The 72,089-nt window shown below is 41.9% G+C and overlaps 1 long non-coding RNA gene across 1 annotated transcript; it reads right to left on the bottom strand.

Moving 5' to 3' along the window:
• Positions 1–25,721: 25,721 nt before the first annotated feature.
• Positions 25,722–47,876, bottom strand: LOC144682995 (uncharacterized). Its single transcript, XR_013577154.1, has 3 exons — positions 47,823–47,876; positions 42,521–42,559; positions 25,722–25,877 (listed from the first exon to the last, which is right to left on the bottom strand). It is a non-coding gene; the product is annotated as an uncharacterized LOC144682995 (long non-coding RNA).
• Between the last annotated feature and the right edge of the window lie 24,213 nt (positions 47,877–72,089).

Genomic DNA, 72,089 nt, shown 5'->3' with positions numbered 1-72,089 from the left:
GATGGCTTTGGCTGATAATGCATTTTCACCGAGGTCTATTAATTCATTAAAGGATTTAGATTTGGGCACATTCGGGGCCAGTCAGACTGTGGAAAGATTGTATATCTTGCTACCACATACACTCAGAAGGATGGCTTTCTGCTTCTCCTCTGCGGTAATTTTGTTCACTACGAAATAAAGACCAAGATGCTCTACATACTGGCTCCGGTCTTCCATAGTCACATCGTGAGGATCGATTCTGCTGAAGTGTGGCATGACTGGTGAGTATTCTTTTCTCTTTTCTTAAGAGTCGATGTACTCATGTTAACAAGGTGAGGTGCAGCATCGGAGCTATTTTTCTCTTGTCGCCAAATATATTGACTTGACGTACCGGGCAGATTTCTACTAGAAACAGTAACTTTATTACAGAGAGCTTCTCAAATCCTACATGCTTGAAGGAGGCCCTCAATAAGAAAGCCCCGCCTCCCAGATTACCCACGCTTAGGGCTCATTGGTCAGGGCCTCCAAGAACAATCACGTGACCCCTGATAGGCAGTAGGAAAGGCAAAACCTTCAATTACTACAAAACAGCAGCTGTTCTTCATTCTGTCATTCACAGCTCCTCTAGCCACACTTATTGTTTCTTTACTTGCTCCATTACCACTCCCTTTAGTCTTACAGCAGCAACCCTTTAATCTCTCTTACCTTCCATTTTGTTTTTTATAGGACCTCACCCCTTTTGACTTGCTTAAAATCTATTGTATCTCTGACTTATCCCAGTTCTGATGAAAGATCATCGAGCTGAAATTTCAACTCTGTTTATCTCTCCACAGATGTTCACTGACCTACTGAGTGTTCACAGCTTTTTTCTGTTTTTATTTCAGATTTCTGGTATTTGCAGTATTTTACTTCTGCTCAAGTTGGAGAGTTGTATCTTAGATTTTTTGAACAACAGCCTGACACATAAACATAGAACTGGATTTAATGCTCCTCCATCGGCTGGTTTGAAAGTGAGGGGGGCGAGGGGGGAAGGCACATTAAATCCAGTGAGTGGCATGCCCCTGCCTACCAGCTCATGCCTGCCCTGACCACAATTTTACTGCCAGCCAGTGGGCCAACTGAGGCCTTTGAGTGGGAAATTAGTGCCTAATTAAAGTCTTCATCCTTCTACCACTCCCCCTCTTGCCTCCTTCCTCTCCCTTTCCCCGGAGCCTTACAAATGTTTTCAAATTCAGATAATTCTCCTATTCTCATTTGAAGGCCTTAATTAAATCTACTTCAGTAAACAGAGTAAATCAAAGTAAAGTAGCCCTGTTAGCCACACAGACATGACTCATATCATCATTCTAGACACAGCTCTCAACCAAGACCACAATCCCATATCAAATATCAAGTAGGTTTAGAAATGCTGAGATTGACTTGATTCATTGAACTACGTCAAATATTTAAAAATCACTCCAGAATCTATAAAACTTGCAACAAACAGCGAACAATAACTGAACTTAACCTTGTGTGTATTACGACTAGCAATAAAAAATCTAATAGATAATCTAACAAAGCCAAAGTGAAAATGCTTCATTTTTGTTATTTGGCATTCTTGATGAGAGTTAGCCTTGGCTCACCTTTCCTTCTGAGTTAGAAGTTTGTGGATTCAATTCCTACTTGGGACTTAAGTATGTCAGTCAGGATAACACTTCTGTACAGCACCAAAGGACGCTACATATATGACAGTGCGTTTTTTTAGATGAGATATTAAATTGAGGCCTCTTATGTGGACAGAAACTATCCCATAGCACTATTTGAAGAAGCAAAGTTCTCGCAGTCAACGTTGATCACTCAACCAGGCCTATCAAAAAACAGATTTAGTATTTATTGCAGTTTGTGGAACCTAGCCGTGGGCAAAATGGCTGCTGCATTTCCCTAAATTGCAACAGTTATTGCATTCACAATGTATTACATCACCAGTGGACCACTATGGAACATCATGAGATCATGATGGGTAAGATAGTAATGTAAAATCTTTCTTGCTCAATAGGGGGATTCTCAAGAGCAGAACGCTCCTTTTCTGTACTTCCCGCAAGAGCACCCCTAAAATTGTATTCAGCAACAGAGCATAGCAGTTCTTCCCTGCCAGTTCTCACATTTGCCTAATGACAACTAAAATATCCTTTATAGAACAGCTGTAGCTATTAAGAGCAGTACCTACATGCAACTTCCCACCATCTGATGACTATGTATTTTGAGTGAGCAGTTCACATTCACTGCTCTATTACACTGCTGGCTTATTTTCATAAACAGAATTGTTTCCACTTCATATGCAAACCTAACAAATTTAATAAGAAAAAAATTTCCAAGGAACATTGTTGAAAATTAGAGGAAAATAAAATGGACGCTGAACTAAAGAAATAGATACTAGTAGGGGTTACCAAAACACTTAAGCAAAATGTGGTTTCTAGGGGTGGCAAGGGAAGTGGAGAGTCAGAGGGTTTTACGGAAAGAATTTTCCAACATGAGATCTGAGTGACTGAAGGTGCATAGGAAACCATAGAAACATAGAAAATAGAAGCGGGAGTAGGCCATTCGGCCCCACGAGCCTGCTCCGCTATTCATTATGATCATGACTGATCATCCCACTCAATAGCCTACTCCCGCTTTCTCCCCATATCCTTTGATCCCTTTCACCCCAAGAGCTATATCTAACTCCTTGAAAACATACAATGTTTTGGCCTCAGCTACTTTCTGTGGTACATCTCCAGCTGTCTAATTAAAAAGGGAAAATGCACAATTGGCTGGAATCAGAGAAATGGAGAATTCAGGAAGGTGGGTTGTGGTACAGGGAAAAGTGAGGCCATGTAAGAATTTAAACACAATGATGAGGATGTTAACTTTGAGACGTAAGTGGACCAGAAGTCAATGTTGGTCAGCAAGGACTGGGATGGTGCATGAGCAGGATGTGGTGCTGATTATCACGTGGAAAACATAGCTTAAGGATGAGCTTATGTTTACAGAAGGCAGAAGTTTGTAGGCTGGCCAGGAGAGCATTGAAGTAACTGACTCCAGAGGTGACAAAGAAATGACATGGGAATTTCAGTGGCAGATGGGCTGAGGTAGGGTTAGTGCCTTATGTTGTTACTCAGGTGGAAGTAGTTGTTTTTTGTGCCCTAGAGGATATGGGTTTGAATGATCAGTTTGGAGTTTAGTAAGATGCCATTATTGTGAACCATCTGTTCAAAATTGAGAAAATAGCAGGGGGCAGAATGGGGCAAATGGGGGAAGATAAAGTAAATGGCAAAATGCAGTTTGTTGTCGGTGTTGAAGACAATGACTGTAGTCTTCCCAATATTTACAATTCCGTATGTTGAGAAAACATGCTGACAGCATGTACATTTGGAAGCTGACCCCATATTTGCAGATGATGTCTACAAGAGCCTGTCTGTAGATAGGGAAGAGAAACCTGGAACATTTGGAGACTCCAGTGGTGACAATGTGAGGTTAAGAAGAGAAGCCATTGGTAGAGAAATTTAATTGAACGGATTCAAAAATGTGTTACATGAGAGATAGCCATGGATCTGGAAGGTGATGAGATATTCCAGGATATTGGAGAGGTAACAAATATTGTAGGAGAAACAGCACTCATGCTTATAGCACAGCTTCTAGTAGCTTCTGTGGTGCCTGTTTACTTTTGCCTGAGCCCATGACCGATTCCACAACCTTTCATTATCACAGTGGACTGCCTGCCATTTAACCATCTGATTAAGAGATACAAGTGGTTATAGTCTCTTTTCTTTTTTTTAATTCTTTCACAGGGTATGGCCATTGCTGGCTAGGCCGGCATATATTCCCATCTCTATTTGCCTATGAGAAGGTGGTGGTGAGCTGCCTTCTTGAACCGCTGCAGGCTATGTAGCGTAGGTACACCCACATTGCTGTTAGGGAGGGAGTTCCAGGATCTTGACCCAGCAACAGTGAAAGAACGGTGATATGTTTCCAAGTCAGGATGGTGTGTGGCTTGGAGGCGAACTTGCAGGAGGTGGTGTTCCCATGCATCTGCTGTCTTTACCCTTCGAGGTGGCAGAGGTTGTTAGTTTGGAAGGTGCTGCCAAAGGAGCCTTGGTGATTTGCCGCAGTGCATCATGTAGATGGTACACAATGCTGCCAATGTGCATCGGTGGTGGATAGGGTGCTGATAAAGCAAGCTGCTTTGTCCTGGATAGTGTTGAGTTTCTTTAAGGTTGCTGGAGTTCTACTCACCCAGGCAATTGGAGAATGTTCCATTACACTCCTGGCTTGTGCCTTATCGATAGAGACAAGGTTTGAGGAGACAGGAGGTGAGTTTGCGCGATAGAATTCCCAGCCTCTGACATGCTATTGTTGTCACAGTATTTATAAGGGTCATCCAGTTGAGTTTCTGGTCAATGGTAAACCCCAGGATGTTGTTGGTGGGAGGTTCAGTGATGGTTGTGCAATTGAATGTCAAGGGGTGGTGGTTAGATTCTCTCTTGTTGGAGATGGTCATTGCTTGGCTTTTGTGTGGCGTGAACGTTACCTGCCACTTGTCAGCCCAAGCCTGAATGTTGCTGCATATGGACACGACTGTTTCAGCATCCGAGGAGTCGCAAATAGTGCAGAACACTGTGCAATCATCAGCAAACATCCTCACTTCTGACCTTATGATGGAGGAAAGGTTATTGATGTTTAGGCCTAGGATACTACCCTGAGGAGCTCCTGCAGTGATGTTTGGCCTCTAACAACCACAACCATCTTCCTTTGTGTTAGGTATGACTCCAACCAGTGGAGAGTTTTCCCTCGATTCCTTCTGACTCCAGTTTCGCTAGGCCTCCTTAATGCCACACTCTGTCAAATGCTGCCTTGATGTCAAGGGCAGTCACTCTCATCTCACTTCTCCAGTTTAGCTCTTTTGTCCATGTTTGGACCAAATCTGTAATAGATCAGGAGCTGAGTGGCCCTGGTGGAATGCAAACTGAACGTAAATGAACAGGCTACTGCTGAGTAAGTGCCACTTGATAGCACTGTCGACGACACTTTCCATCACTTTGCTGATGATTGAAAGTAAACTGATAGGATGGTAATTGGCCGGGTTGGATTTGTCCTGCCTTTGGTGGGCAGGACATACCTGGGCAATTTCCCACATTGCCTGGTAGATGCCTGTGTTGTAGCTATACTGGAACATCTTGGTTAGGGGCATAGCTAGTTCTGGAGCACACGTCTTCAGTACTATTGTCAGAATATTGTCAGGGCCCACAGTCTTTGCAATATCCAGCCTTCAGTTGTTTCTTGATATCACATGGAATGAACCAAATTGGCTGGAGACTGGACCTCAAGAGAAGTCCAAGGTGAATCATCCACTCAGCACTTCTGGTTGCAAATGCTTCAGCCTTATCTTTTGCACTTTTGTGCTGGGCTCCCCTATCATTGAAGATGGGGATATTTGTGGAGCCTCCTCCTGCAGTTAGTTGTTTAATTGTCCACCACCATTCATGAGTAGATATGCAGAGCTTAGATCTGATCTGTTGGTTGTAGAATTGCTGAGCTCTGTTCATCGCATTCTACTTCCGCTGTTTGGCACGCAAGTCATCCTGTGTGGTAGCTTCACCTGGCTGACACCTCATTCTTAGGTATGTCTGGTGCTGCTCCTGGCATGCCCTCCTCCACTCTTCATTGAACCAGAGAGAACCACAGCTTGATGGTAATGGTAGAGTGAAGGATATGCCGGGCTTGTGGTTACAGTTTGTGGTTGTATACAATCCTCTGCTGCTGATAGCCCACAGCACCTCATGGATACCCAGTTTTGGGCTGCTAATCAAAACCTATCCCATTTAGCACTTTGGTAGTGTCACACAACACGAGGGAGGGTATCCTCAATTTTTTTTATCCATTCACGAGGCATGGGCTTCACTGGCTGGACCAGCATTTATTACCCATCCCTAGTTGCCCTTGTAAATATGGGACTTTGCATCTGCCAGTACTGTCTGGTGGTCACTCCTACCAATATTGTCATGAATGGATGTATTTTGACAGGTAAATTGTTTTTGCCCTCTTGTTTGCTTTACAACCTGCTGCAGACCCAGTCTAGCAGTTATACCCTTTAGAACTCAGCTAGCTCGGTCAGTAGAGGGGCTACTGAGCCACTCTTGGTGGTGGACATTGAAGTCCCCCACCCAGAGTACACTGTACGCCCTTGCCATCCTCAGTGAATCCTCCAAGTGGTGTTTGAAATGGAGGAGTATTGATTCATCAGTTAAGGTTGGGGGTGGGGGGTCAGTAGGTGGTAATCAGCAGGATAATTCTTTGCCCATGTTTGACCTGATGCCATGAGGCTTCATGGGTCATTGTTGAGGGCCCCCAGGGCAACTCCCTCCCGACTGTATAACACTGTGCTGCCACGACTGGTGGGTCTGTCCAGCTGGTGGGACGGGAAATTCCAGGGATGATAATGGTGGTATCTGGGACATTGTCTGTAAGGTATAATTCTGTGAATATGACCATGTCAGGCTGTTGTTTGACTAATCTCTCCCAATTTTGACACAAGCGCCTAGGTTGTTAGTAAGGAGCACTTTGCAGAGCTGACTGGGCTGGGTGTTCCATTGTCATTTCTGGCACCTGGTATAAGATTGTGGTGTTCGGGACTGTTAGGATTAATGTGGGACTGGGGAAACAGTATTGCCCATGTTATGATGTAGAGAGTCACATGGGAGTAGTAGAGAATAGTGGTGAGTCTGTAGAAGTCGGCATGAAGATAGCACCCAGTCAGGATTGTATCCTATGTACATGTATATAATTATGTGTTATTAATAAACAGTTATTGTTCAACCATACAAGCCCCTAGACCTCTTCATGAGACAACATTCAACAATACAACATAATGAAGTGAGAAAAATTTAACAAGAGAGTCCAATAGCCCAGGGAACCCATACACTCTTTCATAAATGAGGTATTCAGATTGGCTGAAGGCTGTGACTATGGTGACCTTAAGTTGGAGCTTATAAGAGACTGAATAGTAGTGGGAGTAGCTGATGATGCTCTTTCAAATCTACTCCAATCCAAAGATGATTTGACTTTGGAAAAAGCCATCCAAATCACCAGACAATTGGATGTTTGCTTGCAAAACAATCCATTTTGTGTGGTGAGGCTAAACTGTGGTACAGGGCAACCCCAACAGTCCAGCTTATAAAGCCTGTAGAGCAACAAATAGGCAAGGAGACTCCATGGCAAGGAAAGCAATACCCAAGCAAAACACAAGATGGTGGCAAACCATGGCACCAAAAGACCTCACAGACACGAGTAGTGCCTAGCAATCACTGTCCAGTGCTTTCACTTCAACTGCCTGGGGCACTTTGGAAAGATGTGTAAGGCCGAAACCTCAAGGCATGCAGAGGATCCCAAATGGGTGCATAATGGGAGAAATTATGGATCCCAGATTCACATTTTGGAATGCTGACCTATCTGTAAATGGTCACCTCACAAATTTCAAGTTAGACACAGGAGCCAGTGTCAAGAGTCCTGTTGGATCAGGAACCGTGGCTAAAATACCTCTATCAACAGGTGACAAATACACCACTGTATGGTTTCGGAAGAATCCAACCACTGGTCATAGGCAAGACTCAAGAGCCGCTCTGGTATTGCAGCAAGCAAATAATCAAAATTCTGAATGACATCTGCAATTAACTTCTTTCTCTCCTGAGCAGAGATGCCTGTGTTGCCCGCAACCTCCTCAAAATGGCTGGAGACGTCAAAACAACCACTATAACCAACTACACTGAACTGGAGACTCCCAAGAAGTCCACCAGTGCTGATGATCTCAACTGTGGCTTCACTTCAGAATTGTCCTCATTCTTTGCAGAGCGACATCCCCACAACACCACCGTCTCTCCCAAGTGGGACTATGAATTCCAGTGCTTGTTTTTAAAAGGGATGAAAGAAGATAAATTTAGTGAATGGGTTTTTGCCAATGAGAGTGTTCTTTTTTAAGTGAATTCTTCAATAGACACTTAATAATTTTATTTTATCTCATCTCAGCATGGGTCGTAAGGTCTGCCCATGTTGGAAACTGGGTGAATTAGCATGGTAGGCATAAGGGCAAAAGGTGGTGGTTAGAGGACATGGGTTGGAATGAGCTGGCATTAAGTTTGCATAGGGCCTATAAAGGTCCATAGGGATAGGTAGAGGGACATGGGTTGGCATAGAGGGTATGAGGGGTGGGGAGCATGAGGTGGCATGGCTTGGCATGTGGAGCATGTGGGGAGTGAGGGAATGCGACAGGTGAGGGCTGGAAGGCTGGTTTATGTTTTTTATTATAGACACTTTGACAATGTGCCAGTACACAGAGGCAGGCTTTCATCCCAGCCTGCCTCTGCACACAGCAGCTTCTGCACTCATTTCAGTGTCGGCCGCCACTTCTCCCATTTTCACACTTAGCCTCTCTGGACTGAAAGTCCGACTTTCCGGGGCACTTTCTGTCGGCTCGGGTTTGCAAAGTTGGGAATTGTCCCAACTCTATGCTCCCAACCCAGGAGCAAAAATCCAGGCCTATGTCTTCCTGCTAATACATTTACTTTTTGACAATTGTGTTCTACTTTGAAATCTGATTGTCATAACACGTTTAAATGTATTTCTTGTATAAGCGATGTTCCTAACATTTTTAAACAGTTATTCAACTCTTGACAAATCACCATAAAGCAGAGAATTTTAGATGCAACTTATATCAAGATGACAACACAGTTATTAAAACGGCACCACTTTCCAACAGAAATATGCTAGCAGCTATTGATAATGCTGGATTTAACTTGATAAAATAAACCTGACAAATAAGGATGTGTTTTGACATGGCAAGGAACTAAAGCAAGGCATTAATATATAATAAATCATATTTACCATTAGGCAGCAATAAAAAAAACAGCATGGAACCTAATGGAACCAAATATCAAATGCGAGGCAGGAGACAGGAACTTGCATAACTTTGCTGTGTCACGAGAAGGAAAGCAATAGTATTATAGCTAAAGGCTTCAAAGTTTGGTTCCTTAATGCCTACAGTTTCAGTGCTACAGTTGCCGCTTTAGTTCAAAATGGCTCCCACACTGCATCCACACATACCCTCCCTCCACAGGCTGCCATTTTGGTGAGGGCATTAGGAATGTGTGCCAAAAGTATGCAAAGACAGGCAATTACATCAGTCAACATGTCTTGTTTATTCTTCGAGGCCAAGATGACCATGTTCATCATACATAGAAACATACATAGAAAACAGGAACAGGAGTAGGCCATTTGGCCCTTCGAGCCTGCTCCACCATTGGTTATGATCATGGCTGATCATCCAACTCAATAGCCTGCTCCCGCTCTCTCCCCATATCCTTTGATCCCTTTCGCACCAAGTGCAATATATAACTTCTTCTTGAAAACATACAATGTTTTGGCCTCAACTACTTTCTGTGGTAGCAAATTCCACAGGCTCACCAGTCTCTGGGTGAAGAAATTTCTCCTCATCTCAGTCCTAAATGGTCTACCCCGTATCCTCAAACTGTAACCCCTGGTTCTGGACTCTCCCACCATCGGGAACATCCTTCCTGCATCTACCCTGTCTAGTCCTGTTAGAATTTTATAGGTTTCTATGAGATTCCCCCCTCATTCTTCTGAACTCCAGCGAATATAATCCTAACCGATTCAATCTCTCCTCATATGTCAGTCCCATGTGGTGCATTTGGTAGAGATCCAGTGGGTACGTTGGTGACTGCCAAGGCCGATCTGTGCCTGGAAGGTTCTGCTGCAAGCATACCACAGACGATTGTGTTTTGGACAAGTTGCTAGCTTAGGATAGCCTCTCCATGCATTTTCTCTCTGCCTCTGATATGCGTTTGTTTTTCAAGGAGGCCACACCTTTTTCATTTGGTTGCATCAGGTGCAGCGATTCTGGGTGAACTCATCCCAAGAGTCAAAGTCGATGTCAAACTCCTAAGTGATGCCTGCAAAGTGCCCTTGAAGCGCTTCCTTTGACCACCATGAGAGCATACACCAGGCTCAAACTTTCCAGAGAAGATTCACTTTGGTAAGTGAGTGTCAGGCATTCTGGCTACATAACCAGCCCAACTCAATTGTGACTATCTCAGTATAGCATGGATACTTGGCATGCCAGCTTGAGTGAGCACCTCAATGTCTGCTATTTTGCCCTGCCAAATGATCTTCAGAAGCTCCCAAAGGCAGTTTCTCCCTCCTTGAGGGAGGTGCTGGCATAGTGGTATTGTCACTGGACTAGGAATCCAGAGAGTCAGGGTAATGCTCTGGGGGCCTAGGTTTGAATTCCACCATGGCAGATGGTGGAACTTGAATTCAATAAAAATCTGGAATTAAAAGTCTAATGATGACCATGTTGATTGTCATTAAAAAAAACATCTGGTTCATTAATGTCCTTTAGGGAAGGAAATCTGCTGTCCTTACCGGCCTGGCCTACATGTGACTCAGACCCATAGCAATATGGTTGACTCTTAAATGCCCGAAACCTACACCACATGGATTGCAGCAATAATTGCTGGCCTGGCCAGTGAATGCATGAAAAAAAAAAAGCCAAGAGAAAGCGGTTGAGCTTCTTGGCATAATGCTAGTATGCAGACCAGGTCTTGCATGTGTAGAGAAGAGTGGGCAGGACTATTGCTCTCTGGACTTTCAGTTTGGTAGGCAGACTTACTCCTCTCCATTCCCAGACTGATGTTTGAATTCTGCCAAAGGCTACACTTGCTTTGGCAATTGCTACGTATGTCTCATCATCCATATAGACAGCTTGAGGGAGTGTGGTGCTGAGATAAGTGAGCTTATCTGCTGCTGACAGTTTCTGATTATGGACTGAAATCTTGGGCTTGAGATAGGGCTTTCATGGAGCAAGCTAGTACATTACATTAGTTTTCTTTGTGCTGATCATAAGGCCAAAGTTGTTACACGCATTGGAGAACAAATCCATGTCACATTGCATGTCCAGCAAGTGCAGTCATCAGCAAACAGGAAACCGCAAAGTATGTCCTTGGATACCTTGGTCTTTGCCTGGAGCCATCTCAAGTTGTGCAGCTTCCCGTCCATGTGGTGCTTAATTTTGATGCCAGGATCACCACCAGGGAAGGCACCAGAAAGCATGGCAGAGTAAAAACATGCCAAAGAGGGTTGGTGCTACCATGTAGCCCTGTTTAACTCCATTAGTGACTGGGAATGTGTCAGAAGACTCACCATCATGCAGGCCACACACAAGCATCTCATCATGAAACTGTCGAACCATTGTGATGAATTTTTCAGGGCAGCCAAACTTCTTCATTCCCTTCCAAAGGCCCTCAACGCTGACTGTGTCCAAGGCTTTGGTCAGGTCAATAAACATGGTGTAGCGGTCCATGATCTGTCCCCTTGGCATTTCTCCTGGAGCTGTCCAGCTGCAAACACCACACTAGTGGTTCCTGAACCATTTCTGAAACCACAGTGACTCACTGGCAGAAGATCCTGATCAAGGATTAGCGGTTCAGAAGGCTCCTGGTGAAGGTTTTGATGGAATTAGAGAGGAGTGAGACTCTTCTATGATTGCTGTAAGTTTGGCTTGTTCAGGTATATGATAGAAATATATTTGTATTCTTGTTGGATGGTTCCTTCCAAGAAGGGAAAAAAAGTAAAAACTGGGAAATAAGAGTACTATGCTAAATTGTTTATTCCTTCTGGGTTGCTCCCACAAAAACTGAAAGAGTTCAGTGAGCTTATTAAACAGGCATTTGCCTCCGGCCTTGTAGACCTCAGCTGGGATAACATCAGGTCCTGGAGCTTTGCTGCTTGATGGGAGTTTGAGTGCTTTTGTTGTTTCGAACAGCATGTGAGGTCATCAAGACAGTGGCAGATCATGAACTCTGTCACCCATTTTGAATTTTTTTCCCCAAATGTCACTTTACAAATTGTTTTCATGTTTTTGCTTTCAGGCTGAGCTGACCTTTATTTTGCTATTAACACCTACCATAGACCAATGCCTTGTTCCTTCACTGCTACCATTACCACAACCTTTGCATTTTGTTCCATGTCATCCTTGGTATTTAATATTTCCCGCCCTCTAACCTATCCCCGACCTTCCCTTTCGTCCCACCTGACTCTCCTGCCTTTTTCAACAGCTTTAAACCCATCACACCTCTACCTCACTTTAGTTCTGAAGAGTCATATTGGACTTGAAATGCTAATTCTGTTTCTGTATCCACATGGAGTTTTTCCATCACTCCATGTTTTTATTTCATCATGACAGCAGTTGATGGCACCCTTTAGCAGCTTGTTGATTGTTTCTTCATCGGTAAGTGAAGGGCAATTAAGGATGTGGTTAAAATGGTTTGCCCATATTTTTAGAATTTGTCTTTTTCTGTGAGCAGTGTTGACCTGTCCACATCGAAAATTGGTGATGAACCATAGACTAGGGGCTGTAGACAGATTTCAAAAAATCAGAGAATCTTTTCCAGACTTTGTGGTGTTGTGAAGAGATATTAATATCTATAATGTTATTGGAAATTATTTTTAGAATGGAATTGTAGTGGGGTCTGTGTCTATGTGTTTGACTGTGTCTGTCTTAATTGGATTGAAGCTAACTAGTCTGGGTGTTTTGATGTACAGTAGTTTGAGGTGTTAATTGGGTAAACAGTAAGGAGGATAGAAGGTAAAGTGTAAATTTGCATTTGTTGAATAAAGCATTTAAGAGTTGGAGTAAAATTTTGCACCTAGCTAGAAGGCGCCAAGCAATGTGTTTTTTTTTTACTAATAAAATTGGTGGAAAGAAAGGATATTGTTAGGAGATATAACATTAAAAGCCTGGTGATACAATGGAAAATTTACATTCAAAGGAAAAGCTAGGTATAAACAGAAAGGAGTTTGTGTGTGTAAGACAGAGGCATTTAAGATCTAACCAGCTTGTCAGCCTACACCTATGTCTGCAAAGGAACCAAATTGCAAGGAGCATCATTTTGAATTTGTAAGGTCAAATGGGCTTTGCCTGGTGTCTGTTTGAAGTCTATGGGTTACTTCTGTCTTGGTGGAGATTTACCTGCGAGTGATTAATTTGGGGATTTGTTTAAAAGTTACTATGGTAGTAATTTGTAGACATGTGGATGTGTTTAATTTGTTGTTAAATTAGTAAATGTTTAATTTAGTTTTATATAAAAAAAACCTCTTGAGGCTCGGTGGTCTTATTCCTGAATCCAGAGCTGCATCTCAAACATACCAGTTGAAAATATCAGTTTTGACAGTTGTTCGAGTTTTCCTCTGGGGTTTAAACAACTCAGCCTTTACCAACTGCTGTGCCATAATAGTGATCTGCATATGACTGAAGTTTGTCTGCTTTCTGGCTCAGTCAAGTGTCTTGCATCTCTCCAAGCTTTCACTGGACAGTCCTGTGGATGTTTTGGTAGGCCTTATGTTTGGACAGAGATGACTTGATGCTCGCAATGCTAGTTTTGACTTTGTTGCACCAGCTAATGCCCTCTCCTAAACACACACAACATGTGTTCATGAGCAGGGAGGATTCCCCCACCACTGCTATTTAAAGGGATAAGCAATTACTATCAAGTTAGTTTTTGATTGATTTGAGATTGTAGAAGTGATGTGAGTTTTCTATTGCTGTTTAAAGTTAGTGATGTCTATAGGAAATGGTGTTTCATATAATGAAGGCTTCAAGCATTCTGGTTAGATAGTTTCATCCCAGGACTGCTATAGTTACCATCCTCTTTGGGCAGGAGTATGCAAGGCAGACTGAGGCAGAAGCAATGCGGAGGAGGATACCTGATTACAGAGGGGAGGAGGAGGAGGAGGGGTAGCAGGCTGCTGTATCAATCGAGGGTTTTCTGGGAGCATTTCTCTCACCTCAAACTAAATCAGGAACAATGGATGCATCATCTCTGTTTTATGAAGGGGGTGCTCCGGAAATCTGCACCTATTGCAAGCAGAGTCACAGCCTTATACCAGGGCAATGATGGCACTGCCAGTGGCAGTAACGGTGACAGTAGCCATGAATATCTCAGCATCAGATCCTTCCATACTTCCAGACTGGAACATGCAATATCCCTATCATCTACCAGTTCATTATCCATTGCTTCATAAGGGAGGTGACTGAAGCTCTTTATCCCAGCACAGGGGAGCACACTGTGTTCTCTCTGACCAGTAAGAAGCAGGCAGAGTGTGCACAGTTCTTTGCCAGGATAGCAGGCATCCCCTTGGTGCAGGGCGTCAATAAATGCACATATGTGGCTTTGTAGGCACTGCATTTATTTGCAGACATGTACCGTAAATACAAAGGTTTCCACTTCTAAATGTGCAGCTGATGTGCACCCATGCTCAGCTCATTATGTAGGTGAATGCCCGGTATCCTGGTAGCAGCTCTCCCAGTCCATTGTTTCCTCAGGATTTGAGCCACCATGTCAAACCATAGGGTGGTTGCTGGGTGAAAAGCACTATCTGCTGACCACCTGGCTCGCTACTTTGGTGCACAACCCAAATATACATGGACAGCAGGTATATAATGACAGCCATGCTGACTCATAAAACATCATCAAGGAGACCATTGGACTGAGCAAAAATCAGTTCCCTCACCTGAGTTGCACTGCAGGAGCTCTAGAATTTGCCAGAGCATGTGTCAAGACTAGTCTTGGTCTGACATATCCTGCATAACCTTGTCATCATGATGATACAGCCCTCACCATCAGGGATACAGTGAGCAACTGAGGAAGAGAAGGATAGAGAGGAGGTGGAGGAAGAGGAGAAGGAAGGAGGGGAGGAAGAGGAGGAGGAAGGAGGAGGCAATCAACACATTTGCTTTCCAGCAGCATTGTTTATGATTGCCTCAAGTGACGATGGTTCCACAACCACAATTCCCAAGAATAGTTATACACCTCCCATTCCCCGTCACTGTCCATCACAACATCCTCTTGGCCATAATGCTGAAATAAAAGCTACTGCCAAACCACCATTCCAAAGCAACTTTATCAAGCCATCCAATATTCCATTTAAAAATTAATGAATCACCCTTGTGCGTTCCCTTAGTGCCTGTCTTCCATGTGCCTGTCCTGATTCTTATACACAGTGTTAATCTAATGGCTGCTGCATAGAGGAAGGCCGCTGATTTCAGGCAGCCTTGCAGAGTGCCCTCAAGCAGCTCTGGCCCTATGAGACCCAGCTTCAGAATGCACCACTATCACAAAGCCCAGACTGCTGCTGCCCAGTCTGTTTGAAAGGTAACAGCAAGGCAGAGTAAATTAAACTTGTTGTGATCTGAAATGATTTGGTTAGCTCAGAAACAGGCAACAATATAAGTCAGCAACAAGTAAATCACTGTATCCTAAGATAGCACTGGCATATAGTACAATACTCTGATGTTCTCCAGCAGTTTTTTTTTTAATTGCATTTGATAACTTTTTAACATGTTCCACCAATTTTTGTAATGCCAACATCAATTTTAGTGATCTGGTTCTGGTTCCCAAAATAACTCCACCATCCAACTATATATGCATTTCAAATCTAATGCTCTGTGTTCAGCATAATATTTCACAAATTAATTACTGTATCTTTTGAAGGGTGCAATTTGGTCTCTGTGGTGAAGGTTGAGCCTTACTCCATTTATCTTTCATTCACGTTACAAAGTAAAAACTTTGGGATGAAGAGTACAGATCAAAAAGCTGTCTAGGATGTCACAGTCATCACTGGGCAACAGATCAGCAGAAAATCTCTTGTTAAGACCAGAAAACGATTTCTGGCAACAAAAATAGCTCTCATGTTAGAAATCCGCTGCTAAGTGAAACAATGAAAAAAGGATTTCAATTGCGAGCAACACAGAGATATGGCAATAAAACAATAATGAATCATGTAACAAAGAGAATATCAGGTCAAAAATCCCAGTCTGTGTTGTGCTGAGTTTTACAACTGCCACTTGATAAGATCAGAGAGGAAAAGCTGCAGGTTATAATATGAATAAACTAAACATGACAGGATATTGTACTATTGACCTTGTGGTCAGAACTTTTGTTTTTAAATGTAATTTTTCCCTCTCCTCTGCCTCCACTAAGCTTGAATTGATGATGCTGTTTTTAATAACACTCATGAACAGGAACATAGCAATGCTACAGGACATGGAATGTCAGATATATCACGCTAAGATTTATAGTCTGGAAGACAAAATTATTAATAGCAGTTCATGAAAAATAAACACTGAGTTGCTATAAAAAGATATTCCTCGTGTGGCAAATGCATTACTTGTCTATTAGAAATTTGTAATTAAATGTCTGAAACCAGAAAAGATAAATTTATGTTTCTTGGAACTCTAGATGCTAGTTCTACTGAACATGTTTATCTGAGACATTAATATATTTTTTCTCCTGTCAGATGCTGACAGACCCACAATGTATCGCAAGCATTTTGTATTTCAAATTTCTAACAATTATATTATTCGTTGTTTTTAGCTCTCCAGTTAAATATTACTCTAGGATCAGGGAACTACATATGATGAATAAAACTGGGCCTGCTCATTTATCAAAACCTAAAGGTTTTCTAGTTAAAATAACAACAAACAATGTTTTCTGTTAGACAATAGGACAATTCAGAGGATTTGTGTGCACCTGAATCTTGTGAAATAGTAATAAAGTCAATGGATACTTAAGGACACGTATCATTGATCTGACAACAATCTTTCATTTTTTCCAGAATGTGCACAGGTGACTTATCTATATTCTCCACAATTCAATGACAAGTGTAATTTGCAGCTCAGCATAACCTTGCAGAAGGCTTTAGGTGACCTGTCTAAAGATTGCCACAATTTGACTGGAAGTTTCCACCAAGCTGAGTTTCAAAGCTTTTAGTAGGCCACAATATTGGCTGATTATAAGCTGGCTGCGTGTTATGGTTTTAAAACGTTATTAATATTCTCTGTCTCTTTTTGTTAGCTCCTGTTGCATCTGCCCTTCTATTGCCAAACAGGATATAATCATGTGTCCCACCAAGCTCTGCAGAACTCGTGAGAATGCCACTTCTTTTATATGAAAGGAGATGGACTGCCTAAGATAACATAGCCCCTGTGAATTGTTTGTCCTAGATGTGACTGTTCATTAGGGACATAGGAACAGGGAAGGCCATTTAGCCTCTTGAGCCTGTTCTGCTATTTATTGAGATTGTGGTTTATCTGTGACTTTACTCCATATAACCACCTTTGCCCCATATCCCTTAATAGCTTTGTGATTGATAGATTTTTGCTGACCAATTTTAAATTTAACAATTGATCAAGCATCAATTGCCATTTGCAGAAGAGAGTTGCGAATTTCTACTACCCTTTGCATATACAAGTGTTTTCTAATTTCACTCCTGAAAGGTCTCGTTCTAATTGTTAGACTATTTGCTCTAATTCTAAATTGTCCAACCAGCAGAAATAATTTCCGCACTTAATCTAATTTTACTGGATTTAATCTATAAATCCATGGGTGTTGCCTTATTGAACCTGAATTCCCTACATCAACATCATGTACAGCTAAGATAAAAGCAAAATACTGTGAATGCTGGAAACCTGAAACAAAAACAGAAAATGCTGGAAAAACTCAGCAGGTGTAACAGCACCTGTGGAGAGAAAAACAGAGTTAATGCTTCGAATCCATATGACCCTTCTTCATAGCTAAAGAGAAGTAAAAATGTGATGAAATTTATACTGTTTAAGGGGGGTGGAGCAGGTGAAGCTGGATAGAAGGCCAGTGATAGGTGGGGGCAAAGGAGAGTTTGAAAAAGCTGTAATGAACAAAAGGACAAAGGGGTTGTTAATGGAATGGTACGGGCTAAAGGAGATGCTGATGGTGGCATTAAAGTAAGAAAGCAGAATGTGATAATAGCAGGACAAGGGCCAGCACTCTGAAAAGAACAACATGAACAAGTAACAGGTGGCCCTTGTGGAGGTGGGGTGGGGGGAGGGAGTGGTGGTGGGAAAAAAGACCTAAAATAGGATAAAAGATGGCGATAAAACAATGAATACAAATGAAAACAAAAATACGTGGATAATAAATTAAAATAAAAAAACAAAAATGGATGTTAAAAAATAGATTAAAAAGGGGTGAAGATGGAGGAGAGAGTTCATAGTCTGAAGTTATTGAACTCAATGTTAAATACGGAAGGCTGTAAAGTGCCTAATTGGAAGATGAGGTGCTGTTCCTCCAGTTTGTGTTGGGCTTCACTGGAACATTGCAGCAGGCGAAGGACGGACATGTGGGCATGAGAGCAGGGTGGTGTGTTGAAATGGCAAGTGACAGGAAGGCCTGGGTCATGCTTTCAGACAGACCGAAGGTGTTCCGCAAAGCGGTCACCCAGTCTGTGTTTGGTCTCTCCAATGTAGAGGAGGCTGCATTGGGAGCGGAGAATGCAGTAGGCCAAATTGAAGGAGGTGCAAGTGAAGCGCTGCTTCACCTGAAAGGTGTGTTTGGGCCCTTGGACAATGAGTAGGGAGCAGGTAAAGGGCGGTGTTGCACCTTCTGCGATTGGGAAGATGACATGGGAGGGCGATGAGTTGTTGGGGGTGATGGAGGAGTTGACCAGAGCGTCCCAGAGGGAACGGTCCCTACGGAATGCTGATTGGGGGGGGTGGGGGGGTGGTGAAAGGAAGGGGTGTTTGGTGGTGGCATCATGCTGGAGTTGGCGGAAATGGTGGAGGATGATCCTTTGAATGCGGAAGCTGGTGGGGTGAAAAGTGAGGTCAAGGGGGACCCTATCATGGCTCTGGGAGGGAGGGAAAGGTGTGAGGGCAGAGGTACGGTTGAGGGCCCTGTCAACCACAGTAGGTGGGGAACTCCAGAAGAGGCATCTCCTGCTTAAGGCTCTTTGTGATTCAGAGTGATAGGTTGCTGATCTGAATTGCTTTATTATTAGGCTGTTCTTTGCTTCTTTAAACAGCTGTGACATGAAATTCGAACCCTGATCTGACTATTTATTTTGGTAATTTGGTTAACTTCTCTACAATCATCTTTGCTGTAGCTTCCTTTAAAGGTATTGTTTCTGGAAATCTCATGGAAACATCCATGATTGTCAGCAAGTACTGATTCCCACTTTTAGTCTTAGGGAGGGGTCCTACACAATCAATTAGCACCCTGTTAAAAGCTTTCTCAAACACTGGAATTGGAATTAAAGGTGCAGGCTTAATGATTGCTTGAGGCTTTCCTATCACCTAACATGTGTGACATGTTTGACAGAATTTGGTTACATCTTTATGTAGTCCAGGCTAATAGAAATGTTTTTGTATCTTAGCTTGAGTTTTCCTAATTCACAAATGTTCAGTCATTGGAATTTCATTAGCCACTCTCAAAATTTCATTCCGGTACCCAGATGGTATAACTACTTGGAGCACTATCGCCCACTTTTCATCTGCCAGAACACAAAACGATCTCCATTTCCTCATTAACACATTGTTCTTAATGTAATAACACTCTGGAGTGTATTCTGCTTCTGTTTCAGAGGAAGCTGTCTGGTATACTTGCTTCAAGTCTGGATCCCCCTCCTGTAATTCCACTAACTTCAATGAACTAAATACTTCAGCCTCATCCTTTCTAATCTTCTCCTCCTGAGTAATCTTGTCAAAGATTAATCCAGGCAAATGAATTTCAGCATCCTCCCCATCTTTTAGATTCTTCCTTTTCCTCTTTAAACTTGTGCATTTGTGATCTTGTCACCACATAATCTGGAAATATCCTGGATGCTCTTTCTATTAAACCTCTGTTGATTGTGTCTCAACAGGCTGCTCTACTACAGTAGGTATATTCAATATCTGTGATCCAGCTATATCATTCCCAAGAATAAATTGAACCCCTCCAATGGGTAATTTCTCTACTACTCCAACAATCATCTTTCCTGTTTTCAAATAACTTTTTAAATTTACCTTATACACTTAAATGGGTTTGACTCTTCCATGAATTCTTCCCAGATTAAAACTCTCTCCTGCAATAACCCTACTGGACAACAGATGGTACTACCCCATAACATTAAGGTCTGGCTGGCCCCCATGACCCTTAAGCTTTTGACATCCTTTCCTGCGCTTCCCTGTACACATGGATATGCTCTCCCTTTGCATGTAAAATCTTTAACCATCACTGTAACTTGGCCTTTATAACTCCCTTGGGTAGATTGTGAACATGTTCTCACTTCTCTAACTACCACTGATTCTTCCTGCTCCACCTGTACAAAAACCATTAGTTTGCCTTGGACCCAGATCTCAGAGCCCACAGTACTCTTACTTACAGGACTTTTTAAAGTTCCTATCACTGCAATTGGTTTTCTGTTTAACTTCCAACAACTTGATCTTGTATGTCCAGCCTTATTACAATGGTAACAATATCAGTTTCCTTCCTTCAACTCTTCTTCCCACCTTTCCATCTTTAATAGACTGGTGTCGTTCAGCTTGATCCTTATTACTAACATTTTTACCATCACTAGGTTTTCTAAATCTCCAGTTTCCCTTCTGATTTCCATATGGCCATTTTCCTACACTCAACTGTTTGTGTGAAATGTTGTACATATCAGCTAAAGCAGTAGCTTCCCTGATTTTTTTGCTTTGTCTTTCATCTAAACATGTCTTGATGTTTACTGGGATGCTTTTTCTAAACTTTTCCATAATCATAACCCCTCTTACATTTTCAAAAGTCTAACTTAATTTTAATGCCCTGAACCATTGATCCAGGATTTTTTTTTTCTCTTGCAAACTCTACAGATGCCTAATGAGGTCTCTTCCTTAAAATCCTAAACTTAAACTGAGAAGTTTCAGGGACAAGCTCATGAGCATTTAATATTGCCTTCTTTACTGTCTCATAATCTGCAGACTGTTCCTCTGATAAACTTGCATACACATTCATTGCTGTACCTGACAAAACACTCTGGAATATGATAGTCCAAGCACCTCTTGGCCAATTCAATTTATAGTTATCTCTTCGAATGAGATGAAATATCCATCCTCTGTAAATTTAGGCACCAACCGAAGATTCTTAGTTACATCAAATTCCTCAAAGGAATCAAAGTCAACACCTGAATCACTATCTCTTCTTTCTTCCTTTATTCTAAGTTTCATTTTAGGCAATTCATACTGTCTGGCTTCTTCCTCTCTCTGAAGCTCTCCATCTCTTTCCTTCCCTCTTTCCTCAATTGCTAACTTCTCTCTCTCTGAAGTTCAAATTCCAGCTTTCGCATTTCTATATCTTGTAATCTTTTCTTTTTATTTTCCTGCTCTTCTCATTCCCATTGAAACATTTTTATTTCTATTTCTTTTAATCTGTCCTTTTCTTTTTCCTTCCCCTTTCTTTCTAACTGATTTTTTTTTTCATTTATCTTTATTTTTCTCTTGCTTCCAATTCAATTCCTTTCAGTTCCATTTCTTGTTCAAGTTCACGCTTCTTCAGTTGCAACTGAAGTATTACTACCTCCAGCTGTGACACATTAGTTTCAGGTGTCCCTTCCCCCAACTTTAAATACTGGGTAAGTTTTTTAACTATATCAGACTTACAAAATTCCACTTTTATCTCCACCTGCACTTCATCTGCTAACTCCCTCAACTTAAACTTAGTCAAAGATTTCAAATACTCCATAGTTACGTTTCCTGCTCCCAGAAAAGTCGTAGTAATTGCCAAATTCATTTTGCAGTCCAACAACTTTAATACACCTCCTGAGTTCAACATTCTCCTTGTACTCGTATACCTTAGATTCATAAACTTCAACCCAATCAAGGAATTGTAATAATCCCTGACAAGCCCCCAAATTTGTTATGACTACAGCTGATGTTAATTGCTGTGCAAGACAAATCCCAGAGGGATACTTGATTTCAGGGCCATTCACTTTTGTTTTGTACTGATCTCATTAGCAAGAAGTCCAGTGCACTTTTGGGATTTTAAGAATTAAAAGTCGAAGTTTTATTAACAAGAATATGAGAAAACTTAAGCACACAAGGTTACAATTAAAATTAGTCTTACAAAACATTCCCCCAAAAAGACTCTATTTGGTCAGGCACACAACCAAACACCTTCCAGGCAACACTCCCTTATAGATGTTTAACTATAAAAATCTAGTAGTGTTACCCAAGGCAAACAGTTGTAGCTTCAATCAAGGCATACCACATGACATGTAACTCTCTTCCACTCTGCTGTGGAAATCTAATACTTCAGACTAAAACTATTTGTTGCAACCCAAGACTCTTCTGGCTTGACAGGATGGCTGATTCAAACTGCATTTTCTCCCAGCCCAAAGCTACCAGCTAACTGCTACACCTCACAGCCCCCACTAAGCTCTCCACAAAAATGCTACAATATCTTTTTTTCCCCTTTCATCTCCAGTTTTGCTGTTCTCACACCTCTTAGAAACTCAAACCCTTCCAAATATAACATCTTTCATGTCTCTATTTTGTCTTTGCTTTGGGTCAATAAAATATATCCCCTCTTCTGTTTACCTATGGAATTCCCTGCAAGATGCAATCATGTTTCTTGTCATCTCTGACTTTCCTTTGATATTCAAACAAACTCTCAACTTATCTAAAAATGCAAATGTTGATTTTACATATTCACTTGCACCTCAAACCTAACACCTCTATCCTTTTCATATTTTAACCACCCCCAAGACAATCTGTCTCTAGTAACTTTTTCCCAGCTTAATTAAATAATTTACACACGCACAGACTTCTTTACAGAGTGACATAATATTCCCCAAAACTATTTTAAAAATAACATTCATTTTGCTCAAAATTCTCTTTAGTATCTTGCAAACTTTGATCAAATTACCCCTTAACCTTTGAAATTCTATGAAATACAACCATAGTTTTTGTGATGTCTCCTAAATTAACCCTAGGGTCTAAGTATCATTCTTCATTCCCTCCACGGCCAATATATTCTTCCTAAAGTGTGGTGCCCAGAACTGTTCACAATACTCCATATGTGGTCTAACCAGGCATGACTTCTATCCACTTGCTGGTAGATTATAATTCTAGTTCCTTTTTGGGACCATCCTGGATCATGTGTACTTGTCAGATAATCACTCTCAACTTAAGGTTCAGAAAGACAGATCCCAAAGATACAGACTAAGTTTGAAGGAATGATCAAACTCTCCCCAAAAGAAAGGTGTTGTGGGGTGGCTGAGTTGTGCTATTAATGATAGAGTTGATCTGTAGGCACTTCTTGGTTGGAAACATTAATTTTATCTGCAATATACTCAACAGCAACTACAAGTGTGCTTTCAACTCCAACACTAACTCTACACTGACTGCTCAGGTAGCTCGTGCTACTTTCCTATTGGTTACTATAGATCATGCGATCTTCCTAACAAGCATTATTCTTAAAGGTACATTACACACTAAATAAAACCATAATTACTACAAAAGAGAACAGCTGAGAATATTATTGTTCTCCAGATAACCTTATTAACAAGTTTCTGCCACATTATAATATCCTGGATATTGTGAGAATCCCCTCAATAATGTACCTCAGCATTAAAGAGTGTACAGAGACAGGATTCATGAAATACAGAAGACCATGCGAGAGAATATAAATTATAAAATATATATAGAAGTTTATTAATGAACCAAACTTGCAATTCACAGGTGGTGAGACAGTCACAACATTAATAGTTCTGAAAAAAGATAGAAATTTTCAATCTTATTGCTAGTAGAAAATCCAAGTTTTAAATCCAAATATTGTTACAGTAATTTTTTTAATTAGGGTATCCCTAAGTAATATTTATCTTAAACTCTCGAGTGGAAAACTATTGAGTAAGTGAGATGCCTCTGCCCCAGCTAAGGGGAGAATTATCATTGCTGATCTCTATTTATCATACCTTTATCATGAGAATCGCTGGAGTGAATCCAGCAAATCTAAAAATTCAATGTGAGCTTTCAATATTTATACTGCATCTGAGGTTGCATAACTAATTTTTTACATATGGAGATGGTTCCTCAGCTGTAAGTAAGTTCACCCCTCTTTATTTCCCAAACTAGGCTGTATAACTATTAACTTCGAGGTAAGATCTGTCCCTCTTTGACCACCATGAGGCTCACAGCCTGACTTTCCTAGGAATCAACCTTTTCATTATTCACCTAACTGTGTATCAAGATTAGAGAGTTGATATTAATACAGTTTGGGCTTGGCTAGCTTTATCAAAAAATCAGTTGACTGTGGTTTAGGGCTATCAAAATAGGGTGAGGGTGCTCAACATCTTATCAAATATTGCACTGTGGTAGCTTTTGTGACAGTTTGCAAAACTGTGTTATCAACGTTTTACCAGGTGATGAAGTTTGTGACATTAGGGGTGAATCACGCTTATAAGAAGTTATCCCTATGATAATGAGGCAAGCACTTTCATGCAAGGGCCCATAGTCATGTGGTGTGAACTGTATCAACCTTTTAGAAAAAATAGCCCTTTTTAATTTCCAAGCTCTCACGCATTGGAAAATAACTCTTTTAACCTTAGATCCTATCATTATGGCTGGATTTCTCCATACTTTGTATTATAATCCTCTAGATATAAAGGGCAGAATTCCATTAGCCTTTTTGATTATTTTCAGTACCTGTTTATGACTTTTTAATGTCCTATGTGCCTGGAGCCTCACGGCTCTTTGGGTTTCCACTATTTCTAGCCAGTCACCATTTAGAATCCTATCTATCCTTTTTAAGTCTCCTTTACATTGGTGAAACCAAATGCATATAGGGTTATTGCTTTGTGGAATGCCTCTGTTCAGACCTCAAGCATAACCCTGACCTTCATGCTGTTGTCATTTTTATTCTCCAACCCACCCCCACCCTGACCTCTCTGTCCTCGGCCTCCTGCACTGTTCCAATTAAGTTCAATGGGAGCTTGAGGAACAGCACCTTATCTTTTGATAAGGTGCTTTACAACATTTCAGACTGAACATGGAGTTCAACAACTGCTCTCAATTTTCTGAGGAGCAGGAGCTGGCAGTGATTCCGCTGTTGCCAATTGCAATTCCTCCAGATGCTTTTTGTTTTTTGCTGAGCCCATCATGATTACATTTTCTCTTGCACCATAAACCCTTTTGTCAGTTAATCACTCCTATTCTGTACTCTATCATGGACCTTCACTTTTGTTATTCGTTCCCCCTTTCACTGGATCTGTGCGCTTGGTTATAAACTTTTCAAATCTCTAACTTTCTTCAAGTTCTGATAAAAGGTCATCAACTTAAAACATTAACTTTTCTCCCTCCACAGATGCTGACAGACCTGCTGATCATTTCCAGCATTTTCTGTCTTGTTTTCAGAGTTGCAGCATCCACAGCATTCAGCTTTGATTTAAATTGGTATTCTCCTTCTACTGTCCCTATGTCAAGATTGTTCTCTTTCCTTACCATAGAACATATATTCTAGCTTCTTCCACTTTCCATCTTGGCTTCATTGCCTTCCATTTCTCCCTTCTCTGGGAGAATATTTATGTTGCTTTTGGCAATAATTTATCTGCTGTACAAATAATCGCTCACATATTATAAATATAGTGTTAGAAATCTGGTTAGTGTAGTGTCTTGGACCTCTGTCCTCATGCCTGGTCGTTGACTTCAAATCCAACTCATATGATAATTTGAAAGTTCAGAATATATCAAACTTTTACTTAAACACAACTTTTATTTTATTCATTCATGGGATGGTAGCATCACTGACAAGGCCAAAGGTGGTGATGAGCCAACTTCTTGAACAGCTCCAGTCTATGTGGTGTAGGTACACCCATTGTGCTGTTACAGAGGGAGTTCCAGGACTTCGATCTAGCAACAGGGAAGGAATCAACAATATAATTACAAGTCAGGATGATTCATGGCTTGGAAGATCAGGGTTCCCATGCACCTGCTGCCCTTCTCCTTCGAGATGGTCAAGTTTGGAAGATGCTGCCAAAGAAGCTTAACATTTCTGTTTAATAAACAACACAAATGAAACAGTCCTCTTTATAGCATAGCACACACAATAACACTTATTGATCTAAACAGCTTGCGTTCATGTCTCCTTCAATAACAGACAGCTGCTGTATAGCCTCCTCTTTACAACCCAACTCTTACTGTAACATCCTGTGATAACATGCAGTGCCTGCATAAAACACGCTTTATAACACAACCCTTGCCCTATTCAGTTCTTTGATATAACATACATTGCGTTCCTCTGACACACTCCAGATACTGAACAGTTCTGAATCATTTCTTGTATGACCTGCTTCCAGGTATGATCAAACTGAATCTAATAAACTGTAAAGTTAAAAAGCAGATATCCCTTATGACAGCAAAAATATTGTTTTCCCAAGACCGCGTTACTAAAGGAGATCACTGAGTTCAACTTTCCAATGATTTTCAAGGTTTTTTATGCCCTGCTATGGTGAAAAGTTGGTGGCTTGTATTCAGTCAGACTTTCAAACCTGAAGAATTGCTTTGAATTGCTTCAATTATTTCCTGAGCTGTGAATTCTACAAATAAGGAGCTCTGTGCTGTTCTCCCAACATCAAACCGTTCTGCACAATTATCACTTTGAACATTTCTAGCCCTGGCCATGCTGGTTAAGTAGAGCCTTGTTAATCAGCAGAATTTTGGCTGGAAATGGTAATCACCACCTCCAAATCCAATCACCTGGTTGTCAGGTAACTATGAATGTTTGCATTTCTTTTACTGTTTTAGGATATTTTTTAAAAATCTAAAAGCAAAATGTCGTAAGTTTTGTGATATCTTTTGGCAATCACTGGACCTAGAATTTCCCGGAACTTGCGCTGTGTTTGTGTCCAATTTTCCCATTGTCAATTTATGTGACAATTTCCTGGAAAGCTATTCTGAATATACTATAGTGAGTGTAATGGGGAATCAGGCACTTCAAAAGAGACACAATCATTGCCACATCTCATCTGCACCAATCAAGTAGATAAATATTGGCATGGCTTGAGTCATGGAATTCTAAATTTCAAACCCTCCAACTACGTTCCTACAACAAAACTCCTTGCTCATTATTTAATAAACAACATCAGTGAAACACCCCTCTTTGTAATTTATTGTTCACACAACACTACTTGATTTAAACAGTTAAGGGGAAAAATTGGATAAGGCTCAAAAAAGCACAAAGGGAGCATGCTGTATGATTAGTGTGCATCAGTTCATTGTGATTCAGGCAGCACGCAAACTTTGTGCTGCCTGCTCATTTACAAGATTGCAGTGAGCAGCCTGTGCAAAGTGCGCTGTTGAGTGGCTGCAGACCCAGCTTTGTATCATCAGCAAACTTAGATACATTACTCTTTGTCTCTTCACCTAAGTCATTAATATAGATTGTAAATTCCTGAGGCTCCAGCACTGATCTTTACGGCATTCCACGGGTTACTGCCTGCCAACAAGAAAATGCCCCGTTTATCCCAACTCTCTGCTTCCAGGCTGGTAAACAATCCTCGATAAACGCTAATACATTAGCATCAGCTCCATGGGCCCTTATCTTGTATATTAACCTTTTGAGTGGCACCTTATCGAATGCCTTTTGGAAATCATGGCACCTTATCGAATGCCTTTTGGAAATTAAAATATAATACATCGGTTGGCTACCATTTATCTAAGTAGGTTAGATACATTCTCAAAAAACTCTAATAAATTTGTCAGACATGATTCCCTTTCATAAAACCATGTTGTATCTTCCTGACCTAACTATAATTTTCTCAGTTAATTGTTAAGACTTGTATAATAATTAATTCTAGCATTTTCCGAAGACCTAACTGGTCTGTAGTTCCCTGTTTTCTCTCTTCCTCCTTTCTTGAATAGCAGAGTCACATTGCTAACATCCAAAAGAAAAACAAAAATAAAAATACCTGGAAAAACTCAGCAGGTCTGACAGCATCTGCGGAGAGGAATGCTGTTAACGTTTCGAGTCCGTATGACTCTTCAACAGAACTTTGCTAACTTCCAACCTGCTGGAAACATTCCAGGACATCCTTTAGAACCCTAAAATTTAGGCAATCATGTCCCAGGGATTTTCGACTCTTAGTTCCATAAGTTTTTCGAAGTTTTGTTCTCTGCTGATATTAAGGATTTTAAGTTCCTCACTCTTATAGCCCCTTGATTACCCTCTAATTCTGGTACCTAATTTGAACCAGGCTGTGAAGGCAAACACAAAATATTTGTTCAATGTCTCTGTCAAAGCTGTTACTCCCCATAATTTCCCCTGTCTGTGCCTCTAAGGGATCAATGTTTACTTTAGCTACCTTTTTTATATACTTGTAAAAGCCCTTACAATCTGTTCTTACATTCCTGGCTAGTTTACTCTCATTCTTTTTTTCCCTTTTTCATCAGTTTTTTGATCACCATTTGCTGGTTTCTAAAACTCTCCCAAACCTCTGTCTTAATGTTACTCTTTGCAGCATTATAAATCTCTACCTCTCATCTGTTACTATTCTTAACTTCCCTAGTTAGTCTCAGGTGGATCCTTCTCACTGAGTTTCTTTTGTTTTTTAATTGAATGTATTTTTGTTGAACATTTAAATATTTCCACTGTTTATTTAACGTGCCGTTTGGTCAGTTTGTCAAAGCAGCCATAGCCAGCTTTCCGCCCATACCTATGTAATTGGCTTTGTTTAAATTTAAGATTCTTGTTTTGGACAAGAGTTTGCATTCTCAAACTTAATATGTAATCCAAATGTACTATGATCATTTTTCCCCCAGAGGATCTTTTACTCTGAGATTACTAATTAACCCTGCCTCATTACACAAAACTAGAGCTAAAATATATTTATCCCTAATTGGTTTCAAAATGTATTGTTCCAGGAAGCTGTTGCGAATGCATTTGACAAACTCATCTTTTAGACCATCCTTGCCATGATGCAGTCGCTAGGGTAGATTGGCATAGGAGTATAAGAACAAGCAAAAGCAGGCATGAGGGAAATTCACAAGGGTATTTAATTCACTTTTCTATGGAATGTTGAATCATTTGTTTCATAAAATTGGTTTGGAATTGTGTTCACCTTTATTTTAGCATTGTGTCCAACAGCATAGGGGCGGTAAGATGTAGGACTGTTGTTGAATTGGGAATTGGAATTGCATTCACTGATAAGGCAGTTGGATGGGTCAGTCATGGGCTACCTGGCTAGAGAAGGAATGTGATAGATAGTTCCTTGCTTCCAACTCCTCCTCCTCCTTAACTATTCACCCTATCCCGGGTGGAAAGGGCTGTGCCTTCATGATGGCAAGGCTGTGCAGGATTCAGCAAACCACAATGAATGATAGTTACTCTGTCGAGCCCGACAGGGCTCCTCCAATGTGGAAGTGTTGTTTACGAAACCCATTGACCTGCTTGATGATATTTCATGTGGCAACATCTTATGCATGTTGCCGATGCGTGCTGATGTTGTTGCACCGGAGTTGAGCCAGGTGGCCAGCCCTACAGTAGCCACCCTCTAGATTGATGTGGTGCTCAAACACTGGCACAGAATAAAAACATCATCATTGCTGCCAAGATACCGAGCATTGACCTGTATGGTGTGCTGAGCATCGTCACACACCAATTACAGTAAAATCCAAATGATTCAAATCCTAGGGGACCCTCCCACAAATTCCTGTTAAGTGGAGCTTCATAATAGCCAAGAAGGCCCTGTTCCCACATGAGTGCATGTCTATGTAAACCAATATGCCTACAAACAGTGTCAATGTCAAAAACAACAAGTTCAAATGCCAAATGAAAATACAGTAAAGCAGTAAATGTGTGAAAAAGCCTTTGTGCAATTTGTTCACACCTTACCAATAGCCTGACCTTGTAAAACGCTGGAGCTTTGTATTGATAAATGTCAGGAGTTAGCTCAGAAAATCCTTTTCTGCTTAGTGCGCTGTCTTCAGACTTGCGCAATACAGTCCACTATGTCGCCAATGCATTGAAACATATTTTCGATATTTTTGTGCTGTAGTGTGAAGCCCCAGAACATCTCTACAACCTTCGCAGTGTTGGCTATGGAAACAGGCTGGCGAGCAGGTGGGCACTCATCAGACTCTTTGGGGTCATTGGCCTCCTCTGCTCCTCGATTGAAGAATGTACTGCATCTACAATTGCATCATCTGTCAGTTCTGTTGTACAGAAAACAGCAATGCCCACCTCCACATATGTTTCTACGCTATCTCACAGGTTTAGCCATACTCCCAGACTTGTCCAGAGCTCCATGATTTCACACTCTTGTGTGGTCTAACTTCATTTTGATTGCTCGGTGTGGTCATATGACAAGTATAGACAAGTTCGGCCAATCCAGAGTCACCAGCATGGAATTTTGGCTTATCATGGGCATTGTTCTATGGGATTTGCTATTCTGCTGGAGGGATTGGTTAAGGACTTAGACATAACCGGAATTTTATGGCATCAAGTTTGACTCAGCGTGATTTCACTGCACACATCACAGAATGAAACCCTTCACTGTGGGAGTACATTTTGCACTTAGATGCAACACTTGCAAAGCTACATGCATGCCATCAATGGTACTCTGCACCATGGGGACATTCACTATCCTACTAAGCGACATACATGCTCTGCTCACTCCTCTCTTGCCAGAGAGAAGACAATATACTTTTGTCTGAGGTTATCAGTTACCTCCCTTATGCAGCCGTGAACATTGAACTGGGAATTGTTAGAGATGCTGCTTTCTCAAACCTGGACAGTTTTCAACAGAAAAAAGTTCATGACTATGTTCACTTTCACTGTCACTGGTAGCGCCATCCTTGCCCTGCTCTGAGGCTGCAGGTCTGCCCACAAGAGGTGGCAGATTTCACCGAACATCTCCTTTGTATAAAGGAGACATTATGCACAATGTTCCTTGTGAGGTTGAAGTAAGAGAATTGTTTCCTGAAGACCCTGGCCTTTTATTATGAGGGGCATCAACAGGGTGGATAAGGAGCAGCTGTTCCCCTTAGTTGAAGAGTCAGTCACGGGGGGACACAAGTTCAAGGTGAGGGGCAGGAAGTTTATGGGGGATGTGAGGAAAAACCTTTTACCCAGAGGGTGGTGATGGTCTGGAATGCACTGCCTGGGAGGGTGGTGGAGGCGGATTGCCTCACACCCTTTAAAAAGTACCTGGATGAGTACTTGGCACGTCATAACATTCAAGGCTATGGGCCAAGTGCTGATAAATGGGATTAGGTAGGTGGGTCAGGTGCTTCTTTCGTGTCGGTGCAGACTCGATGGGCCAAAGGGCCTCTTCTGCACTGTGAGATTCTGTGATTCTGTGATAAGGCTTCCTGTTGAAAGCCCATCTCCCCCCTCCTCATCCTCCCTCTGTAAGTCGCATCATAACAGGGAATGATAACTACCAATGCCTGGCAGCAAGTGTTCTGAGCAGAATTGTTGAAGTCAAAATCAAGGCCTTCATCACATGAAGCACACTCCCTGTAGGCTTCACCAACTTTACACAGAAATGCTGAGTTTTTTACTGCTATAAACTCATCAAGAGCCATTAGACATCAACTAACTTGAAAGTAGTTGGTGACCCCTTTCAAGAGCAGTCGGGCCTTTTATTTTGCATAATGCATGTTCTGCTCTGTGTGTTTATGGGAATGTTAGCTGGAGCATTGTGTTGAAAAGGGCACCACTGGCATCAAGTCAAAGTTAAAAACTGACTGACATCTCAGTCTGTTTGCTATGCATACTTATGACGCACACTCCAACCATATCTAAAAATTCCCTCACCAAATTAATGTCCAGCACAAGCTGCACCACAGTGCTGGCACTATTTTGCAACCAAAATGGCACCTATAGCGGCGAATATATAGGTGCTCAGGAGAGGAATTTTGAGGCCCAGCAACAGATAACTGCTGTACAGCTTCTTCTTTACAACCCAACTCTTAATATTTCTCTCCAGGATAACATGCAATGTCTACATAAAACACTCTTTAGAACACAACCTTTGGTCTATCCAGCTCTTTGATTTAACATACAATGTTTATGGCTGCCTCACACTGCTGACACACTGCAGATGCCAAACAGTTCCAAATCACTCCTTGTATGTATGACCTACTCCCAGGTCTGATCAAACTGAATCCATTAAACTGCTAACTTAAGAAGCTAGTATTCCCTAATGACAGCAAAAAAATAATCTTTTTCAAGACAGCTTTACAAAGGAGATCACTGAGTTCAACTTTTCAATGATTTTCAAGGTTTTTCATCCCCGCTATGGTGAAAAGTTGGTGGCTTATATTCAGTCAGACTTTCAAACCTGAAGAATTGCTTTGAATTGCTTCAATTATTTCCTGAGCTGTGAATTCTACAAATAAGGAGCTCTGTGCTGTTCTCCCAACATCAAACCGTTCTGCACAATTATCACTGGTGCATTTGGGCTATTTCTAGCCCTGGTCATGCTGGTTAAGTGGAGCTTTGGAAATCAGCAGAATTTTGACTCGAAATATGATAATCACCACCTCCAAATCCAATCGTCCAGTTGTTGAGAAACTATGAATGTTTACATTTAACTGCTGCTTTAGGAGATATTAAATCATTTTAAAGACAAAAAGTAAGATAGTAAACAATTTTATGATTTTTTAAATTAATTTGTAGATTCAGAATTTCCTGAAGCATACACTGAGCTTGCGCCTCAAGCTTCTCGTTGTCAATTTACTCCAAAATTTCCTGGAAAATTAATTTGAATATGCCACAGCGAGTATAATGCAGAATCAGATATCTCGGAAGCAACACAGCCAATACCTTATCCCATCTGAATCAATAAAGCAGACCAATATTGGCATGGCCTGAGTCATGGAATCCTAAATTTCAAATCCTTCAACTACACTGAATTTGATGACTTGCAGAACATTGTTCGAGTTATGGACAAACTCAGCTGCTTTATTCCGTATTCAGGATGTCTCTAAGTTAAAGATTATTTATTTTACTATTTATTCACAAGATGACATTAGTAACCTAAGCTGCTTCATAGGTCTCAGATTAAATGAAAGGATGGCAAAAATTTGAATATCATTTTGCTCTTTTCCCATGTGCAGAAGAGTAGAAAAGTGGTCCATTTTTGCAAGTCTATAACTCACACTGCAAAGGCAACTGAAATATATCCATTCAAACATTAATTTAAGCAATATGCAGACATCCCTGGGAGCTGCCTTAAACAGACGCTAGGCCCTTTGCACTTGCACATAAATACTGGTTAAGGTTCGAAAGATTGCCCAGAAACTAAAAGGAGACCTTTCTTGACAGATAAGTTGATGTCATTTAGAATATGTTGAATTAAAGCGACTGCTCAGCTCTACAATACCTGCTAATTGGAATAAAATCCAAAGTGCTGGTTGGAACTGGCATCAAAGGTCTTATCTTTCTCGCCCATGAAGTGCACAAATTATCTGGCAGCCAAAATATGATTTCCATGTCTTTTCAATTCAAACATTCAACTAATCCAGGCACTAATCTTTAAATCATCACTTTTCTAATTGAATAATCACCACACTGAATGTACAACTCAAAATCACTCTAATTGAATCACTTGAAATTCTACATCTACATCTATTTACATATCAATAGTTTGATACTTGAGATCTATATGTTCCTTTTCAAAATAACAGTGCCCATATCCCAATGGGAAAGATGGCTGCCTTTGTATTTATTCCTTGGTTTCCCTACATTCATCGCAGATCTGAGAAATAACTATCTCCAAAGTTTCATACCGCCAGCTTGGTTTAGGTAATAGCACTCACCTCTGTGTTAAAACTGGCAAGTTCAAATCCTACTTCTGGACTTAAGCACATAATCAAGTCTGACATTTCAACACAATACTGAGGGAGAGTTTTATTGGTTTTGCTGTCTTTTGGATGCTCGTTCAAACTGAGGTCTTGCTGGTTTACAGGTAATTCACCCAGTTGCCATTTGCTGTGTGCAGATGTGTTTTCCCACAAAATACTGACCATATTTCCAAACTAGTTATTAGACTTTGAAAAGCCTCAGGATGCAAGTTATTTATTTTCTGTCAGCTACATTGCATGACTGGAACTATGGTTGCAGAGATAGGTTTTTTCCTTGTTAAATCACAAGTGGTCAATTGTGGAAGGTGGTGGGATTTGATAGTGATACGCAATTCTGCTCTATACATCCTATCACCCTGTCTCTGGAATTATAGTATAAATGACAGATATGTGGCCTCACTGAGGCTACTCCTCCTCCTTCACACAGTCAAAACCACAATACAACTGTACAAAGTAGTTTAACCATATTGATAAGAATGGATGAAAATGAATATAATTTTGGCTAATACTGTGCCACATTTTTTCTTGGGCTTTTAGATTTGGGGTCTCCAAAGTCAAAGTTTAGATCTAAATTGGATCAGTTGTCAGTTCTTACATTCATATTTTAAGTGTAATGATGTCTTCTGGTTTCAAACAGATCTAGCAACTCAAGACTGGGCATCTATGAGGCGCTGTGGACCATCAGCAGCAGCAGAATTGTACTTGAACACAATCTGTAACCTCATGGCCCGGCATACCCCCCACTCTACCATTACCATCAACCATAGTTCAATGACGCGTGCAGGAGGGCATGCCAGGAGCAGCACCAGGCATACCTAAAAATGGGCATCAACCTGATGAAGCTATAACATAGGATTACTTGCGTGCCAAACAGCATAAGCAGCAAGTGATAGACAGAGCTAAGCAATCCTACAGCCAACGGATCAGATCTAAGCTCTGCTGTCCTGCCAAATCCAGTTGTGAATGGTGGTGGATAATTAAACAACTCACTGAAGGAGAAGGCTCCACACTATCAACATCTTCAATAATGGGGGAGCCCAGCACACAAGTGAAAAAGATAAGGCTGAAGAATTTGCAACAATCTTCAGCCCGGAATACCGAGTGGATGGTCCATCTCTGCCTCCTCCAGAGGTCCCCAGCATCATAGATGCCAGTTTTCAGCTAACTCTATTCACTCTATGTGATATCAAGAAAAGGCTGAAAGCACTGGATAGTGCAAAGGCTATGGGCGCTGACAATATTCCAGCAATAGTACAGAAGACTTGTGCTCCAGGACTTGCTACGCTCCTAGCCAAGCTGTTCCAGTACAGCCACAACACTGGCATCTACCCGGCTATGTGGAAAATTGCCCAGGTATATCCTGTATACAAAAAGCAAGACAAATCCAACTCGGCCAATTACCACCCCATCAATCTACTTTCGATCATCAGTAAAGTAATAGAAGGGGTCATCAACAGTGCTATCAAGCAGCACTTGCTTATCAATAACCTGCTCACTGACGCTCAGTTTGGGTATGCCCAGGATCACTAAGCTCCTGACTTCATTACAGCCTTGGTTCAAACATGGACAAAAGAGCTGAACTCCCAAGGTGAGGTGAGAGTGACTGCCCTTGACATCAAGGCCACATTTGACTGAGTGTGGCATCAAGGAGCCCTAACAAAAATGGAGTCAATGGGAATCAGGGGAAAACTCTCCACTGGTTAAAGTCACACCTAGCACAAAGGAAGATGATTGTGGCTATTGGAGGTCAGTCATCTTGGCTCCAGGTAGTGCCCTCAACCCAACAATCTTCAGCTGCTTCATCAATGGCCTTCCTTCCATCATAAGGTCAGAAGTGGGGATGTTTGCTGATGATTGCACAATGTTCAGCACCATTTGCGACTCCTCAGATACTGAAGCAGTCCATGTCCAAATGCAGCCCATTGACATTCAATGACATTATCATCACTGAATCAACCATCAACATCTTGGGGGTTACCATTAACCAGAAATTGAACTGGAATAGCCATATCAATACCGTGGCTACAAGAGCAGGTCAGAGATTAGGAATCTTGCGATGAGTAACTCACCTCCTGACTCCCCAAAGCCTGTCCTCTATCTAAAAGGCACAAGTCAGGAGTGTGATGGAATACTCCCCACTTGCCTGGATGAATACAGTTTCCACAACATTCAAGACGTTTGATACCATCCAGGACAAAGCAGCCCACTTGATTGGCACATCTACAAACATTCACTCCCTCCACCACCAACACGCAGTAGAAGCAGTGTGAACCATCAATAGATGCACTGCAGGAATTCACCAAGGATCCTTTGAAAGCACCTTCCAAACCCATAACTACTACCATCTAGAAGGACAAGGGCAGCAAATAGAAAGGAACACCACCACCTGGAAGTTCCCCTCCAAGTCACTCATCTTCCTGGTTTGGAAATATATTGCTGTTCCTTCACTGTCACTGGGTCAAAATCCTGGAACTCCCTTCCTAAGCATGCTATGTGTACCTACACCGCATCGACTGCAGTGGTTCAAGAAGGCAGCTCACCACCACCTTCTCAAGGGCAATTAGAGATAGGGAATAAATGCTGTCCTAGCCAGCAAAGTCCACATCCCATGAATGAATAAAAAAAGAATGCTATGTCTTGATAAGGCAGGTGCTAATTGCCAGGATGACCAAATCCCAAAGTGAAACTTGGCCACGCTATCACAACGATTTCCAAATTGTATTTTTATTAAAAGATGGTATGTGCACTGAAGTCAGAAGTAAAAATTCCACTACCACTTTTAGATATTTTAAATATTAAATTAAAATATTTATTAATGAAAGAAAACTTAAACACAAAAGATTACACAGTTACAAAGATAAATTTAGCCTTACAAAATTCCCCAAACGATTTATACTTAGCTAGGCTCCCAAATAAACACTCTTTTCCAGGCAACAGTCCAAATAGATAATTAATCCATAAAACATCCAGTAATATTACCTCAAGGCACCCACTGTTGCTCTCAGGAAGGTATTTCACAACTTCTCTCTTCATCTTACTCGATAATGGAATTCCAAGGCTTTTAACAAAACCTTGCTTTCTGGAATACGCAAACACTCCTGTAGGGTGGCTTGAAGCTGATATTTCACAATACACTCTCCAGGGTCTCATATGGCTACTCACCTCATACATCTTTCGATCTTTCCTTAAATATATTTTCCCCCCTTTTGATCTTTAAATCCATTGTTCTAAACTTTCTTTGAAACTCAAACTCTTCCAAATATAAGGTATTTCAAGTTTCCACCTTGTCTTTGCTTGTGGGTCAATAAAAAATACATATTATATCCCCGCTCCTGCAAGATCCAAACATTTTCCCTGTCACCTTCTAACTTCCCTTTGAAATTCAGACAACCTCTCAAGTTGTCTACAAATACTAATGTTAGCTCACTCATTTCCATCTCAAAATGCCTGCTTTTACACCTAATGACTTTAATGATTCAAACCTTGCAGTTTTACTGTCTTCAAGTACAGACACACACAGACATAGACACAAGCCTCCTTCAGCATCCCACAGAAATATTAGAAAATAAATATTTCCTTTACAGTATAACATGTTGCTACTTCCAAGGACACAGCATGTTGTAGCCTAATATCACATTCTGTTGCACTAATTATGCCATCTCCACATGCTCACATCTCGAGCAGTTCAACTATATCTTCCACAGATTGTTATGCTATCTAAGCAGATCAGAACATTTATTGCATTGCATCTGACTCAATTATAAAACAGAGGATTATTCCCATCAGAATTATATTTTTAAAACTGATACGTGATACACGAAACTGCCAGCAATGATAGGCAGAAAGAAGAAAAGAGTTGGAGCGATGACACAACCTTGTTTTACTCCAGTCTTAACATCTAAATGGGCTATAATAGATCGACTGTTGAGAATCTCAACATATCATCAAGAAGCAGGTGAAGGATGGATATATGCAAATAGCCAACACTTGAAACACACGTCCTAAATGATAATAAACTCTGATATAACCACTTCCATCCCTCAGCTACACATGCCAGTCCTAGTGAGGCTGACAATTAATGCACCCGATAGGTTCCAATTCTCTTCTTCATGCACTTCCAGTTCTGCTCGGAAGTGGTGGGGCGGGAGGTGGGGGAGCAGATGGTAATTGCAGAGGGAAGGGAAAGTCATTGCCAATGAATGAGGAAGTGGTAGAGGTAACACATTAATTGATGCTTGAAACAAAGAGAGCAATTTACTGAACAAACACTGGTGGTTTATTGGAACTAAGGACAAAGCACTAACACCATGTGCGCTTCTTCAATCACCTCCAGCTCTAGACTTACAGTTACCCAAGAAGCCCGTGCTGAGTAGCGGTTGGTCAATACAGTCACATGGTCAACTAACCACATTCTCTTAAAGGTACATAATGCTCCACTTTACCACAGGCAGCATTCACAAATAGAGAATGGGGAGGGAGAATGCCAGCATGAAAGCTGGAGGGGAGGGAAGATTATTTGTCTAACTCAGTTAAACATGGAGAACAAATTCATGTTTAATTTATAGAGATGGAAAACCATAGCAGCATGAACTGAGACATATGAAGAGGAGAGTGCTTGTGTGAAAAGATGAAGATTTGGATGACATGCAGCATCTCTATGAATTGGGTATGTAGGTGGGAGAGGGCAGGGAGAGGGGGGTGTTGTGGTACAATGACCTCAACTTTCACTGAGTCGGGATGACTCGGCAGCCCTTTAAAAATGGTGGGCGGGCCGCAATGCTGAGGATCCCAACCCCATCCCTGGACTGTCTGAATTTCAGGAGTGCCTTTAAAGAATGTAGGCTGGTTCCTGTCAGAAGCCCGCATCCAGCACTCCTGACCTGGCTGGTTCCATTGTGGAGATAGGCATCTCCTACTCCTCTGCAATTTTCATGGAGTTGGACCAGGTTTTTATAGAGTAGTGGCTCACGGCCCCTCAAAGGGGTCGTGATCCCTAGTCTGCATGAGAGGACCTTTTAAAAGTTAAGTTCAAATGGTCCTCCTCATTCCCCCAACACCAGGCTCTGCCCTTGCACTCCCCCCCATCCCCTCCATGACTCCTCATGCCGCCTATGCCAAGCAATGGCACTTCCATGCTCATTGACCCACTGTACACTGTCTATAACGAATGAAGTGGTATATAATGGCATTTGTAAAAAAAAAGTTTTGAAAAAAGTAATTAATTCATAACTTTCTCCTATGTTGAAAAAAGTTATTTCACTGAAAGCTAATAAAAGTATCAATTGTCCAGGCCCTTTAAAGTATCAATAACGAAAACAACAAACCCTTATACTACTTTACTTGTGTAAACAAACATTATGAAATTGACAGCAGAGATCAGAGAGCTGTCAATCAAACAATGTTTCCTCTGGAGAACAGGTGTTTTAGCACTCTATTAGATGTTGGAGCTTGTAGCCAAGCATACATAATGAGGCTGAAATGGTTTTAAGTCTTTGTGGTTTTTGTTATTGATACTTTAAAGGGCTATCTCCAATCTTCTTCCTGGGCTAGCTGGCCCAATTCCATCCTGCACCAAACCCCCAGCAATGAAGATGCCGCCTTTGCTGGCACTTTCTCACTAGGCGGGTTAGCTGATCCGGGAATTTTCTCAACTCCAGCCACTCATCTCAACGATGAAAATCCAGGCCAAAGCCTCTGTGAAATAAGGCTGCGAGGAGTTGGATGTGACAACCTAATTGTAAAGTAGCTTTTAGGTAAGTGATTCTGTTGAAAATCTGAATGTCACTCACCCTGCATCTTTATTGCTTTTAAAAACTAAAACCTATTAATTGTGATACAAATGTTTAGACTTAACAGTTGTGATGGAAAAATTCTACTCTGTTTCTAGAGGAGCATGTCCCTGGAACCCTCCCACCATACCTAGGAACATACTACCCATGTTGTGCCTTCAACATTTGGATTAAAGCTTTCAGGCTTTCTATTCCAAGCAAAGAAATATACACATTTACTTTTTGAGTTGCAAAGCACATGTTTTCACAAAACAGCTCCACTCTTGAGTTGCCAGATTTTTTTGTTGGTGGGGGGTGGTGGTGGGGGGGTGGTGGGGGCAGGGTTGTGGGGAGGGGCAGTTGGTTGTCAGTTTTGTTTAATCTGTTGGTCAGATTTTGGCATGTGTGAAATGCAAAAAAAAATATTTTGCAGGAAGTCACCTTTATCTATAGGTATGGAATTAATAAACAACGCTTCTTAGCTGCTTCTAAACAGATGTGACTTTTCTATTTGTTTGTAATAGGTTGGAAATATCCTTATTGCCTCTTCTTTCTGCTCCACTTAGGGCAAGGTGCTGGCTGCATCCAAATTAACAAGATTCTCGGGTGAAAATATTGAGGCAAACATCACTGACACCTGAAACTTTCTTGGATAAACACTTCTACCAATGCAAATTAATTGGCACTCACATCCATATATAGCCACGTAAAGCCATTGACAGTTGCACCCATATGTAAGGCTATGGCATAACTCATAGTGATTCTCATTGTTTACCTTGGAACTTTTCTTCAAATTGGACAGCTTCTGCTGCATGTCGCTCCAAGCATAGCAGGTGGTGGACACTGTTGTCAAGCTCCATAACAGCTGCCTTCCACAGCTGCTGGAGCATCAGATTAGTGGCAGCTTGCTTACTGGATACATGGAGGGAACTTCTCCATTCCCTCACATCGTCCACATTATTTTCCAGGTCTTTATTAGTGACACAGAACACTCCATAACTTACTTTCTCTATTAGCTATGCTCTCTGTGCACTCCACAGGTGGATTAATGAATGAGATTAAATAATAGCATTTTATGCCTATCCAGTTAACTGGAGGTTCAATTATTTGCCATTTAGATTTTTCTAATTGGCTCCTTGCTGTCTTTTGTATGTCTGAGATCTATGAATGCACTACAAGTAAGCCTATAAACTTTTTGTAAGTGTGCAGAATGTAAAAAAAAAAGAAACCTGTCATTTCACACAAACAGTGGGTGGAATTTAAAGTTCGAGTCAGGGTTCCTGTCCACTGCCTGGAACTAATGAGAACCCAGCATTGACCATGTGCAAGAGGCTTGACAGAATTTTACAACAATCAGGCACATATTTGGGCAGCGTCGGGCCTCCTGTTGAATCTAGCCAGGTGCCGGGTGGAAATCACACCGCTGAGAGCTGCCGGCCAATCAGGGGCCACAAACTCTCCAGTACCAGCAGCATCACTGGGTACAGTGGCTACTCCTGGTGAGCACTGGAGCCTTCACTACAGATCAACGATGGAACCCTGAAGTGAGGCAAGTGTGGGTGGGATGGGGATAGTGGGAGGGTGAGTGGGGGGTGGGTGGGTGGTGGGGGGGCGGGGTGGGGGGGGGTCCCCGCAAGGCAAGAGAGAAGGTTGCTAGAAAGGGCAAGGAGGTGGCATCCCTATGCCCTACTACTCAGTGATTGGGCACAGAGTTCCTGAGTATGAGGGACCTCCCCACCCATCCCCATCCCACCTCACCCATAGGCCTTAGGCAAAACCAATGTGTTTTGCTGGGCAGTTGTCCTGCATGATGAATTCCCCACTGGCCACTGGTAGAAATCCAGCAGCAGCAGTATGAGGCCCTGAAGTAGTCCTTTAGTGGCTATTTAAGGGTCTCAACTGGCCTCCGGGTAAGAAAGCCGTCCTCTACCGTTCCCACCCACAGCTTGATTGGCGATAGTTAGGAAAGCAGCCAGGTCTCCACCTCACACCTTCCTGTCTGATCAAAGTACTCCCTGCCTCCATACTCACTTCTGGGGGGATGGTGGGGGGTTGGGGGGGAGGTGTGGTCAGGGGATAAAATGTCACCCAGTGGAATGAAAGAAAGCTGATCTTTTAGTTGCACTATTCTGCCCCAGCTTAACTCCCTATTTCAATATTGTTCTGTTGTATTCAGAATTATTGCTAACATTTAGTTTTGTCACTCTCATGCTTATTGGATCCTTTGATGCCTGGACTCGAATCATCATTTTCTCCCATTATCCTCGAGTTGGATCCTTCCAAATTTCCTCCTGCCTCTTGCTGGCCCTTAAATCTCTTTAAGCCCAAGCCCAAGTTGATTGTTCTTAAGAAATGTATTGATTATTGACCTGCCCTGAGAAAAGTGATCCATTTAATAATTCATTGTTAATATTACATGAATACTTTCTCAAATCATGAAAGCTACTGTTGACTGCCACGTTGTCTAACACTTTAAAGATTGTGCATTTTCACTGGCGATGTTGTTGGTTTATGTTATGCACCTACGAATGCTTCTCAAACATGGTCATGAGCTTGACATCTCTTTCGATAATTCTGGCACCTTATGTTTCCAAACATGTCAGTATCATCTGATCTCCTACTAAATATGTTCATGAGTAGCTAATTTTCTCTCAATTACTCTACGTCTGCAGTGGCTGATTCCTCAACCTCTGACTTATTCATTGTGAACCCATAGGCTCTCTAGGGCTCTGCATTCTCTCTTATTCTGTTCTCTGTTCATATCAATGAGCTCCTCCATTCATCATCAAACACTGTGCAATCTTGTGCTGATGGTTCTTCTCAGAGCTGGATGAGAGAGATAAATGAGGGGATATTCAGGGCAGAATTGCTGACAAAGGGCAGGACTGTATATAGTATTTGTAGAAAACTTACAGGCCCTCAAAAGGTGACACAGGCCACCCAACAGAAACATACTGCAGTAGATAGTCTAAGGATGAATATCATTAGTTTTTGTGTATCACCCAGTTACATACAGTGAGCGATAGCGGGGCAGCTGTATAAAGAGCGGAGTGGAGTTTACCTGGTAGGGAGCTGGTTCTGCCCCAGACCCTCAGCAGCACTGGAAATCGAAAGGAGTGACATCAGGACGAGGGAGCTGATTGGTAGGTAATGGGTAAATTGTTTTTTTCTACTTTAAAGCAACATTACAGAAGGTAAGAGTCTCAGCATTTTCTTAAGAAAATCTAAATAGTTTTTTACTTGGCTTAAATTAAGGGAATAGTCTTTTAATTTAAAACGAACAAAAAGTTTGGCAAGGGAGCTCAGTCCCGTGTGTTGTACGGCCTGCAGCATGTGGGAATTTTTAGACACTCCTTGCAGTCTGGATGACCCCATGTGCAGGAAGTGCCACCGGCTTGACCAGCTTGAGCAACGGGTTTCGGAGCTTGAGGGTCAGCTGGAAACACAGCGGTGCATCCGCGAGGCTGAGGGTTACGTAGATAACATGTTTTTAAATGTGATCACTCCGCAGCTTAAGGAAGTGCAGTCAGAGAGGGAATGGGTGACCACCAGTCAGAAGAAGGGAGGCAGGCAGGTGGTCAGGAAAGCCCCAGAGCGCAGCTTACTCAAGAACCATTTTCTGTGTTGGAAAATGGTGAGGGTGAAAGTTCCTCTGGAGAGTGCAGCCACAGCCAAGTTCACGGCACTGTGGGTGGCTCAGCTGCAAAAGGGGGTTGGAGTGAGAGTGCAAGAGCAATAGTGGTAGGAGACTTAATAGTGAGGGGTGCAGACAAGCACTTCTGCTGACGTAGACGTGACTCCAGGATGGTGTATTGCCACCCTGGTGCCAGGGTCAAAGATGCCACAGAACAGCTGCAGGGCATTCCGAAGGGCTAGGGCAAACAGTCAGAGGTCGTGGTTCACGTTGGAATAGAAACATAGAAAATAGGAGCAGGAGTAGGCCATTCAGCCTTTTGAGCCTGCCCCGCCATTCATTATGATCATGGTTGATCATCCAACTCAATAGCCTGCTCCCACTTTCTCCCCATACCCTTTGATCCCTTTCACCCTAACAGCTATATCTAACTCCTTCTCGAAAGCATACAATGTTTTGGTTTCAACTACTTTCTGTGGTAACGAATTCCACAGGCTCACCACTCTCTGGATGAAGAAATTTCTCCTCATCTCAGTCCTAAATGGTCTACCCCATAGCCTCAGACTGTGACCCCTAGTTCTGGTCTCCCCCACCATCGGGAACATCCTTCCTGCATCTACCCTGTCTAGTCGTGTTAGAATTTTATAGGTTTCTATGAGATCCCCCCCTCATCAACGGCATGGGTAGAAAGAGAGGTGAGGTCCTGCAATAAGAATTTAGGGGGCTAGGTAGCAAATTAAAAAGGACCTCAAAGGTTGTAATCTCTGGATTATTCCCTGTGAATCTGCTATTGAGTATAGGAATAGGAGGATAGAGAGGATGAATGCATGGCTAAAGGGATGGTGCAGGAGGGTTTCAGTTTCCTGGATCACTAGGTCTGTTTCAGGCAAAGGTGGGGCCTATACAAGTCAGAGAGTTGCACCTGAACCGGAACAGGACCAACATCCTTGAGGGGAGGTTTGCTAGTGCTGTTGGGGGGTGTTTAAACTAATTTGGCAGGGTGATGGGATAAAAAGTGGAGGTACAGTAAGGGGTGATGCACAGCCAAATATAGAAGAGAAACTAACTCAGCCTGGAAGGCAGAGCAAATATAGACCTGTTAAGGCACAAGGGAACAATGCAAGGCTGGTTTGCATCTATTTTAACACAAGGAGTCTTACAAGTAAGGCAGATGAATTAAGGGCGTTGATTAGCGCATGGGAATATGATATTGTTGCTATCACAGAGACATGGTTGAGGGAAGGGCAGGACTGGCAGCTCAATATTCTAGGGTATAGAATCTTCAGGCGTGACGGGGGTGGGGAGCTGTAAAAGAGGAGCTGGCATTGCACTATTGATCAAGCAGTCAATTACTGCAGTAAGGAGGGATGGTATTTTAGAAGGTTCCTCAAATGAGGCTATATGGGTGGAACATAAAAACAAAAAGGAGGCAATCACTTTGCTAGGAGTGTACTATAGGCCTCCAAACAGTCAGGGGGAGATATAGAAGCAGATATGTAGGCAAATCTCAGAGAAGTGTAGAAATAATAGGGTAATAATGGTTGGGGATTTCAACTTCCCCAATATTAATTGGGATAGACTTAGTGTGAAAGGCTCAGAGCGGGTGGAATTCTTAAAGTGCATCCAGGAGAGGTTTTTGAGGCAGCACATAGAAAGTCCTACAAGACAAGGGGCAGTACTGGACCTAACCTTAGGGAATGAAGCTGGGCAAGTGTCAGTGGGGGAGTATTTCAAGGGCATTGACCATAACACTCTAATATTTAAGGTAGTTATGGAAAAGGTCAAAGATGGACCAGAAATAAAGGTCCTGAATTGGGGGAAGGCTGATTTCAATATGATAAGACAGAATCTGGCCAAAGGGGACTGGAAGCAGCTACTTGTAAGAAAGTCTACATCAGACCAGTGGGAGTCATTCAAAAAAGAAATAGTGGGAGTTCAGGGCCAACATGTTCCTTTAAAGGTGAAGGGGAGGACCAACAAGTCCAGGGAGCCCTGGATGTCAAGGGATACAGAGGATTGGATAAGCAAAATAAAGGAAGCTTATGGCAGATACAGAGGGCTGAAAACAACAGAAGCCCTGGAGGAGCATAGAAAGTGTAAAAAGTAATTAGGAGAGTGAAGAGGGGGCATGAAAAAAAACACTGGTGGGCAAGATAAAGGAAAATCCCAAGGCATTTTATCACTATATTAAGGGCAAGAAGATAACCAGGCAAAGAGTAGGGCCCATTAGGGACCAAAGTAGCAATCTGTGCATGGAGCCGGAGGATGTAGGTGAGGTTTTAAATTATTACTTTTCATCTGTATTCACTATGGAGAAGGACGATGTAGGTGTAGAAATCAGGAAGGGGGACTATGATATACTTGAACAAATTAGCATTGAAAGAGAGGAGGTATTTGTGGTTTTAGTGGGCTTAAAAGTGAATAAATCTCCAGGCCCAGATAAGATGTAACCCAGGCTGCTTTGTGAGGCAAGGGAGGAGATTGCAGGGGCTCTGACACTAATTTTCAAATCCTCTCTGGCCACAGGAGATGTGCCAGGGGACGAGGACAGGAACATTGTACCATTATGCAAGAAGGGGAGTAGTAATAAACCAAGTAATTACAGGCCAGTGAGTCTAACATCAGTGTTAGGGAAACGATTGGAAAAAATTCAGAGGGACAGGGTTAATCTCCATTTGGAGATACAGAGATTAATCAGGGATAGTCAGCATGGCTTTGTCAGGGGGAGATCATGTCTAACAAATTTGATTGAATTTTTCGATGAGGAGACTAGTTGTGTAGATGAGGGTAGTGCAGTTGATGTAGTCTACATGGACTTCAGTAAGGCTTTTGACAAGGTCCCATATGGGAGAATGGTCAAGAAGGTAAGAGCCCATGTGATCCAAGGCAATTTGTCACATTGGATCCAAAATTGGTTTAGTGGCAGGAGGCAGAGGGTGATGGTTGAAGGTTGTTTTTGCGATTGGAAGCCTGTGACAAGTGGTGTGTACAGGGATCGGTGCTGGGACCCTTGCTGTTTGTAGTGTACATTAATGATTTAGATGTGAATATAGGAGGTATGAGCAGTAATTTCACAGATGACACGAAAATTGGTGGTGTCATAAATAGTGAGGAGGAAAGCCTTAGATTACAGGATGATATAGATGGGCTGGTAAGATGGGCAGAGCAGTGGCAAATGGAATTTAATCCTGAAAAGTTTGAGGTGATGCATTTTGGGTGGACTAACACAACAAGGGAATACACAATGAATGGTAGGACCCTAGGAAGCACAGATCAAAAGGACATTGGTATATATGTCCATAGATCCCTGAAGGCAGCAGCACAGGTGGTTAAGAAGGCATATGGGATAATTGCCTTTATTAGCCGAGGCATAGAATATAAGACCAGGGAGGTTATGTAGGAGCTGTATAAAATGCTAGTTAGGCCACAGCTGGAGCACTGAACAGAATTTTGCTCTTGGATGGTGTGCGGGTCGTGAGATGTAAGTAAAGTCTAAAAAGAGAAAAATATTAAAATTATTAACATGTCCCCCTCATGTGACAATGTCACACGAGATGGGACATGTTAATAATAAACACTTAAAATTTATTACATTTTTAAAAAACAGACATGAAACTTCATCCCGCCAGTGGATGAAGTTTCATCAATAACCTAGAGCCCGCTGGGGCTCCTGGCCTGCCCACCAGCCTTAAGCTTGGACGGGCAGGTCTTTAATTATCTTAACTAGCCTGTCAATGACCTCAGTTGGCTATTGACAGGTCAGCGGGCAGATAGCTGATTTTGCTGTCCTCCCGCCTTCCTAAAAATTTAAAGGGACCAGGATGACGTCGGGGGGTTACTCCCGACATCATCCCGCATCATTTTCCCCTCGGTGAGCTGGCCCCGCCCTCAAATCGCCGAGGGGAAAATCCTGGCCACTGTGTGCAGTTCTGGTCGCCACATTATAGGAAGGATATGATTGCACTGGAGAGGCTGCAGAGGAGATACACCAGGCTGTTGTCTGGGCTAGAACGTTTTAGCTATAAAGAGAGACTAGATAGGCTACGGTTGTTTTCCTTATAGCAGAGAAGGCTGAGGGGGGACCTGATAGATGTATACAAAATTATGAGGCGCATAGATAGGGTAGATAGGAAGAAACTTTTCCCCTTAGTGAAGGTGTCAATAACCTGGGGGCATAGATTTAAGGTAAGGGACAGGATGTTTGGAGCTGAACTGAGGAAGATGTTTTTCACCCAGAGGTTGGTTGGAATCTGGAACAGACTGCCCGAGGGGACGGTAGAGGCAGGAACCCTCACAACATTTAAGAAGTATTCAGATGAGCACTTGAAATGCCATAGCATACAGGGCTACAGGCCAAGTGCTGGAAAATGGGATTAGAATAGACAGGTGCTTGATGGCCACGATGGGCTGAAGGGCCTGTTTCTGTGCTGTATAACTCTATGACTCTATAACATTTACTGCTGAACTACATATGTCCTCAGGAAACACTATTGCTCTTTTCTTTGCTTAACTTGCATATTCATATTCCAGCACACTTTCACAATGACACACAGCTAGAATCCTCATCATATCTTAAAAAGACTTCAATCTAAATTATTCTAATACATCCTAGGTATATGATGTGTGAACAGTAGCGAATAGGCAAATTGGGCTGCAAGTCGAGTCTATGTCTATCACTGGATTTGTTTCTTAAGCTTATAATATCTTATAACAATACTAATCTACTTACAGGAGAAGATCACAAAGGATGGTAAATGTTGCACGGCGAGTGTAGATTCTTGCTCTCTGCAAATGTGGATGAGAGAACTAGATCAGAGAAAAGGTTAACACTGATCTGATCTCATTTTTGGATACATTGACAAACAGCATATTGAAAACCAGCCAAATAATAGCACTGTTATTCAGAAAGGAAGCAGACAGAAAATTGAAAGCAGACGTAACCTTGACTGTCATTCACAGTTTTGACAAATTCTGGGGATGGGCTGCAGGATATCTTGTAACAGATAGCACAGTTCTACAACTCTCTCTGAACCTGAGACTGTGGAACCATGTGTGCTTCATTATTGTCAGATTATTAGAATAATCCTGGGAACATAATAGTAGGTGTAGGTAGTCCATTTGAGGTGCTAGCTGATCAAATATATACAGTTGGGATGCAATTAACACAACCTCCTTATTAATGTAAAATTGAATTACCATACAGCACTGGAATGCTTCAGTTTTGTTGCTCCTTAAGCCGAGTGAAAATTTGTATTCCAAGGGTCACTTTTCATAAGCTCTTCCAACTGTTCTATGATCATTGCCTTCCCCCACGACACCATCCCAGCTATCACATGTATCCTCCACATTTTTAGGTCTAGATCACTAATAAAGTTTGCGTTGGCCAGTTCCCTATCTTCTTCAACTCTTACATCCACCAGTTTTTCTCCAAATCCACTACCACCCTTTGTCTGGCCCTGGATATAATGTCTGTTAAGCTGTTTGACAAACCTATTTTCTTTCTGAGTTACTTTCATTCCTCTGACACTTAACTGATTATGGCAACTCTGCTATTGTTGGCCTGTTTAACTGAGATGTAAGGCAGTGGGAGGGATGATTTAGATTAAGCACTCCTCAATACCTTGGTTTCTGAGAGCACTGTTATGGAGGGCCACTGGTGGTCGCTGTCTCTTCTTCCTGCTTCAGTTTCTCTTCCAGCTCCGTCTCTTCCTCCTCTTCCGCGCCCACTGCCCCCCACCCCTCCTCCCCGCCCCTCCTCCCCAACCCCCCACCAAACGCCCAATGCTCTTCCTGCTCCTGTTCCTCCTTGTGCACAATTACTTATTAGGATGTGGTAATGATGGTGAAGCTGTGCAGTATGCAGCAGACAATAGCAAATCAGGGACAAAAACAAAAAATTCTGGAAAAACTCAGCAGATCTGACAGCATCTGTGGAGGGAAAGACAGAGTTAACGTTTCGAGACTGGATAACTCTTCTTCAGAGATAAAAGGGAGGAGCAATGTGGTGAAACATATACTGTTTAAGGGGGGGTGGGACAGGTGAAGCTGGATAGGACAGTGATAGGTGGAGGCAAAGGGGAGATTGCAAAAGATGTCATAAACAAAAGGTCAAAGGAGTGTTGCTAGTGGTGGTACTGACTAAAGGAGGTGCTAATGGTGACATTAAGAGTAGAAAGCAGGATGTGATAATGGCTGGACCAGGGTAAGCACTCTGGAAAGTGACAGATGGCCCTACTGGAGGTAGGATAGGGGGAGGGGACGGTGGTGGGAAAAAAGATCGAAAATAGGTTAAAAACTCAGGATAAAACAATGAATAAAAATGGAAGTAAATTTTAAAAATAACAATAATGAAAATAAGTGGAAAAAATAAGTAAAAATTAAAAAATAAAAATGAATATAGGAAAAAGGGGGATCGAAAAAGGGTGGGGATGGAGGAGAGAGTTCATGGTCTGAAGTTGTTGAACTCAATGTTCAGTCCGGAAGGCTGTAAATTGCCTAATCGGAAGATGAGATGCTGTTCCTCCAGTTTGCATTGAGCTTCACTGGAACATTACAGCAGCCCAAGGATGGACATGTGGGCATGAAAGCAGGTGGTGTGTTGAAATGGCAAGCGACAGGAAGGTGTGGGTCACGCCGACAAACCAAAGGTGTTCCACAAAGTGGTCACTCAGTCTGCGTTTGGTCTCTCCAATGTAGAGGAAACCGCATTGGGAGCAGCGAATGCAGTAGACTAAATTGAGGGAAGTGCAAGTGAAGCACTGCTTCACTTGAAAGGAGTGTTTGGGCTCTTGGATGGTGAGGAGAGGGGAAGTAAAAGGGCAGGTGTTGCACATTCTGCGGTTGCATGGGAAGGTGCTGTGGGAGAGGGTTGAGGTGTTGGGGGGATGGAGGAGTGGACCAGGCTGCTCGGGAGGGAGCAATCCATATGGAATGCCAACAGGGGGTGTGAAGGGAAGATGTGTTTGGTGGTGGCATCATGCTGGAGTTGGTGAAAATGGTGAAGGATGATCCTTTGAATGCGGAGGCTGGTGGGGTGAAAAGTGAGGACAAGGGGGACCATATCATGGTTCTGGGAGGGAGAGGAAGGTGTGAGGGCAGAGGCATGGGAGATGGGTTGGGCATGGTTGAGGGCCCTGTCAACAACGGTGGATGGGAAACCTCGGTTAAGGAAGAAGAAAGACATGTCAGAAGCACTGTTTTGGAAAGTGGCATCATCAGGACAGATGCAACTGAGGTGAAGGAACTGAGAGAATGGGATGGAGTCCTTACAGGAAGCGGGTTGTGAGGAGCTGTAGTTGAGGTAGCAGTGGGAGTCAGTGGGCTTGTAATGCATATAGGTGGACAGTCTAACACCAGAAATTGAGACAGAGAGGTCAAGGAAGTGAAGGGAAGGGAAGTGCCGGAGATGGACCATGTGAAAGTGATGGAGGGGTGGAAATTGGAAGCAATGTTGATTATCTTTTCCAGGTCCAGGTGAGAGCATGAAGTGGTGTCAAAACAGTCACCGATGTATGGAAAGATGAGTTGTGGGACGGGACCTGAGTAGGACTGGAACAAGGAATGTTCCACATACCCCATAAAGAGACAGGCATAACTGGGGCCCATGCGGGTACCCATAGCCATATCTTTTATATGGAGGAAGTGAGACAAGTTTAAGGAGAAATTGTTCAGTGAGAGAACAAGTTCAGCCAGACTTAGGAGAATGGTGGTGGATGGGGAATGTTCAGGCCTCTGTTCAAGGAAGAAGCAGAGAGCTTTCAGACCTTCCTGATGGGGGATAGAGGTGTAGAGGGATTGGACATCCATGGTGAAGAGGAGGCGGTTAGGGCCAGGGAACTGGAAATTGTTGATATGGTGTAGGGCGTCAGAGGAATTGCGGATGTAGGTGGGAAGAGGATGGACAAGGGGAGAGAGAATGGAGTCAAGATAGGAAGAAGTGAGTTCTGTGGGGCAGGAACAGACTGACACGATCGGTCTACAGGACAGTCCTGTTTGTGGATTTTGGGGAGGAGGTAGAAACGGGCTGTCCGAGGTTGGGAGACTATAAGGTGGGAAGCTGTGGAGGGAAGATCTCCAGAGGAGATGAGGTCAGTGACAGTCCTGGAAACAATGACTTGATGTTCGGTGGTGGGGTCATGGTCCAGGGGTAGGTAGGAGGAAGTGTCTGCGAGTTGGCGCTCAGCCTCTGCGAGGTAGAGGTCAGTACACCAGACAACAACAGCACCACCCTTGTCGGCAGGTTTGATAACAAAGTCAGGGTTGGACCTGAGAGAACGGAGTGCAGCAAGTTCAGAAGGAGACAGGTTAGAGTGGGTGAGAGGAGCAGAGAAATTGAGATGGCCAATATCACGCCAACAGTTCTCAATGAAAAGATCAAGGGCAGGTAGGAGGCCAGAGGGAGGGGTCCAGGTGGAGGGAGAATACTGGAGGCAGATGAAAGGATCCGTTGAATGGGGGGAGGTCTCCTGCCCAAAGAATTGAGCACGAGACAAAGGCAGCAGAAGAAGAGTTCAGCATTGTGCTGAGCCCTGAATTCATTGAGGTGAGGGTGTAAGGGTGTGGAAATGAATCCTTTGATGAGTGCTGACTGTTCAGCATCAGAGAGGGGAAGGTCAGGGGGTATGGCGAATAGACGGCAAGTGCTGGGAATAGAAGACGGGATGGGGTCAGAGGGACGGGAATGGGTGGAGGGTCCTGGATGGGTGTTGGTATCAATGAGTTGTTGGAGCTTGAGTTCCTTGGCACCTGAAAGAAAGATACAAAGTTTCTTGTTAAGGCATAGGATGAGACAAAGAATAAAATCAAACTGTGGGCAAGGGCAGCTTTGAGATAGGCTGAGTCGGTGCTGCTGGAGGGAGAGGTCGAGTGTGTTAATATGGCGGCACGTGGCACTGAGTGTGGATCTCAGGATGCGGCAAGAACAGCAGTCAGAGGAGTATGTCCCGGAGATACCCGTAATCCTGGGTGGATTCGAAAAATGAGGGATGGAACTTCAGTTGGAATCCACGTGGGCTGAGTTGAAGACAGAGACAGTCACTGAGGAAGGAAATATGACTGTGAAACCTGCTCCACCCCTCATAAACAGTATACATTTCACCACTTTTCTACTTCCCTTTAGCTCTGAATAAGAGTCATATGGACTTGAAACATTAACTCTGTCTTTCTCTCCACAGTTGCTATCAGGCCTGCTGAGTTTTTCCAGCATGTTTTGTTTTTGTTTCAGATTTCCAGCATCCACAGTATTTTGCCTTTAACAATCAGGAAACCTGTTCAGAGGTAGACTGCAAGTTCCTCTGGAACACTCCAGTCAGTAGCAGTATTGCTTGAGCACACTGATTGCTTGTTCAATAATGTTCATTGTGACAGTTTGACTTTGGTTAAGCAGTGCACTGCACTGTACACAGACATGATTCATGAGGTATATCTGGAGGGGATAGCCCCTGTCACTCAATAGCTAGTCTGTAACTTGCCAATCTTTTTGGAATAAAGCTAGCAACAAGTACTGATCCGAGAAAAAAAGAGTCATGATTTGCCAGGAAAATGGGCACAGACCTGCATGTTGCACTGCCTATGAACACAAACTAGCTTGCTGTTGAGGAAGTGCACTCCCTTTTGATTGGTAGAGATGCTGGGCTGCAGGGTGCTAGGGATCACCCAAGGCAACATCTGTGCAGTCAGTGGCACCTGCATATGGGCTTTCTTGTCTTACTTTGCTAGGTGTTCTTCGCTGTAGTGAAAGTCACCGTAGTCCCAGAGGACCACAGGCTGCTCTCTCATTAGAGAAAGAGAGATGACTCATGGTGAATTTAATCTGACTGAGGGTCACCACATCTCAGGTGAGGGGCGAGGTTGAGAAGGCAGGGCCTTCATGGATGACCTCAGCTGGTGTGAGAATTGAACCTGTGTTGTTGGCATCACTCTGCATCACAAACCAGCCAACTGAGCTAACCGGCCCCCGGTGTGGGAGCCTTAGTAACATCCGTAATAAATAAAAACAGAAAATGCTGGAAAAACTGCTGAATGCTGAAGAAGAGTCACATGGACTCGAAACGTTAACTCTGTTTCTCTCTCCACAGATGTTGCCAGACCTGCTAAGTTTTTCCAGCGTTTTCTGTTTTTCTTTCAGATTTCCAGCATCCGCAGTACTTGATGCGTGGTGTGATGCAAACTGGAAGACGTGGTTGATTTCATCTGTTGAAAGATGAATTGGGTCTGTTGCATCAAAGTTGAGGGCACAGTAATCTTGACAGCTGCAAGTAGTGCTTTCCAAAGTGCAAAGCTTGAGTTGTGGCTGCAGCAAGGATATACCTCAGAGACTGCCTACTTGGTGAAGCAAAAGAGGCTGAAGCATTGCTTGTAAGTAAAGTTAATGTTGGAGAAGTGCCCTAAAGACCCTTTGCAGATATGGCCTCCGATATAAAATCCGCTTCTTCCTCCATCTTCTGGCAGCTGTTCCTTCTCAGTGCTATCTTCATTCTGTTCCCCCAAATCTAGTGGTTCCCAAGGCAGTTCTGTGAGACAACCCTTATCTGCAAACAAGCCAATTCTGAGGCACTAAACACCAGCAAAATCTTGTTCTGTTTACACCAAGTGAACTTTGCAAAGTGACAAAACACACCAAAACCATCCAAAATTTGAGAGGCAGCCCGAAATGAGGAAACAACAACTAGCCTGGAAACACTGCATGATCTCCTTGAATAGTAAAGGGAAGGGGCCCTTCCTGTCACTCATTGTCATGTTGTGAATGAAGTTCTGAGGCAGTTATAAATGGAGACTTGGTCCAGCACGATGTGCAGAACCCTAATTTGAATCAATTATTCTGGGCTTTAAACATTCCTGATGTGTGCTCCTACTACCAATGCACCTACCTTTAGCAGTATGATGAGTGGCACACTTCTTGTCTGTTATGTTGATACCTTGGGATGTTGGTTAATGCTCAAAAATCTAGAGCTGTGTAGCCAGGTTTCTAAGCCAAGAATTTATAATGGTAAAGTTTGACATAAAAATATGAAAAAAACGCAACAACAGCAACTAATGTTTTTTTTAAAATTCTTTCATGGGATGTGGGCTTTGCTGGCAAGGCCAGCATTTGTTGTCCATCCCTATTTGCCCTCGAACTGAGTGACTTGCTGGACCATTTTATTAGACCACTTCAGAGTGCAGTTAAGAGTCAAACACATTGCTGTGGGTCTGGAGTCACATGTAGGCCACATCAGGGGCAGAAATTTAAGGCCCCGTTTCGGCGGCGAAGGGGCCGTAAAATGCGACGAGCCATTATAAACCCCATTGACGACAGCGGGAATGTAAAATCCCGCTGTCGCAAAATTCTGCCCCAGGTGTGGGTGGCAGATTTCCTTCCCTGAATAACATTAGTAAACCAGATTTTTTTTTTACAACAACCAATGATAGTTGCCATGGCCACCAACACTAAGACTAGCTTTCTCATTCAGATTTATTAAATGAAATCAAATTCCACCACCATCTCCCCCACAAACGTGTAGACAGAAAATGTATGCAAACATCAGATTTTAATATTTATATAGATCGATAGATATATACTAGATTTCTCGGTGTAGGCACTTTAGTACTTCCATTATATTGCATAATTACGGATCAATCACATTAGAGCATAATTTTTCTCATTAAGGCTACTGCTGCTTGTAGCAATGCCCTACTAGTAGATCTGCTGTCATGGTACGTCATGCTGATTTGTCTTGTGCCATCCTCACACATCCACTGTAGCTTGTCTGCTGCCACTCTTTGACGCCCGTCGTCTGCTGCCTCTTCATACGCCCATCATCTAACTACATGTTGGTCGGCCCCTCTTCCTGCTGCCCTCCACGTTGCCCTCTAGGAGGATCTCTGTAGCTTTTCAGCTCTGATCAAATGCCCACAATACTGTCATTTTCTTTTCCGGAGGTTACTCTTTAGAATTCCTCTTACTGTTGCTATTTATGCAGCCAAGTGAATATTTTCCTCCAGCTTTCTTCTAAATCTGTTGCAATTCCTATCTATATGATAGTTTTCAGTCACTTACAATTGATTTGGATCAAGCCCAAAAATGTCAAAACGTTTTACGAGTTTTTTTGAAATGTCAAACTTGCCAAAAGTAAAGTTACATCACAGTTTCTGAACTTGGCCATGGAACATCTATTTCTAAAGCCCTAACTGGAAATTGCTGCAAAATGTCACTTAAAGCTCTCTGAATTTGTAAAGGTCTAGGAATGGTGAATCCTGACTAACAGATCATACAGAACAAAATGAAGTAAAACCTGTGCGCACCAAGAGGGAATAATAATCTTCAGGCCAAATCTTCAGGTTAACTTATGGATATTGCAATATGTTACTCAACAGCTGCATCCCTTTCTTTAAAGGTGAATAAATTGCCTTCTGTTGAATTAGACTCTCATTATATAGGGGCGACAGTTGTGACAAAAACGACGATTCTGGACATTGCACATACACAAAATGTACAAGTTGTTAAAATGTTTAAAATATTTTTGGAGAGACCTGTTTTGGGGATTCTCTTGGAACAGAGCTATTATGTTCTTTGCTTAGAGATCTGTTTTCCAGATGATGAATCACCAACCCACCTACACATTCCTGGGCTGCTTTCCAAACACTTGAAAACATTGTCATTCTACAATTATTCACACTGAATGGGCATATTTGTTTTTCTTCCAGACAGCCTTTAAACAATTGTCCTGCAGCTGTAGTTTTCCTAAAAGTAATGTGTCAGCAATTAGAGAACAAGTCTGCGGTCTGAGAATCACGAACTGCAGAGTCATAAATATTTGAAGGAACAGTAAGGCAAACATGCCTGCTACCAGTATTTGCCTTCAATGGTATGTCTCTCAATGGATCTAAATGGAGTTGCACAAAATATTTAAAAAATGACTGCTGACTCAGAAATATTCAGGAACTTTGTTGATTAAAATCTTCTTAATATTAATTCTATTTAACAAAATTCAATAAACATATTGCTGTGGTTTTACTGCACAACAGGTGCAAATCTAAAATTTCAGTGTTGTTGAACAAATGGTTTTGTGAAGGGGAAGTCATGTTTTAAAAATGTATTAGAGTTTTTGAGGATGTAACAAACTGAATGGATAAAGAGGGACCAGTAGATGTAGTGTATCTGGATTTGCAAAAGGCATTTGATAAGGTGCCACATAAATGGTTACTACACAAGATAAGAGCTTAAAGTGTTGGAGGTGATATATTAGCATGGACAGAGGACTGGCTAACTAACAGGAAACAGGATCGGGATAAATGGGTCATTTTTAGAATGGCAATTTCAACTAGTGGAGTACTACAGGTTTCAGTACTGTGGCCTTAAATATTTACGATCTATATAGAACCATAGAAATGTCATGGCACAGAAAGAGGTAATTCAGCCAGCCAAAAAAGACAAAAAAATAAACTAGCCACTCATTATAATCCCACTTTCCAGTGCCTGGTCTGTAGCCTTACAGGTTACAGCACTTCAGGTGCAGGTCAAGGGACCTCTTAAATGAGCTGAGCCTTTCTGCCTCAACCACCAATTAGGCAATGAATTACAGATGCCCACCACCCTCTGGGTGAAAAAAAAATCTTCATGTCCCCTCTAATCCTTCTACCAATCACTTTAAATCTATGCCCCCCTGGTAATTGGCCTCTCATCTAGGGGAACAAGTCTGTCCTATCTACGCTAATGACATGGATGAAGGGGCCGATTGTATCATAGCCAAAATTGCTGATGATATGCACTTTAAGTAGGAAAGCAAGTTGTGAGGAGAACACAAAGAGTCTGCAAGGGGATATAGATAGGTTAAGTGAGTGGACTAAAATTTAATAAATGGAGTAAAATGTCAGAAAATTAGAGATTTGGCCTTTTCAAAAATGTTCCTTTCTTCTTCAACCCGTCTTGCAATGCCTTCATAAAAACTCCACAATTTCTCTCCACCCTCTGCATGCCCACTGTTTCAAAAACGGCCCTGACGGCTTCCCACAGCATATAAGCATCCCTGACCTATGGAAATAATTCAGGATTGCAGGAGCAGGCATGGGGTGGACGACAGTCCCATCCCATTGAAGGTCCACAGCTGTTACGGTAAAAAAGTTCGGACATTTTGTTCCAGTATTGGAGGCCGTGCCTACAGCTGCCAAGACCCTAAGCTCTAGAATCCCCTCTCTCAGTCTTACTGCTTCTCTACCTCTCTCTCCTTCCCTAAGGAACACTCTTTAAAAAAAATCTCTCTGACCATGCTTTTGCTCATCAGTCTTAAAACATTGTTTTGCGGTTCGGTATTTGATGACGCTCCTGTAAAGTGCCTTGAGATGTTTTGCTACATTAAAGCCTCTATATAAATGCAAGTTACTGTTGTTTCTAGTGCTAATCTGAAGGTGATACAGTGACAACACAGATTTGAGAAAGGCTTGACCATTTTTAATATCAATAACTCTGTTCTCCCCACAGTTGCTCCTTGGCCTGTGAGTGTTTCCAACATCTTCTGTTTTTCGTTTCAGATTTCCAAAATCTGCAATTCTTTCCTGCTTTTTGTTCACACTATCCAATCGAATGGGACAAATTTGTTACCCACCTGTAATGACTTTGTCCAAACAACTTCCAAAAAACTAATGACTCAAAAGGACAACACGATGAGCCTGCATTGATTTGATTTTGGCATATTAACCTTAGTTTGATAGAAACCCAAAGTTAAGCATACATTAATTGACTTCAGCCTTTCAGGCCAAGCTATAATCTAGCACATTGTTAAAATGGCTTACAGAAACCAATGTTAATCTTGTGCGCACTGTAGTGGACAAAATGAAAATAATTTAATAGCCAACACAACCAATGACAATAAAGTCATACTGTGGTGCATTGTTATTTTTGCAGGAGGGTATGGTATACAAATTCCTCTATTTTTCTCAAATTATTCATTTCATCTTCATTTGGTCTCTTGTGCTACACACTAACTTTGGTAAGATGGATGAAAGGTGCTGACAAACAAGAGTCTTATGCCAGTCACTAAAAGATCCATGCAGCAGCCCATTGGCACCTATCCCTCAGTTGTCTTTTGTTCTTCCCATGGCATTTGGATTCCAGTGCAGGGTGGCAGCATTCTGTTTGGCAAAACAGTCAAAGCCCAGTTTGTGCTATTTCAAAAACATGCTCAGTCTAGCTGACTGTGTCACTGTGATCACTGTTAGATGCTATGGATCAATTTTAACTCTCAGTTGGATCGGATGTGTTGGGGCAGGGGAAGATGAGTTAAAGCTGACATTTCCAGCATCCGCAGTTTTTTGCTTTTATATCCAAACTGTGCTATCAGCTCAAAGCCCAGCAGGTTTTAACTGCCAAGCCTTATTCGCATATTGTTGGGCTTTCAGCACTTAAACTGTTACGAGGGTTCAGACATGAACAGAATAAATTGCAACACTGGCAAAGTGTAAAATTCTCAAACTAATTTTATTGAAACTGATTTTTCAAAGCTACAAGGATATGAGTAGCACACTGGTAGCTCATAAGCAGGCTAATAACATCGTGCTGGACCCATCAATGAAAAACAAATCTTACAAACTGATATCTGTCTATTCAATTTTGTGCGCTCATTTTATAGATACCCCACAGAAACGGAATTCTCTTAATCCAGTTCAGGTTTTACCTTTTAAACTACAAGGCAACTGGCCTCTTTCATCCAGCTCCCTGTTTACTTTAAGCTTTCAGATGAAAGGTTTACACATCCAGTTTTCTGGACAATACCCACAAATCTGAAATCTTCCACACAGAGCACAGCCTTGCCCCCACACCCCACCCTCCCTTCACCCAACCTCTTTACTTTAACCCACAGAAAAACTACTGGTCGCTTTCACCCAGGGCTTCTGTCTTTAAAAGAGCCAGACTAAAGGGTTACACATTCCCTGAACAATACTCAATGGGGTCATTAATGCTATCAAAGCAAGCGGCACTTGCTTAGAAATAACCTGCTCACTGATGCTCAGTTTGGGTTCTACCAGGGTCACTCAGCTCCTGACCTCATTACAGCCTTGGTTCAAACATGAACAAAAGACCTGAACTCCAAAGGTGAGATGAGAATGCCTGCCCTTGACATCAAGGCATCATTTGACCGAGTGTGGCATCAAGGAGCCCTTGTGAAACAAGAGTCAATGGGAATCAGAGGGAAGACTCTCCTCTGCTTGGAGTCATACCTAGCACTCTTAATGCTGATTGTCTGTTAAGTGCTTGCTTCACTGGTGAATTGACCTTTACTATTTTTTCACTCAATTAACCCTTGTGGGCCCCTGAAGATCAAACTAGCAAATTCGATCATGCCCAATATGACTTAATCCAATCATGTTTAATGTACATGCTCACAGCATAACAGGCAAACTGTAGTCATAATGTGGAGCCAAAAATTGATCAGTTACATTGTCATTTTGGGCTTATCAGTCCATATTATCGGCTGCTGATTGTTTCAATGATAGAATGCCTTTTCTATTGAATTTTCAGCAGGATTCCCAAGGCTGCATAGTTAAATAGTGAGGGTACCCCTTCAAGGGAAGTTTCATTGACTGAGTTTCAGTGGGCAGATGGGTGTGGGTGAACTAATATCATGTACCTTCAAAAGTCAAAATCACCCCCAAAGATTGCAAAAACAATTGACAATGTGCCTGCACAATGTTTGACTCCAGTATTCTTTAAGACCATCTGGCACAAGTATGAATTTAGATTTGCTTTATCACCCCGGATTGGAGACTCAGTTCTCTTTATTATGCCTTGCTAATGCAAATGTTGATGCTTTATTTGCAACTTTGGGACTATAATATTTAGCAGGTCTGGAATGTCTTGATAGGGACCAGTACCATAACTGTGTAGAGAGCTATGAACCTAAAAGCCTATAGATTAATGCAACCTGGTATAAATGAGATCGGAACCACAGTGGGGAAGAAATTACAAGATAGAAGGAATTGAAAGGAGAGAAAGAGACACAGATGGGCTCAACTGACATGTAACACGTTGTTCTGTGACCACCTTATTTAATCTCAGTGTTGGTTTTTGCATATCTGTTCATCTTGAAGTGTTCATAAATCTTCAAGCGTTTGACTGTGTTGAATTCCTTCTTGTCACACGGGAGCATGACTGCAGCCTTTTTCTGTTACATAATATTCACATTCCTAACAGCATCCTGGTCACAGTCCCTCACTCAGAGCAATAAAAATCCATACAACACACTGCTAAGCATTAACCACCAAGGGCACATTGTAACATTCCTCAGCCTCACTCCCAACACACACTTAATTGTTGTAAATTGCAGAATCTGCACTTTAGGATTCACTGGATGTGTGCAATTCTGGCAAGGCATTTATTGCCCATTCCTAATACCCTTGAGAAGGTGGTGATGAGCCACCTTCTTGGAAACAACCAAATAGCTCGCTAGGCCACTTCAGAGGGCAGTAAAGAACCAACGGCACTGTTATAGGTCTGGAGTCACATAAAGGCCAAGCCAGATAAGGACGGCAGATTTCCTTCCCTAAATGATTAATGAACTAGATATGTTTTATAATAATCTGGTAGTTTAATGGCTACAATTAATAATACCAGTTTCCTTTTTAATTCCAGGTTCCTTTAACAATTGAATTTCGTTTCCCCAGTTGTCATGGTGGGATTTAAACTCATATCTCCCGACCTAGCCCAGGTCATTGGATTATAAGTCCTATAACATAACCATTGCACTCCAGTGTCCCTGGAGAAATAAACAGATGTAACATTTCAGGATGATGAACTTTCATGATCAGCCAGAAATGTTAACTTTTCTCTCCACATATGCTGCCTGACCTGCTGCGTATCTCCAGCATCTTCTATTTTTGTTTCAGGTTTCCAGAATCTGCACTAATTTGCTTTTGTATGTATCCCTAACGATTCTTCCTCAATTTACACCCCAGCCTTAGTCATCCCACTCAATGGCTCCATATTTTCCGAGTATTTTGTTCCTTCATCTCACGCTCAGCTTGTATAATATTGGCAGAAGCAGACACAAATGCACTTGCCTTTTCATGGTAATTTATTAATCTCTCTTCTGCAGGGGAAGACCATGTACAATATCAGGGAAAGAAATAGACTGGAGGAGGACAACCTCATGGCCCTCACCACACAGAGCAGGAGGCTCTGGAAATAAATGCAAAATATCTACAAAGATCTTGCAAATGTTTTCTTTTGTCAGGCGGAGACCCATGTTTCTGACAATGCTCAACCCCTTATCAGTGTACCAAAATTATACTAAATATTAAATATTAGTCTGCTAAGCAAGAAATTGTAACCTTGGCTGTCTTATTCCCTATTCTGGCACACTTTTCCACATATGAGGATGGATTATCTATTCTTCATTAGACTGCCTCAATTATACCTGACTGTCCTTTAATTAATTTCCATTTTCCTGCTTCACTGCATATGCGTCACTAGGTCCCAGTGGAGAACCTGTCAGTCATAGTGAGCTTGTTGGGTTGGGGGTGACATATCAGGAACTGTTGCACCTATTTTGAAAGTTACAGTAGCCATTTAGAGCACAGACCTTTTGCAGGTAAGTGTTTTGAAGGAATCTACAATGATAATGATGTGCCATCAAGGCAGAGAACCAAGATTTACTGATGCAACATCAGAGCTATTATTACAAAAATAATTGCTTTGTTTCACACTCCAGAGCATCCTATCAACAATAAAAAAATCAAATGAAAATGGGAGTCATGGCAGGCGAATCTGGAATGATTGTGGAGGCTGCCGGGTGTGAAGACGAGCTGGGCGCTAGACCTGCCTTGGTTTTCCGGTACTGTATCGAAGTTTCTTTAAAAAACAATAAAACGTGAAACATGCCTCCAGGCCTCACACCGTTCACCCCCCACAAGCTCCCCATGACCCACCCATGCCAACTCAAGCTTTCCACTGACCCTCCGTGGCTCCTCATACACTCCATGCCAAATCAATCATGCAACACTAATCCAGTAAAGATAGTCCTCAGGGTTATGTCCACAGAGTGAAATAGCAAGCAATGTTTTTTTTTAAACACTGCACAGTTTTTCAAAGATTTAAAGGGCAGGAGTTTTAAATGCCTTGAAATCTTGACACTTGCTTTTGACTGTTACTTTTGACAGTTTGTTTTGAAACTTAATTACTTTTGACGACTCTCTTGACAGTTCCAATGAGTTTATGCTCTTTTTATGCACATTCAAGTTCATTTTTAACAATCTCAAAGGGCACCTTACCTTTCCCAAATGGCATCTGATCGCCCCCAATGTTGTCCTGAGATCATATCCAAAGGGGTACTCTACCTCTTCAAAAGGGGAACCCACCTCTCCAAAGGACTCCACAAGGTTTATACCTGCTCCTACCAGGTCTAATCCAAATATGTTGTGTTTACCACTCTTGGCTAACGAAAATTAGACATGACTTCAGGCAGCTGCCTCCACGAAATGTGCATGTGCAAATCCCAACCTGCCCCGATTCTCATCCCCATGAAAATAGTAGTTGCTGTGTTTGGGGCAGGACTTGCGAATTTTGGCATCTCTACTATATTTTTTTATCAATGGCAGAGAGGCTTTTTGTCATGTGAAAATCCAGGCCTACGTCTCATGGTTGAGTGTGTGCAGATTCACAGCCTGCAATGTGGCAATGGTTGTGTCAGCTGTAAAACACTTTATGTAGCTATTGGTTTGTGACCAATAGTGTGGTATGATTGCAACATTATACAGACCTCTGTCTGTTTGCAGCTTTTCCACATTAAGAACAGACCAACCTGTGCCTGATGCACCCAAATAGAGGTCAGGTTTGCTAAACATCAGATTCAGAATGAGTCAGTGCACAACCTTACATAATTATGTTCAAGGATGAACTGCAGCACAGTTCTCAGAAAGTTGGCCACATCCTTGTTTGTTTGAGTGCTATAAATCTTTGCTGCCTGATCCGGACTTAAAGCTAAATTGGATGAGGCAAGGTCAAATCCTGTTAACAATAATGAGGTATTTGAAATACATTTGCAGATTATTTCAAGACTGTCCCATCATTTCACTACGACTGTGCAATCTGAACTAATAAGATATTCATTCACTTAATTAGAAACTTATTAATTTTCTTTTTAATTTGCCCTTGTCAAATTAAATTATTCACAAATCAAAGTAATGTTTAATAAATGAAAGACAATGGGATTTACTTAGTATAAGATTTGGCAAGTGTGCATTGTACCGTTACATATTTGGATTTTTTTCTATTTTTACTTTGGACCTGGTAGGTGCAGGTCTAAACTTTGGCATGGGATTCATAGGGGATGGGGGGGCCATACCTTGGCATGGTGAGCATGAAGTGCCATGGGTGTTGGTTGGAGTGGCATAGCTTTACATTGAGGGGGTGAGGGGCCATGGATACAGCCTGGCTAGTGTGTGGGGGTTGAGGGGGTGTGAGGGGTGAGAGCTGGTGGGTCTGTTTTTATTATAACTGGGATGAAGTCCCACAGCTCCTAGGCAGGCCTTTTAAACAGCCCGCCTCCACCTGGCAGCCCCTGTGGCTGCCCCCAAACTTTTTTCCCGGGTTGGCTGGCCTAACTGCAGCCCACATCCACCCCCGGGAATGAAAATCCCATCTTTGCAGACGCTTTCTCTGAGCCATGCTGGGGATTTTCCTGACTCCTGGTACCTGCCTTGAGGATGAAAATCCAGTCCATAATATCTTATGCATATCCTATCTATGATTCAATATTTTATAACATTGCAGTGCAACAGAAAATTAGTTAAGAGTGGTCTTTTCCTGAATCCATGCTAACTATCCTTTAATAAGCTTTATTTTTCTAAACTACGATGTACATATACTACAGTGATATGTAAAAGGTGATGAAAAATTACCACAGGGCCAATTACAAACTACAAACAGGGAATGGTGCTCAGAGTGAATTGCAGGGAATTATCAGAAATGGTAACTATCATTTCTTGTTGAGATCCTGATTAATCCATTGTGCATTTCCAAAATGTTTTGGTGCTTTAATTCAAAATTCCAGTGTGATCATCTTGTTTTACCTCTCCTATATGAGAAAAATTGAATTTGATTAAATGCATTAAGTCTAAAGTTACGTTCAACAAGTAGCTCATGATGCATCCTGCATTATAAAAAAATTGCGCACACACATTGTCTGCACCTGTAAAGAATGAATTCTGAAGTTCGGTATGAACCACAGTCTCCATAATTAATTTTACAAGTTGTTCTCAAATAACTTTGTTGCGGACAAAGTCTGTCTTGGTCAGATCTGCCACTTTTTGAGTAATGTGGTGTGTTCAACCATAGTTTCCCTGTTAATTCACATGTACCTCAAATTAACCCTTAATTTTAGAGCATAATGTAGATAGTGTAAACTGTTTTATCTTACTGACCTTGTGTAGTAAAGTTCACTTTTGTTTGTTGAATACTTATGGAATCTTGTAGCTTTATTCACTTAGCATTTGTATTGAATCTCAAACTTTATCTACTTTAAACAAAATATTTTTGGTCCCTCAGCAGATTGTAGCAGAATTTGGGGCTCTGGTCCAGGAACATATCACTCCACGCACCGTAACATCAGTGATCGGGAGCAGGAAAGCCCACTCAGGGAACAGCAGGGGCTTGGGGAAAGGAGGGCCAACTGGAGCAGGCGGTCAATGATCGATTGGAGGGGGGACTATCGAGTGGGCCAAACAAAGGGGGATATCAATCTCGCATCAGAGGCCTCAGGGAAAAGGCCATTGTTGGACCATTCACACAGATTCCTCAGGCAGTCACTTTGCTCCAGGAGGTAGGTGTGAAGGCACTCACCTTGATGAAGTTTCTGGGTTTCCCACGGCTCAAGAAACCCAGACAGCAGCAGCTTACATTCAAACACTGAATGACAATGTGGCCCATGGTTTAGCTCAGGAAACAGGATTCTGACACTTTAACACCAATCCTCGCCCCTACACTGACATAAACCAACCCTTTTTCTCAGTTAAACAGTTAAATCTCAGCCCTATTGGTCTCAGGGGGTTCAGGATCTTGACCACACTGCAGACCTTGTCAGGATCTTGTGTCAGGAGGTGGCAGACATTTGCAGCTTGGTAAAACAAGGCCTGTTGACAATTCGAACTGGTGACCATACTTTATCAGTGGCTGTCAAAGTCACCACAGCCCATAACTTGTTTGTTTCTGGATCTTTCCATGGCTCTGCCAGAGACATTTACAGGATTTATGCAAATACACAAGACAAGTGGCCAATGGTGTCTTTGCCAGTGCTGAAAATTATGTCAATTTTGCTCATGATAATGCCATTCCAAATGAGCAGGAACTCAAGATTTCAGCTCTGGCTGGCTTCTGACAGGTTCATGTCATCAACTGCACACATGTGAAAACTAAGGAACCCACCAATCATTTCAAGCATGTTTATCAACTGCAAAGGCTTCCACTTCATCAGTGTGTAGCTTGCGTGGATCCACAAAACAATATTCATACAGTTATGTGTAAGATTCTTAAGCAGTTGTAATGATGCATTTATCCTTTGGCAGACAACTCTCCCTGATCTCTTCATTCCTTGAAGCAGATTTACTGGTTGCCTGCTCAGAGCCAGGCTGTGCCCACTTAAAATATGGCTGATGCCGCCTGTGCAGAACCCATCCAATGAGGCCCAGGAGCGATACAAGCAATGCCATATAAGCACCATATGTGTCATTGAACAAACCATCAGCATGCTGAAGATGTGCTTCAGGTCACTGGACAAATCTGGAGGCACCCTTCAGTTTGCAACAGCCATGGTCTGCAGTGTGGTCATGGTGCGCTGCACAATATTGACGTCCAAGTCTCGTCACTACCCAAAGTGCAACAAGATGCAGAGTACAAAGCCTCTTCAGATGATTCTGAGGAGGAGGTGGAGGCAGAATGCAATGTTGCTAATGCAACAACAGTGGCGCTCTTTGATGCCTCAGATTCCCTCATTAGTGTGAGGTTCAGTTAGGTTCCACCCTTTTGACAACAATGTACAAAAACTACTTCGCCCCCCCACTCCAATTTCTCTAACACAATAATAGAAGGAAACCACAGGGGTATTTGGTAATATTCCAAGTACAAGCTGGAATGGTGACCATCACCAATACATGTGAGAAAATGCTTTGCCTATCTACCACCAGCACTTTTCAAAACGTTACCTGCCAATGTCTAGTATTCCTAAATTATAGAAAGCTTGGGAGGAAGCGGTTCAGTTTGACCTTCTGGAAACTGAAACAACCTAACCACATAATATGAGACTTCAAAATTGCAGAACATTCAGGAATGAAGGGTTGGGATCATGGTATGTGGGTGTTGCATATAATTGAAGAATGATAATTCAATAAGGTAAATAATCTATTGTTGTTCCTCATTCCATATTATCCATATGAGCTAGTGTAATGAGAGTAAAGTGGGCAGGCCCTTCATGCGTGGCATAGGACCATTAGGACACCCAGAGGTGGTATTATGCATTGTTGCTGAAATCTAAACAGTAGAGTTTCATAAATGTAATGATTGCCTTATGGTGCAGCTGAAGAGAAGCTAATAATTTAAACTTGTTTGAGCGATGCACCAGAAGCAGATGTAGAAAAGATGGAACATCTGTCATTTGATCCCACTGTCATCCATTTGCTGATCCATTGTTTAGTTATGAGTTTGCAAAAGATCCTTTTTGCTATTGGAGAAATATTGCTGTCTGTGAGAGACATAAGTGAAGAATATCTTCAATATGCACAAAGGGAGGAGACTTTGCGTTGCTTGCCTTTCACATGATCATTCTAACCAAATCTTCTGGGATGGGCAATAATCAAATATCCAGTGGGACACTGAGGCATGGAATGCAATTATCTCCTGCTGGTAGCTTTCCTTGGCAACATATGGAATTTCTGGTGATTTTGCAGCTATGTAAAGGCCTAAAGTTAAAGAGAAGCAGCCACTCAAAGACATCGTAAAGCTTCTAATGAAAGGTCATTGACCTGAAATATTAACTTTGTTTCATTGTCTACAGCTGCTGCCTGACCTAAGTATTTCCAGTATTTGGTTTTTATTACAAATTTGCATATGAGAGCAAAATGTGATAGGTACAAAATGTATTAAGTGGCTAAAAATAAAAGTATGTAAAAGTATGTGGAGAACAAAATTGATTGTTTTAACTAACAGCTATCAGATTATGAAAGCCCTGGGAAATAATATGCTCAACTCCTGGTCTCCACCATCTGAAAGTAATATACCAGACTCTGTCTAAGGTGCTGACAACTGGGCATGAAGGCATTACTCATTTGATGCAGACATTACTAATAAACGTTGCAAATAACTATGATTGTTTTGAATAAATTTAAAACTGTATTCGTAAATTTCAACTTGATAATGACTCATAAATATGCACAACTGGGATGCAGGAAAGTGGAGTTGAGGTACAAGATCAGCCCTGGTCTTGCTGAATGTCAGATCAGGCTCAAAGGGCTAAAAAGATGTACTCCTGCTTCAACTTCCTGTGTTCTTATGCTCTTAAAATAATGAAAATATGGGCAGAGATCAGTTATGCCAGTTCTCTAGTCAGAACGCTGATGATGTGCCTTTCTTGTGAGCATTATGTATGCTGCAATTTCCACAACTTTATCATCCAGCAAGGTATTAATATGTATAAGGCAATGAACAACAGCAAGGAGGCTACCCAGAGGAACTAAAGATGCAGCTGCTGAATCACCCTTTTCAGCTGCTGGAGAATTTCATTAGGCTCTCATTGAGGAGATAATCTGTGAACTATCATGCACCGACTGCATCAAGCGTCCTCTAGATGGTCCGATGTGTTGTAACCCTGAGAGACAGTCATGTGTGCCCAGTAAATCAATCTCCCTGCTGCTGGGCCCTGTCACACCATGCTAACAGATGTGCAAGATGGCAGTGGCCACAAATGAGTCTGATGAAGCGCAGAGCAAATGTTTTCTTCATGCAATTCTGTAAGCTAGAGGCAAAAGTCTGTTGCACATGGGAGCCCATAGCTCTGACAGCAGTCTAAGCATCCATATGAAACACCATGGCTGACCCTAAACCTCTAACAGGGGATTCTACTACAGATGTTCCTAAAGTTTCCATATTCTCCATAGGGGCTGAGTACATGAGTACTCTGCGCATCATCTAGTGCACGTTCCTCTAGCTCTGTTTCAAAGCTCCCTGGACGAATGTGCTGGAGGTGGTGTTTTGAAGGCTTAGAGCAAGTTACTCTACATGCTGGGACTTGCTGCCTTGCTCAGTGTACTGGACCCTGATTTGCCTTCCAGTAGCAACCTAGAGAAAGAGAAAAGAAATAGATACTACCTACTAACCTTATCAGGATCTTCAGCAGAATGAGTAAGATGATAATGCTGTTCAGTAAGTGTTTTGATGCCAGTGAATTATTGAAAACTGAATGAATAGGGTGAGAAGAGTGAGCAGGATATGGCTAGTACCAGCCAAATTAGGTCAGATTTCTTACTTTCCCATTCCCTACTCCCTCAACGGCTGGCGCTTTCAACAGGGTAAGACATAGAATCTCAGGAGCGTGTGTGTTGGTTCTCTCCCACTTGATGTATATTGTCTTCTGATGGAAACAGATTTGAAGAAGTGGTGATAAATTGAATCTATTATTATGCAGCCACAGTGACTATAATTACATGTACATGTGTCATACAGTTACACTACATGGAATAATCTGTTTGGGCAAAATATATTTATGGAATTAAGAAAATCAGCTATACAGATCACATAACTTTTCAGATATGAACACTTTATGACAAAACCTGAAATGTTCATTTGTCTGTTAGGGAACAGATCTACTGACTTTTAAAATTACAAGTTATCCCACATGGTAATGGAGTGTAATGGCATTTACTGGCTTTCATAGTACAATGATAAATAATGGAAATAATCATACATATGTAATGTTTATTATTTAAAATAATTACACACATACTTAAGGTACAAGAGAATTCAGTGTCTCAGGTTTTGAGCTTGAAGTTTTATCAGCTAGACAAGTCTTGTTGATTTCTAAAATACCCAATCAAACAAAGTTCTTTTATACCTTTCTTTCAACATGGTTATGGGAGAATTTGCATGTTTCAAAATATTATCTCATCCAATTAGCTGGACTTCACTTTTAACAACTCCCTAATTTTCCAAATCTACGCAGGTGCCTTTTAAAGACCAGAGTGAATAGAGTTTCTTGCCTTACTGAATTTCTTACCAGTAATGACTGTTACTGCTTATTCTGTGTGTATATAGTAAATCATTATTAGCTAAAGCTCCTTTGAATTTAAATATACTTAACAGGCAAAATATAATTAATTATTTTCTCACATGTTCTCTTTATTTTGTTCTTGGTCTCGTTGTGCTCGCACAAAATATTTAGTCTACTGAGGTAAGGAAAGCACTAACTTTATTCAGAAATAACTTACTGTAGCTTCATCTTGCTATGAGGTTCAGCAAGGGAGAGCAAAATCATGTGACATTACATCACTTCCTGTGATGATGTATACTATCTCATTAGCGTGCCACACAGTTAGAATGGCAACCCTTATACTGCTCCTCCTCCTTCAGGTACCATGCTCTAAGAGGGTGTTGGCAACCATTAATTTCTATTGGATTGAATTATGCTTCACAAAGTGCTGTGGTGGTTTGCCGTTGCCTTCTGCAGTATGGCAGACCAGGAAACTCTCTCACACTAACCGCCTGTCATCAGGCATATTGGAAGGATTTACAGACTAACCTAATCCCAGTTACACTGTCCATAAATACTGACTGACCTCTTGTGTGTTTCCAGCACTTATTGTTTTGCGTCAGATTTTCAGTATCTGCAGTTTTATTTCTGTATTTTGCTTACAGGGAGAAATGGCTGCTGCAAAGTGTTACCTGCTGTGTAATGAGTGTCCCTGATAGGCATTCAAATTACTGCAGGGCAGTGTGAGGATGAAGTAATTTGTGCATTCTCAGTAAACAAGATTGATGTGATATTATGCTTGTTTTCCTTGCATTGCCTGATTTAGTGAAGTCTTTAAAATGTTTGCAGCATTGCAGTCAGGTCATGCTGAATGGTGTACATAGCAGCATCATATCTAATACACCTTGAACAACTCATCTACGGACTTGCCTATGATTCTCAAATTAAGACTGCCTCCTCTAGAGCACTCAATCAATTGCCATCAAAAAATCTGGACACGCTATAGACAGTGAATTTAGAAGCATAGGCTACTATTTTTAAATACTTCCCCTCACTGGTATGCCAGCAAAAAAAAAAGAACTCCTTTAAACTGCTGCAGCTCTTTCAGCACATAATTTGTCATCCAGAATAGGCCAAGGCCCCAATCAGAAGCGCTATTAATGATGAGCGCTCGCTTCCTCAATGCTAATTAAACTGCTCTTGGAAAAGCAACCAGGGTCAGCACACTAATGGACAGGCATGTGCTAACTACTTACTGCCTCACTGCCATCCAATTGAAACCCAGTCTGAAAATCTAGGCTGATATTACATTTATTTTGTTGAACTCTAAATGGTAGAGATCAGCACAAAAGCTGAACTATATCCCTGAAATGATCCAGTTTAAGTCAGTTTGCTCTTGAATGACTTTTCAGTGACAAAAAGTCAATTAGCAGAAAAAGAAAAGTTGTTTTTTTTTTAAACACTGTGATGGAAAAGCACCATCTGTCAGTATTGATTCTCCATCATCCTAAACAAAGTTTTGAGATTTTTAAAAAATGGCAAATACTGAAAGCAAAAAATGCTGGACATATATTGTAAATCTGCTAGTGCCGAGAGAGGAACAGCAGGTTTCTATTGAAGGTTCTCTGTCTGGAATGTTAATCTGTTTCTTTTTTATTTCAGATGCTAATGGGATTACATTTGTAGTATTTCAAATTTAATTGGATAATTAAGCACATAAAACGACACACAATGATTTTATGAACTCCCTCGCCCAGACAGGAAGTCCTGTGGGGCCTTTTAACCTTGCACCCAAATTCCTGCCAGTGCTTCTTCCACTTGACTCTCGTAGATTATACTCTTTAACTTTCATGAAACGTAATTTATTTTGTGCTATCTTCTAACTCAATTCTCTTCAGTGCCATCCATTTTGAACTTTCAGGTCACCACAGATCTGGATTGCATTTCCCCCAATAGATACCAACAGAACCTCAAAAATAACTTAAATCTAAGCTTTATGCATAGATTTCATACTTTTTAAAGTAGATGTACCACTGTAATCCAGCATGAGAGATTTCATGGAACTTGTATGTATTAGTCAAGACTTTGTAATTTTGTGCTGTAAATAATCAAAATTTTCTGATTTGTAATTTTACTTTTAGAGTCCATTAAAGGCTAGCTTAGGACAAAACATGTCACAGTAATGAAAGAGGATGAGGTAGAGCTTGAGACAAGACTTATTTGATTTAATTTTTCTCTGACTGGATGCCAACAATCTGTGGGGAAAAATATATTTACCACTGTCTATCCATCACAGTCATTCCGATCAATTGAATCATAGTATGGTTTAAAGGCTAATGAGATAAATAATGATTTAAATGTGCAGAATTCTGCCTGTGACTCATGTCACCTTCAGGTTTAGACTCTAGGGTGTAATCCTGTTTGTAGGATTGTAAGGCCTTGTTTTTGCAGTTCAGCACTGAGAGTAAAATTCTCACTGAGCACCACCAACAGCAGTGTGGGAAAGGTAAACAGTCAAGTGAAAAGTCAGTGTTGTTCTTGATCTACCCTTGATTGCTGCTCATCACTGCCACTCAGAAACAGGAGATGTTGAGCAGTAATAAGCAGTCAGACACACTGGTGGTGATTCCAATGCTACTTATCCCTATAAGGTAAAACATCACCCAATAATACTTCAGAAATAAATAATCTAAGATTGTGCAGCATTACAAATGAAAAGCATACTTTCTGAAATTCCAAGTTGCCATTGCTAGTGCATGGACAAGTTTACCCTGAAACCTGTGTGAACAGAT

This window comes from Cetorhinus maximus, chromosome 7 (genome assembly GCF_964194155.1).
Source record: "Cetorhinus maximus chromosome 7, sCetMax3.hap1.1, whole genome shotgun sequence".
Taxonomy (NCBI): Eukaryota; Metazoa; Chordata; class Chondrichthyes; order Lamniformes; family Cetorhinidae; genus Cetorhinus; species Cetorhinus maximus.
This window is presented reverse-complemented; position numbering and strand designations above follow the sequence as displayed.